The 72,089-nt window shown below is 36.2% G+C and overlaps 1 protein-coding gene across 1 annotated transcript; it reads left to right on the forward strand.

Moving 5' to 3' along the window:
- Positions 1 to 24,754: 24,754 nt before the first annotated feature.
- On the forward strand, positions 24,755 to 32,116 carry LOC131061279 (uncharacterized). The gene is made up of 3 exons (XM_057994862.2): positions 24,755 to 24,980; positions 30,897 to 30,985; positions 31,718 to 32,116. Exons 1-3 carry the CDS (start codon positions 24,812 to 24,814, stop codon positions 31,841 to 31,843), a joined length of 384 nt encoding a protein of 127 aa, XP_057850845.1. The 5' UTR covers positions 24,755 to 24,811; the 3' UTR covers positions 31,844 to 32,116.
- Positions 32,117 to 72,089: the final 39,973 nt, after the last annotated feature.

Here is a 72,089-nt window from a genome sequence, read left to right on the forward strand (position 1 = left end):
ACCAACCAAGATAATTCGATTGTTGAATGGGAGAGACCTTTGGAGGGATGGTGGAAAGCGAATTTTGATGGTGCCTCTAAAGGCAACCCGAGACCTTCAGGAGCAGGGTGATAGTTCCGATACTTAATATAAGTACAGAGCCAATAGCCAACAAGATGAGAGGGGGGGGGGTGTGTGAATCATACAAACTTAATCTTTCATAAAAACATCAGATTCAACCTCGGTAACATATATTTCAGTAATATAACCAAAACTGTGAAACATGCAAACTCAAAAGCATATGAATATCATAAACCTCATAACACCAGATTTAACGTGGAAACCCAAATAGGGAAAAACCACTGTGGGATTTCGGACCCACTAAGAAATATACTCTTCTAGAGTATGCTCGGTTAAAAGAAAATCTTGTTAAAGATTACAAACACATTGCTAGATGTGACCCGGTTAAGGGATTTCCCTCAAATCTGTTAGGATCTTCACCTTGTTAGAAGTGACCTTGTTAAAGGATTTCAAACACTCAATCAGAATGTCACCTTGCTAGAGGGTTTTACAAATGAGACTGTTAAGTCCACTCGGTTAAGAGATTTTCTGTCACTTTCACAAAATAACAGTAATAAAATCTATCTACAACTTCACATCTAAAATGCTAAAGTAGATTCTTATTTGTTCAATACAATCTAGACATAGAACTAATCTTGTCTATCTGCTGGGCTTCTATACTCTGTTATTCAAACAGGTCTTCAAGCTTTTGTGCTCGGTAATCACTATGTAGCATCCCTATGCATACACTTGCCTGCATACATTGTTTATCAACAGTTCCATATTTATAAACAATTAGGTAACCGCTTAATCTCCTTGATCACATTTCCCATGATCAATCATAGCCATCAGATCTTCAATCTTGTCCAGGTTCAATGCATCTTTCAATCTGAAAATGTTTTACCCCACCTTGGAACTTGCATATTAGTCTTGGAACTTGTGCCAGGGTATTGCGGTTCAATCTGAGTTGTAGATCTTCATGCCAACTTTTCATTGCCTTAGATTCGTTAACAAACTTCATTCACGGCTCACCAATCATTGATCAATTCCAGCTCATCAGCTTCCTTCATTAAATAACGCATGTAAACATTTAATGCATTCTGTTATAGCTCGGTTACAACTTGGTAACAACTCAGTGAATACTAAACTTCACTCGGTAGACATTCCGCCTTCATTAACCGATAGCGATAACCTTAGGGTTTACCGACTAGGTTCCTTGCTTGATAACATAGTATAGTATTAACCTTTACATTTTATAACATATGTATGATGTTAAAACAATCTAAACATCATGATCTCATCATTGTCTGACTCGGTACTAGTTGCCCATTTAATACCTTATTCATCCCCTTATTCATCATATTCTTTCCTGTGTCTTTTACCGACATCTTTATAATCTTCATATCATACTTCTCAAGATATGGCAACATCATACTGAATTAAAAAATCAATTTCTTGACATCAATGAAAAAATAATAATATCAAGACAGTAAACATCTTTAATCAGTTATATCCATAATCATCAACAACTTTCTCAATATCCTTATGAAATGCCAACAATCTTTCATTGTCTGTTATAATGCAATATTGCCAACAATCTCCCCCTTTGGCATTGATGGCAAAACCAATTGATTTGACCTTAAAAGATTCGGATTGTTGTGATTCTGAAATGCTGAAATGCTCTCCCCCATACATTAGACTTCTCCTGTTTTCAGTCGTCTTTCCAATCTGTAGTCTGCTCAGTTTTCTTTTAGTCTTCTCCCCTGATAGGTCTTCTTCCTCTATATTAGTCTTCTCCCCTTTATAGTAGTCTTCTCCCCCTTTGACAACAATGCCAAAAAGTAAAGAACTAAAACATAATTACTTTATGTAAGAAGTTATTTCCTGCTGTTGTGTATCAACTGAGTCTCGGTCAGAGCATTTGTCCTCAATACCTGTTCCCTGTAATATTTCCTGTATTATTTCCTATACACCTTTAGAAAACATCCTAAAGTGTGTAAATCAGCATCAACTCCCAAAAGATATTCATTAGAATCATCAGATTCATGCTTTCACCGAACTCAGTCAGTGAGTAGAAGATAGGGGTAGGACCCCTAACTTACTTCTGAGATATTCAAAAGTGTCCCTTGGTAGTGATTTGGTGAAGATATCTGCTATTTGTTCCTTTGTGCTAACATACTCCAATACCACTTTCTTCTCTTGAGCTTCTTCTCTAAGATAATGATATTTGATAGATATGTGCTTTGTCTTAGAGTGCATAACAAGATTCTTTGAAATATTAATGGCACTAGTATTGTCACAGAATATAGTTACTGGCTCGGTAACTTTCTCATTTATACCTTCCAACAGTTGTTTGATCCATGCAATGTTGGTACAATTCAATATTGCAGCAACGTATTCAACTTCTGTTGTTGACTGTGAAACACATCCTTGTTTCTTGCTAAGCCAACTCACTAGTCTTTCTCCTAAAAAGAAAGCTCCTCCACTTGTGCTTTTTCTGTCATCAATGTTGCCTACCCAATCAGCATCAGTATAAACTTTTAAATCAAAATCATTTCCTTTCTAATATACTAAGCCATAATCCTCTGTGCCTTTCAAGTATCGAAAAATTCTTTTGATTGTTGTCATGTGTGTTTCCTTAAGATCTGCAGAGAATCTTGCAACTATACCTACTGCATGTGCTATATCTCGCCTGCTGTGAACAACTTATTGTATCTTTCCAATCATGGATCGGTAAAGTGTCTCATCAACAGATGCAGATTCATCATTCTTTGATAATTTACAGTTGGTAGTCATAGGAGTACTTACTGGTTTTGAATCCTCCATTCCAAATTTCTTCAAGATTTCCTTTATGTACTTGGATTGAGTAATGAAAATCTCATTTTTCATTTGCAGTATCTGTAAACCTATAAAATACTTTATCTCACCGATTAATGACATCTCAAATTCTTTGCTCATTTCATTTCCAAAGTTCTTGCATAAAGAGTCATTTCCACAAAATATAATATCATCAACAAATATGGCTGAGATCAGTATTCCATTTTCATCATTCTTCATGTACATGTTGTTGTTCTCACTTGTCCTTATAAAACCAATCTTAATCAAATAAGAGGGCAATCTTTCATACCATGCTCTTGGTGCTTGTTTCAAACCATATAAAGCTTTGTTCAATTTACATACCTGATCTTTATTCTTGTCTTCAACAAATCCTTCAGGTTGTTCAATGAAAACTTCTTCTTCTAATATTCCATTCAGAAATGCAGATTTGACATCCATTTGATATATCTTGAAATTTTTGAAAGCAGCATAGGCCACCAATGTTCTTACTCCTTCAAGTCTAGCAACAGGTGCAAAAGTTTCACCATAATCAATTCCTTCTTCTTGAGCATAACCTTTGCAAACTAGTCTTGCTTTGTTTCAAATGACCTCTCCTTTTTCATTTAGCTTGTTTCTAAAAATCCACTTTGTACCGATTACATTTTTGTCCTTCGGTCTTGGGATTAGTGTCCATGTGTCATTCTTCTTGATTTGATCAATCTCTTATGTCATAGCATTTATCCAATCTTCACTGTTAAATGCCTCTTTCACTATTCTCGGTTCATATTCAGATATCAAACATGTGTTCTGTCTCAGTTTGTTCCTTGTCATCACTGGATCATCTTTATCTCCTATAATCTGACTTGGTGCATGATGTCTTCTAACATACTTGGCTAATACAGGCTCGGTAGGCTCTGTATGATTTTCTTCATCACTCGGTAACTGGATATTCTCTTCATTTTCTTCAACAGTCTTCTCGGTAGGACTTCTCGGTTGAACATAGACAAATTCATCATAGTCTTCTGGTTCCTTGGAATTTCCTTCATCATTTCTTTCTGCAAATTCATCAATTTTCACATTTGCACTTTCTACTATTTGATCAGACGATTTGATCAGACATTTAAATGCTTTGCTTCTAGAAGAATAACCTAGAAACGTTCCTTCTTCACTTTTCTGATCAAATTTGCCATTTCTATCATCTTTATGAACATAGCATCTATTTCCAAAGATTTTAAAATAACTTACATTAGGTTTCTTATCATACCAGATTTCATATGGTGTCTTCAAAGTACCTTTATTCAATTGAACTCGGTTCAAGGTGTAAACTGCTGTGCTTATTGCTTCTCTCCAAAATGTTTGTGGCACCTTCTTTTCAATCATCAGTGTTCTAGCACAATCCACAATAGATCTGTTTCTTCTCTCAGCTATTCCATTCTGCTGTGGAATTCTTGGTGCAGAGACTTGTCTTTTAATACCATGATCATTGCAAAATAAGTTGAACTCATCAGATGTGAACTCTTCTCCTCTATCCGATCTAAGACATTTCAGTTGTCTTCCTGTTTCATTTTCAACTCTTGCCTTGTACCATTTAAACATTTGAAAAGCTTCTGATTTTTGTTTTAAAAACATTACTGACATCATCCTTGAATAGTCATCCACAAATAATATGAAATATTTATCACCATAATAACTTTGAAGTTTCATAGGACCACAAAGATCAGTGTGCACTAGATCTAAAATTCCTTTAGAAGTGTAAGACTTACTTGTAAAGCTTGATTTTGTCATCTTACCCATCTGGCATCCTCGACACATAGCATTCTCAAGTTTTTCAAGACTCAGTAGACCTCTTACTCTGTGCTTCTTGCTTATTTTGATCAGATTATCAAAATTGACATGACAAAACCTTTTATGCCATAACCAAGTATCATCTAACTTTGCATGCAAACACTTATTCCGAGTTGAGTCAAGGTGAAATGTGTTACCTTTTGTTTGTGTCCCGGTAGTAGCTAACTTTCCATTTTTCTCATGAACTTTGACAATTCCCTTCTGAAATTCTATTCGGTAACCTGTGTTGTTTAGTTGTGCTACACTCAACAAATTGTATTTCAAACCTTCAACCCAATAAACATCATTGCATCTTGCATTATCAAGAAGTGTTATAGATCCTTTACCTCTCACAGGACATGGTGCATCATTACCAAATCTAACATAGCCTCCATCATAATCTTCTAATATAACAAACTTGTGTTTATCTCCTGTCATATGATGTGAGCATCCACTATCTATAATCCAAGAGTCATTAGTGTTTATGTGAGATATTAGGGCTTTTTCTTCATACCTTTCTTCATCTGATCCATCCTTGATAGCCACATAAACTACTTTCTCTGTATCAGTCTCATCTGATTTATCATCGTTGGATTCCTCATCAGCTATTAGGGATGTCTTTCTATCTCTTCTTCTGAAGTCTCGGTGTCCTATGTAATGATTATCTTTCTATCTATCATCTCAGTAATCTCTCTTTTCAGTAGAATCTTTGTCAGGACAGTTAGAAGCCATATGTCCTATTTTATCACAATTGAAACATTTCAAAGGTAGTTTTCCTTTATACTTACCTTTGCCTCTCGGTAACCTTTTGGCTAATAGTGCTTCAAACTCTTCTTGCTTTTTGATTTCCTCATATAATTTGTGTACTGCCTCCATGTTCTTACGAAATCTTTCACTTGCTCCACTGTGATCTCCTTCAGAGTACTTATACTTTCTTTCATTGAAATCATTAGATTCATCAAGATGAAAAGAACTAAATGTAGATTCAACTTTATTTACCGAAGATCCACTGTTATCAAAATTACTTAACTCAAATGCATGTAGCTTACCAATAGTAGCATCTAAAGAAACTGGCATATTAGGTACAGACCTCAATTCATTGATTGCAGAGACTCGGATTGCATAAGCTGGTAGAAGGGTTCTTAACAACTTACTTGTTATATCCTTTTCTTCAATAGTTCCACCTACTCCTTTGATTTGATTGACAATCTCCTTTAGTCTTGTACTGTATTGAATTATGTTCTCACCTTCATTCATCCTCATAGATTCAAGTTGTCCTCTTAGACTATCTACTTTTGCTCTTTGAACATGTTCATCTCCTCCATATATTGATATGAGCTTATCCCACATTGCCTTTACATCATTGTAGTCTTCTAGATCATTAAACTCTGAATCGGTCAATGCAGATGTTATTTCAATCATTGCTTGAATATGTTCTTGCTTTGCCTTATCTCTTCCATAGTCAATGGATAGGTGCTTGGTGTGACAAAATCATTCTCCAGATAGTATACAACATATTCTCCAACTCCTGATAGATGTAGCTTCATCCTTTTCTGCCATGTAGAGAAACTTGACTTGTTTAGCTTCGGTGCATGCCTCTTATACATCTTTGGATCTTTAACTCAAGTGTCTTTAAACTTTCCTTCCGGAGTCCAAAGCTCTGATACCAATTGATAGTTCTGATACTTAATATAAGTATAGATCCAATAGCCAACAAGATGAGAGAGACATCAGATTCAACCTCGGTAACATATATTTCAGTAATATAGCCAAAACTGTTAAACATGCAAACTCAAAAGCATATGAACATCATAAACCTCATAACACCAGATTTAACGTGGAAACCCAAATAGGGAAAAACCCACTGTGGGATTTCGGACCCACTAAGAAATGTACTCTTCTAGAGTATGCTCGGTTAAAAGCAAATCCTGTTAAAGATTACAAACACATTACTAGATGTGACCCGGTTAAGGGATTTCCCTTAGATCTGTTAGGATCTTCACCTTGTTAGAAGTGACCTTGTTAAAGGATTTCAAACACTCAATCAGAATGTCACCTTGCTAGAGGGTTTTACAAATAAGACTGTTAAGTCCAGTCGGTTAAGAGATTTTCTGTCACTTTCACAAAATAACAGTAATAAAATCTATCTGCAACTTCACATCTAAAATGCTAAAGCAGATTCTTATTTGTTCAATACAATCTAGACATAGAACTAATCTTGTCTATCTGCTGGGCCTCTATACTCTGTTATTCAAACAGGTCTTCAAGCTTCTGTGCTCGGTAATCACTATGTTCCATCCCTGTGCATGCACTTGCCCGCATACATTGTTTATCAACAGTTCCCTATTTATAAACAATTAGGTAACCATTTAATTTCCTTGATCACATTTCCCATGATCAATCATAGCCATCAGATCTTCAATCTTGTCCAGGTTCAATGCATCTTTCAATCTGAAAACGTTTTACCCCGCCTTGGAACTTGCATATTAGTCTTGGAACTTGTGCCAGGGTATTGCGGTTCAATCTGAGCTGTAGATCTTCATGCCGACTTTTCATTGCCTTAGATTCGTTAACAAACTTCATTCATGGCTCACCAATCATTGATCAGTTCCAACTCATCAGCTTCATTAAATAACGCATGTAAACATTTAATGCATTCTGTTATAGCTCGGTTACAACTTGGTAACAACTCGGTGAATACTAAACTTCACTCGGTAGACATTCTGCCTTCATTAAACGATAGCGATAACCTTAGGGTTTACCGACTAGGTTCCTTGCTTGATAACATAGTATAGTATTAACCTTTACATTTTACAACATATGTATGATGTTAAAACAATCTAAACATCATGATCTCATCATTGTCTGACTTGGTACTAGTTGCCCATTGAATACCTTATTCATCACATTCTTTCCGGTGTCTTTTACTGACATCTTTATAATCTTCATATCATACTTCTCAAGATATGGCAACATCATACTGAATTAGAAAATCAATTTCTTGACATCAATGACAAAATAATAATATCAAGACAGTAAACATCTTTAATCAGTTATATTCATAATCATCAACAACTTTCTCAATATCCTTATGAAATGCCAACAATCTTTCATTGTTTGTTATAATGCAATATTGCCAACACAGGGGTGATAGTGAGGAATTAGAAGAGTGAAATTTTGGCTCTAGGTGCTCAAAGGTTGGTTGAAGGTTCAAATAATTTGGTTGAAGCGATAGCAGTGCTATTAGCCGTTAGGATGTGTAAGTTGCTAGGTGCTAGAAAAGTGCATCTAGAGGGAGATTCTCTTATTATCATTTTGGCATTAATGAAGAAAGTAATTGAGACATGACATCTACAGGGTTGGATCCACAACATCATTGAAGAGTTGAAGCATTTTGATGATTTCCAATTAAGCCATGTCAAACGTACTGGTAATGTTGAGGCGGATATCTTATCTAAATGGGTGCTCACATTTAATGCAGTTGGAGATTTTAGATTGGAAGATTTTCAAAATATTTGTTTTAAGGAGGAAGCAGGTGGCGAACATTAATGCCATTGCGGATAGTTTGTACGACTGTCAGAGGAATGTGTGATATGGGTGACGTTTGAGTTTGGCGAAGATATTTCATAATGATAATTTTAAAGATGTATGAAATTGCATTTATTTCTTTCCTCATTCTCTCGATGCTTCATTGAGAAGATAGTCGCAGTTTTAGCAGAGCTTTGTAACAAATTTCAGACATTGTTTTGGGAGGTGGTGAAGTGAGGAGTGTGGCAAGTATGGAAGCAAATTTCACTCTTCGAAGCACAAGGCACATTTACTCTTTCTATGGGGAAATTACAATGATGCAGTTGCAAAGGATGTTTAAATTTTTGGACAAGTTGTTGGCTCAGAGTGCGGCAATTATGGTTGGCGGTGCCTTCAATTTACTCAAGTTCAGGCATAAATCAAAGATGGATGTGTTCTCCTTCATCATGGCTTGAGGTTTGGAGCTGGGAGAACCTATGACAACAGTTAGGAAGGTTATGCAGACAATCGTCCATGACGATTTCCTAGTAGGGATGGATTCATTCCTTGAGTGGGCTGAGTCGGGTGTGGGGTTTGATGCTCGAGAGGGCTTGGAGGCTGATGGAAATGGTGGTAATGCTTGTTTATACCCCTTTCTTCAGTGGGAAAGGGGAATGTGTAAATTTCACCGCAGGTAGGAGACTAGAAGGGGTTGGGATGCATTGAAGGTGTTTGCAACAATCAAAGAGCTAGAGGTAATCATTGCACATGCCAAGGCAAAGGCTGAGGATGCTCAAAGACAGGACTGACGAGGGCAATGAAAAATAGAGATGTTAGGGTTGTGATGAACAAACGTCTACGAAAAGGCCAATGAGTTGTTACTTTCCATTTTTTGGTGGTGACTTGTGTTTTTTGGATTGACGTCTTTTTAGACTTGGTTTAGCCAATTTTTTAATGTAATTGAGCAGGTTTTTGGGGTAGCCTTGTAGTGGCAATTTTGGTTAGGGTTCGATAGTTTAGCATTTTTGTGGTTTCAGATATTGGACATGTTATGTGAACTCTTTTTTGGATAAATAAAACATAAATTATTATCGAGCAACAAATAAAATAAAATAAATATGAAATGATTTGCATGCAAAAATAAATAAAAATTGAAAGTTAGTTTTAAATCTAGATTTTAGTCTTTAACTTATTCTAAAATTATAATTAGTCATTGTTGGTTTATTTTTTAATAGAAATTTAATTTAATTTAATTCAATTGTATTAGATAATAAATATTTATGAATTTAAAAAATTACAATTTATTATAATTTTAAAGTTAATTGTAAGCTTAAAAAATACTGTGGTGATTTGACTAATAATTTTAGATCCAATAATATTTAATCCCACATAAGTGAAATTGTACTTAAAAGCACCTAAAATATTTATTATTGATGCCAAATTTATAATAATCCAAACTATAACCCTTATAATACATAAATATGGTTTAATTATAGCCCAAGGTGCACACAACCAATTTCAAAAGAAAAAAACTATAATTATAGTTAAGTTATTAGACTCAATATGTAATGTCCCGCCAGGAAACCCCGAAGGGATTAAGCTAAAACAAAAGAATAGAGTGCAACATTTTTTTTTTAAAGTTAAACACAACATTAAGATACAACCAGATAAAAAAAAGTTCAAATTACACAACAGAAGATATCAACTAACACCTAAAGAGTTTCCCAACGTGACTACTTAATTCCACTTTTAACTTAACTCACACAAATATATCCAATTAAGCTGACTAACTTAATGATAAGATAATACTTAAACAAGGATAATTTCTTTCAATAAGATAAAAAAATATGGATTACAAGATAAGGTTCATCCATTAAGATCTATTCATATCTTACATTCAAGCTTTTCATTAAAATAAAAACCATGCATCTAATTTTATAACACACTAGAATTTCATCATAAACTAATGAGATCTTTCCATGCATAATTAATTTCCTTAACAATAACTGAATATATTCCCTTATTCTAATCTACATTCTTTCATGATCCAATTTGTTGCATTTAAAAGATGACTGCATACATGCATTTATGATTACTTTCATCTTATCCACTTTATACATTCTAACATAATGTCATCCATACATGCTAAAACTAGACAGGAACCATAAGAATATAAGCATCACATAACACCAAATTGATATCGGAGTTCACCCCTAAAGGGCTACATCTCCGGGTCTGCTCAACTGCAAGACCCCTCTGATAATTAAATAATAATGAATAATACATAAGGTCACATCATTTACAATCATGTCATCAAGGCGAACATAACCAGTATACAACGACCACATCGGTCAATAAATACATAAATGATCCCTGAATAGGAAAGGATCCAACTGAACATGATCGAAGCAAATACAAAGGTCCATTGGAGCATCAGCAAAACTAAGTCATCGCAACCCAAGGTCTAGCAGGATATCAGGCGTTCACAAGCGCATAAGCAACAGGACAACTCCACAAAAGTGCTCCTATCAAGACAACACAACAACACACTAGCGAACATAAGGGACAAGTGTTATCACACAACTTGGTATGGTTACCAAGGCAGGTCTTCATAGGTTTCGGCCCCATACACTGGGTTACCCTGGCAACCTAATCCGAACCTTCGGCCCATCCAAGCCTCATGTGGACCCACACATCCTTTCGTGAAGACAAGAATGATGATTTGCCATTTCAGGCCTTCTCACTGCATGTTGAGTCTGTGTTAGCACTCATCCCATGTGTGAGGCACAATTATCTTACTTAGTGATTCATTAACCAACACTCTAATATACTATTAGGTTATCACTTATTAGACACACTTCCGATGGGTTACCCAGCAACCACTTTAGGCGCGACCCCCAAGCGAAAGCCACTTTCCCATACAACACTAGACCATACTCAAACGAACTCAAAAGCCAAGGAATACACATGGTCAAGCAAACAGAGTTCAAAATGGAGGAAACAACCCTTTGATCAAACACGACTTCATATAAGGTGCACCGATAGACGGTACTCTAACTAGAGACCTGACCAGCTACGGTCAACCACCAAACATCATTCGACACCCGCATAAAGGATATGACCAATTACAACACTACCACTACACAACAGTCAAACTCGAGACCAAGGACTGGAACAAGTACCCCAAATCAATCCATACGACAAGGTCCTATCAAACAAAACAAGGCTTGCCATTACTTAAGCAAAAGGAAATACATAAATTAAACTTGCATGTGCAATAACCGGAAAAGACAATCTTTTTCCATATTGATTAAACATACAAATCGATCAAGTTTTCTAATTGATCTAAATTTCTAAAAAATAACATTTGAACAAAATCACAATTACATACTAATTTCAATGCTAAAAATTGTCATTATAAGATCGTGTCTCTATTCCAATACATAAAAATAAAACATTAATAAATGCATTTTCTCATCTAATATCCATATTTCATTAAGAGAGACTGTCGTGAAATTTCAACTATATCTATCAATCTTCCAGTTCCCCAATCAACATATTATTTTAATTTCACAAATTTCCTACTAACATATGGGTTAATTTCCAAGAATTAACAAATAATATAATATTTGATTTTATTCTTTTTCAATTTCCAAATGCTATATTATTTCCTTGCAAATATATAAAAAATGCAAATTAACCAATAATTAATATATATATATATATATATTAATTACTCATTAATTAATAATTTAATAAATAAAATTTAACATTAAAACTTTATTAAACATTAGCATTTAAATAATATTAAATTATTATTATTTTTTTGATTAAATAAATAAATAAATATATATATATAACACTTTTTTAAAAATATATATATGGGGGGGAGGGTACCCACGTTCCCCCCGCCCCCCCTTGGTAGCTCACGCTACCCATGGTAGCACTGCTACCTTTGGTAGCGAGCTACCTCCCGTGTGGTGGGGGTTATTCCCCGCCACGCGGGTTATTGTTTATTTATTTATTTTATTTTTTAAAAAAATATTTACTTTGAAAAAAACACAGTAAAAAAAACCCAGTCTCCCAAAGACTTAAAACTAATTTCCAGCAACATGGGTTTTTTTTATCATTTTTCAAATACCTAGATTCAGGAAGGGAAATTTCTCCAAAACAATACCATACTAGCAAAATGAGGTGGATTTACACAAATTTAACATCAAATCTGCCAAACCCCCAAACTAAATTTCATTCTTAAACTTATATAAGAGAAGATTCATTGGAGTTTTAGACAAATTTTTTCTCAAGAACAACCAAACCCCAAAATTTGGTTTTAATTTTTGAGAATCAATTTATACAAACAAAATTGACATCATGAGGTTTGGAAAGGAAGCAAGGAGGGTTTAAGATTCAAAAATTCAAACTACAACTCCTCCATTTCCCAAAAAGATAAGATTTTTAATCTGTACAACCAGATTTCTACAAAAAAACACCAAAAACAATTTTCTTTAAGCAAGAACCCAAGAAATAAACCAGAGGCCTACTTGATTCAGCAATCCTGGCAAGATCGAAGGAGAGCCCCACCTGCAAGCTCCAAAAATCCATTCTTTTGCAAAATCCCCAAATTTTCATTCTCCAAAAATATTTTCCAAAAAAAAGTATCCTCCAAAAATAATTTTCAAACCTAGGTTAAATGGGAGAAGTTTGACCAAAATTTTTATTTTGGATTTAAAATATTTTATTTAAAATAATTCACCAAAAATCATTCTTTTAAACTATATCAATAAATTAAACTTGCTTTTCAATTTAAAATCTGATTTTCTCAAATAATTGAAATTAACCTTTCTATTTCAAAAAAATCAACAAGATTAAATTAATTCTATTTCAATTAAATTTAAATCTTTCTTTTCCCAACAGCATAACCATAATAAATTAAACATTAAAATTAACCATTTAATTGAACTTGCTACCAACCTGAATTGAGCAATTCAATTAACGATTAATCACATAAAAATGGAGCCTATTTAATTTAGTCCCCAAAATACTAATGACACACATTAAATCCAACTAGATAAAAAGGATTAAATACTCAATTTAACCACACACACAAAACACGCAACCCAAGAAAGTCAAATGAACATACGACCCGCAAACCCAAGCCAAAGGGAATATCGACAACGACTAACGATGCTCACTTGAGCATGACTATGGTCAAACAAGGATATTATGACCACCTAATCCAAATTCTAAGGACCAAAGAGGTACACTCAAACCTACGAATCTAGGTGGAGACGAACCTCGCACCCATGCGATACTATACCTGAAATCTCCTGCAACCAAGAGTCATACATGCATACATATATAAACTTAATGAAAGCGTTAGCCCGAGATAATAACACAAAATAGGAGAATTAATAACTTGCATACAAATTGGTGTGAAAACCACATTAACAGGTATGCACTAAAATCAAAACATCTGACTATAATCATTATATTATGATAAACTAACCAAGGTCAAACCGAGATTAGAAATTGATTAGGGCAGGGGTACTACATGTCGCACACATTAGCCCTGAAACTCATTCAACAAATATTAAATTGCACAAAGGAATCTTTCCATAAATAAATGAAACATTATTGCTAAATCCTTTACGAATGCCATTATCCATTGGCAAGATACATCTAAATCCATACATTTCTTATAACATTCTAGGAATTATCCACAATCATAACAAAGAAACGAGAATTTTCTCCCTTCTATTACACCAAGTTAATGCATTACAAAGAGGTAAACAACAATTACCATAATCATCTACCAAACATGACAAGAAAACATGCCATCATGATCAATTTCCTTTACCAATCCATCTTTTTCATAAAACTTTATCGCATAGAACTAGCTTCAAAATTCCATTTCTACAACCAAGTTTACTTTCATGAAATAAGAGCAACATAGATAACTCAATTGTTTACACTTGCCAGGCATATAAAAACCTTTCCAAAGACTATGTCCCATAACATAGTGACAAGTTAACACAATTTACTCCATGATACACATAATAACCATCCACATAACTAGAATGCACAACTCAAAAGGCCACATGTGAGCATGTCTAATGCTCGGTCAAAGATAACATGCACGATCAACATCTCTATGCCCAATCTCAGAACAATAATATGATCATAAATATCCAATATCTCACTCAAAGGCTTGATGGTGCTAGGGCACACCATAGTGGTGCTACCTTCCATACAAGACCTTCGTGAACATCCCTTGTTGAGTAAGGTGTTTAGCCTCCAAGAGATAGTCACCACACATAGGTAGGTAGTGGATCCTAGCTACATCACAACCTCACATACCCCCATCCTCAAGGTTCCCTACGTCTACTTCCTCGTACACACTCAACCAAGACCATCTCATACGTCCTTGGAGAGGAATTTCACATTTCAACACAAGACCAGCATACGAAAACAATAAGGATAAACCAATTTAGCCACCAAATTACAGATGAATAAAGATAATAAATCATCAATTCCAACAGTAAGGCAAGAAAATAATCTAGAATTTGCAACACCAAATCAAGCAAGCAAAAGATCATAAGATCGTGGCTAAACCTTCAAAGTCAAAGTAGAATAAATTGCTAGTCCACAAAGAAATAAATAAGAATATCACAACTGCACATAACATCACTATGTGACTAGCATCTAGCCACCAACGAGGAAGGAAGGAACAATCGTAAAACTATCGCAGTAGATCATCATGTGGTGCGTCCAAGTCACACATCCACACGTCATGGCAGTGTGCACCTCGACATCACCCTGCATCACGTCATCACACAACATGGCAATACCCCAAGTAGAGAAGACACACAATGGACATATCCTGCATGGTAGTGTACCTCACGGAAACAAGCACGTGCAGGTCACATCCCGCATAGCGACGTATCTATAAGGATACTCGTCATAAGCCAGAGGTATACATGACTAAGGTCCACCCACATGTCCACCAACACATACTAACTGGCAGCTCATGTGGATAAACCTACCTTTCATGAAGACAAGGCAAAGGATCCTCCAAAATACACCATCAATATGCTCAAGAATCACCATCAATATGCTCAAATAAAGGAGAGGAATAGGCTATCACACATAAACCTATAAATAGATTCATCAAAAGGGAAAGTATTGAGTACACCTTTGATACAGTTTTATTGTATAACCATATCATTCCTCAAAATAGAGAAGCTAAGGTCGCTTCGCGTCGACATTACTCGTATTTCGATCCATACTTTTCAAGGAATGGTGACTTCAAATACTACCCCTTAACATACTGAACTACCCACAACCCGAGGTTTGGTACTTAATAGGGAAACAAATAAGCAACATCACATAAACAGTATGGTTTCCCATACTCATAAGCAACATATCCTCCATGGTTGATTACTTCACCAACCCATGGGCACATATAATAAGCACTGGTTTCTTACAATACACACGAATACACCAGTACTAGTTTAGTCACATTTACGGGGAGTACTTTCCAGTACGCTATCATCTACTCAAGGGAGATTTTAATTATGCTTTCCATATGAATAACTGAATCAAGTTTACTCTAGATACAAGTACTAAAATTATTAACAATTCACAATTACATAAGGAAATAACATCATTCCTATATCTTTCTAAAATTTCACTAAGTATTCGTATTCACATTACTAACTATGCAATTTTCTTTCTGAAACTTAAGACTTTCATCTTTCCATAAGAAGCCCAAAAGCAAACATACAATTTCATATGCGTTATAAAAATTCCATTTAAATCAATGCATTCTTAGTAGCATTTCCAAAAATCTTATAATCTAGGCAAAGAGAAGGGAAAGAGAGTTTGATAATCAAACTATTTCCTACAAGGACACAAGATCAACAAGATCACACTGTATGCTAAAATTTCTCACTATAAGCCTATCATTTTACTTGCATGGTTTTCATTTCGCTACCGTTTTAGAAGGATGCCAAACAGCCTAACATGACATTTCCAATTATCATGGTTGCAACAAAAATGTTCTAGTTTTCCAAACAATAGAGATCAAAACATGCAATTCTTTCGATAATACCAAACCTCTTGCGAACACTCACTACTTTAATACAATACAAACACATATCATAATTTGCAACTTATCATTGAAAATCAAATTACGATCAGAAGGTAAGCAAGGAGCTATCAACAAAATAATACATATTAATGCATGCACATCAAACAAGCTTTTCATTTACACTTTCTAAACACAATAATGTAATTACATATATCCAAAAGCAAGTTCAATGGAGCATTTGCTAAAATAGATCACATAAAAAAATCTTTCGTGGAACACATTAATACACTCTCGAAGCTACTATAACATGTTCCCTTTAATACTTCTTTTACAAACAAAGCAGTTTCACATAACAACTATTCGCATAATAATGTACCTCACTTAAGATAGAATTTAATTATGTTACTCCTACAAAACACGTGGAGAATTCTTTAATGTAAACATACAGTTTTCTCCCAGTAACTAATATTAACTTTTAAACCCAAAGCCACTTTATTATCTAAAACACAGAAGCGTCATAGGGTTCACACAAGGGTTCAAGAAGTCACAACCTTTCTCTCACAAAAAGAAAACTCAAATCAGAGATAATTACACATATCCCAAACATTTTAATTTCTAGAGAGAGAGAGGAGGAAGGGTGATAATCATTCAATTTGCTACAAAATAAGCATTCAATATTTACCATGCTAGTCCTTCAAGCGAACAACACTAAGCTAGATCATAATCTTAAACAAGCATATTTCGTACTTTTAGATTCCAGACAAGCATTGACCAACCCAAATGGATTAGTCTAAAGAGTACAACAATCAATAAGGAAGGTACATATGACTCTCTTTCATAATATGAGTAATCATAGATCAAGACATCAATAAGCAACAACGCACATATAATCACTCAAAAACACCAACATCAACAAGGTGAAAACAAGGTGTGAACACACATTACACACAAGTTAAGGTTTGCTCAATCACACACTTACAAAAAGGAGGACAAGCATACAACATAAGGTCGATACACCTCACACCAACTAAGGGCACAATGAAACCAGAGATCCTAGTGTTTGCAACATGGGCTCTGATACCAAATGTAATGCCCCGCCAGAAAACCCCGAAGGGATTAAGCTAAAACACAAGAATGGAGTGCAATAATTTTAAAAAAAAAGTTAAACACAACATTAAGATACAACGAGATAAAATAAAGTTCAGATTACACAGCGGAAGACATCAACTAACACCTAAAGAGTTTCCTAACGTGATTACTTAATTCCACTTTTAATTTAACTCACGCAAATAGATCCAATTAAGCTGACTAGCTTAATAATAAGATAATACTTAAACAAGGATAATTTCTTTCAGTAAGATAAAAAAATATGGATTACAAGATAAGGTTCATCCATTAAGATCTATTCATATCTTACATTCAAGCTTTTCATTAAAATATAAACCATGCATCTAATTTTATAACACACTAGAATTTCATCATAAACTAATGAGATCTTTCCATGCATAATTAATTTCTTTAACAATAACTAAATATATTCCCTTATTCTAATCTAAATTCTTTCATGATCTAATTTGCTGCATTTAAAAGATGACTGCATACATGCATTTACGATTACTTTCATCTTATCCACTTTATACATTCTAACATAATGCCACCCATACATGCTAAAACTAAACAAGAACCATAAGAATATAAGCATCACATAACACCAAATTGATATCGGAGTTCACCCCTAAAGGGCTACACCTCTGGGTCTGCTCAACTGCAAGACCCCTCTGATAATTAAATAATAGTGAATAATACATAAGGTCACATCATTTACAATCATGTCATCAAGGTGAACATAACCAATATACAACGACCACATCAGTCAATAAATACATAAATGATCCCTGAATAGGAAAGGATCCAACTGAACATGATCGAAGCAAATACAAAGGTCCACTGGAGCATCCGCAAAACTAAGTCATCGCAATCCAAGGTCTAGCAGGATATCGAGCATTCACAAGGGCATAAGCAACACGATGACTCCACAAAAGTGCTCCTATCAAGACAACACAACAACACACTAGAGAACGTAAGGGACAAGTGTCATCACACAACCTGGTATGGTTACCAAGGGAGGTCTTCATAGGTTCCAGCCCCATACACCGGGTTACCCTGGCAACCTAATCCAAACCTCCAGCCCATCCAAGCCTCATGTGGACCCACACATCCTTTCGTGAATACAAGAATGATGGTTTGCCATTTCAGGCCTTCTCACTGCATGTCGAGTCCGTGTTAGCACTCATCCCATGTGTGAGGCACAATTATCTTACTTAGTGATTCATTAACCAACACTCTAATATACTATTAGGTTATCACTTATTAGACACACTTCCGATGGGTTACCCAGCAGCCACTCTGGGCACGGCCCCCAAGCGAAAGCCACTTTCCCATACGACACTAGACCATACTCAAACGAACTCAAAAACCAAGGAATACACATGGTCAAGAAAACAGAGTTCAAAATGGAGGAAACAACCCTTTGATCAAACACAACTTCATATAAGGTGCACTGACAGATGGTACTCTAACTAGAGACCTGACCAGCTATGGACAACCACCAAACATCATTCGACACCCGCATAAAGGATATGACCAATTACAACACTACCACTACACAATAGTCAAACTCGAGACCGAGGACTGAAACAAGTACCCCAAATCAATCCATACGACAGGGTCCTATCAAACAAAACAAGGCTTGCCATTACTTAAGCAAAAGTGAATACAAAAATTAAACTTGCATATGCAATAACCAGAAAATGCAATCTTTTTCCATATTGATTAATCATACAAATCGATCAAGTTTTCTAATTGATCTAAATTTCCAAAAAATAATATTTAAACAAAATCACCATTACATAGTAATTTCAATGCCAAAAATTGCCATTATAAGATCGTGTCTCTATTCCAATACATAAAAACAAAACATCAATAAATGCATTTTCTCATCCAATATCCATATTTCATTAAGAGAGACTGTCGTGAAATTTCAACTATATCTATCAATCTTCCAATTCCCCAATCAACATATTATTTTAATTTCACAAATTTCCTACTAACATATGGGTTAATTTCCAAGAATTAACAAATAATATAATATTTGATTTTATTCTTTTTCAATTTCCAAATGCTATATTATTTCCTTGCAAATATATCAAAAATGCAAATTAACCAATAATTAATATATATATTAATTACTCATTAATTAATTATATACATTAATTAATAATTTAATAAATAAAATTTAACATTATAAATTTATTAAACATTAGCATTTAAATAATATTAAATTATTATTACCCATTAATGGGTCCCTGAGGGTTAATCCCCCTTTAGAAAAAGAAGAGGTTAAATGGGATCCGCCAACTAAGGAGTGGATAAAAATAAACTTTGATGGGGCATCTAGAGGAAACCCGAGAACCTCGGGAGTGGGAGTAGTTGCGAGAGATGATAAAGGGGTCATCCTTTTCAAGAGTGCACGAAGATTGCAGGATGGAACAAATAACAAAGCAGAGGCACAAGTGACACTCATGGCCACTGAATTGGCTATAAACATGAAAATCCCAAAGTTGCACCTGGAAGGAGACTCCCAAGTATCAATGCAATAGCGAAGGGTAACACTCCGTCATGGAAACTATCCCATTGGGTGGAGATCATTCGAGAAAAAATCAACTCCTTTGAGGATTTTCGGGTCTCCCATGTCAGGCGAGGTGCCAATGTAGTGGCGGACCTCCTCTCCAACATCGGATGTGACATGACAAGCCAAATGGCCAAGTGGTGGAAGGGAGATGGCAAAGTGTGGAAGTGGAATTAATGCAGTCCTAGAAGTATGAAAAATCAATAAGCATGCAAGATAGCCCGTAAGGACAAGGACGCCCTTTCAAAGACACTGCAATTAATGAGGCAGTTACCAAGTGCAGAGTATCTGTTCGAGACAATGGCGGAGGACAACAAATCTGCAGTGAAATGCTTTTCCATTTATATCATTGATTATGCGTTTATGACCCGTCGCAAACGATGGTGGAGGAATTACCAATTTGGTTTATGAGCAATGTATTATCAAAGAATCGGATTAATGTGAGTTTTTATGTCTTTTGCATTGTATTTTTGGAGTTAACAAGTTTTGAGCAGGTTCAATGGAGGCAAATTTTACCCTAAGAACCGAGAAGAAACTGGTTCTTTTTCTGGGAACAGTGTCAGATAAAAGAATGCAAGGACTCTTCAAATACAAGGAAGAGAAACTACGGAGTGTAGCGCATCTAATGCTGGGGGAGGAGTTGGTGCACATTCACTTTAGGTACAGGACGAATATGGAGGTTTATTCCTTGATTATGGCTTGGGCATGCGAATTTGAACCAGAGGTGGAAAAAATTAAGCTCACAATGACAAAGTTGATTGATGGGGACTATTTGATCAACCTTGACTCCATTTTGTTGTGGGTGATCCCTCAAACTGGAATCCGCATTCGGGAAGGAGATGTCGAGGAGGAGATGTTACCCTTTGTTCACGGGCCAGAGAATCGAATAAAGGAGCAATGCAGAGAGTGGGCTTGCATAGGCTGGGAAGCCATGAAGCTCTACGTCAAACTCATAAGAACATATGAGGTACTAAAAGCCCTCAAGGTGCATGGAGGTGGGAAGAGAACTGCGAGACCGGTTTGAGGAAGGGCGAGCGGTCCATTTTTTAGCAAGTCTAGAAGGAGACCCAGACTTTGGGAATTTGGATTGCATCTCGAAGATGAAGACCGAAGCAGCCAAAGGAAAAGCTCTGGCAGACATTGCAGATGAGGAGGAGAAGCAGACGAACCAGAGCGATACCGACTGAGGGGATACAGTGCTAAAAACTCATTTTTTTACTTTCTGCTAGTTGCTGGTTTAAAAAAAAAAAAAATATTTTATGGATGACTGTAATATTTAGTGCAGAAATGCAAAATACTGGTTTTATTTCCGTTTTAGCTTGAACGCTCTTCATAGTAGGCTAGGACTGTTAGTTTTTTGGGCCGATGTTGAAATCTGTATGGCCTCGGATTATTGTAGCATTTTTTTGGAAATCAATATAACACAAAAATTACCGATCAAAAAAAATAATATTAAATTATTATTATTATTTTTTATTAAAATATATATATATATATATATATAAAACACTTTTACAAAAATATATATATGGGGGGGGGAGGGTACCCACGTGCCCCCCCCCCCCCCCCTTGGTATCTCACACTACCCATGGTAGCGCTACTACCAAAAGGTAGCAGTTCGCTACCATTGGTAGCACTGCTACCTTTTGGTAGCAGTCCGCTACCAATAGGTAGCAGCCGCTACGTTTGGTAGCAAGCTACCTCCCGCGTGGTGGGGGTTATTCCCCGCCACGTGGGTTATTGTTTATTTATTTATTTTATTTTTAAAAAAATATTTACTGTGAAAAAACTCAGTCTCCCAGAGACTTAAAACTAATTTCCAGTAGCATGGGTTTTTTTTTATCATTTTTCAAATACCCAGATTCAGGAAGGGAAATTTCTCCAAAACAATACCATACTAGCAAAATGAGGTGAATTTACACAAATTTAACATCAAATCTGCCAAACCCCCAAACTAAATTTCATTCTTAAACTTATATAAGAGAAGATTCATTGGAGTTTTAGACAAATTTTTCTCAAGAATAGCCAAACCCCAAAATTTGGTTTTAATTTTTGAGAATCAATTTATACAAACAAAATTGACATCAGGAGGTTTGGAAAGGAAGCAAGGAGGGTTTAAGATTCAAAAATTCAAACTACAACTCCTCCATTTCCCCAAAACATAAGATTTTTAATCTATACAACCAAATTTCTACAAAAAAACACCAAAAACAATTTTCTTTAAGCAAGAACCCAAGAAATAAACCAGAGGCCTACCTGATTCAGCAATCCTGACAAGATCGAAGGAGAGCCCCACCTGCAAGCTCCAAAAATCTTTTCTTTTGCAAAATCCCCAAATTTTCATTCTCCAAAAATATTTTCCAAAAAAAAGTATCCTCCAAAAATAATTTTCAAACCTAGGTTAAATGGGAGAAGTTTGACCAAAATTTTTATTTTGGATTTAAAATATTTTATTTAAAATAATTCACCCAAAATCATTCTTTTAAACTATATCAATAAATTAAACTTGATTTTCAATTTAAAATATGATTTTCTCAAATAACTGAAATTAACCTTTCTATTTCAAAAAAAACCAACAAGATTAAATTAATTCTATTTCAATTAAATTTAAATCTTTCTTTTCCCAACAACATAAACATAATAAATTAAACATTAAAATTAACCATTTAATTGAACTTGCTACCAACCTGAATTGAGCAATTCAATTAACGATTAATCACATAAAAATGGAGCCTATTTAATTTAGTCCCCAAAATACTAATGCGTAAACACACATTAAATCCAACTAGATAAAAAGGATTAAATACTCAGTTTAACCACACACACAAAACACACAACCCAAGAAAGTCAAACAAACAGACGACCCACAAACCCAACCCAAAGGGAATACCGACGACGACTGATGATGCTCACTTGAGCACGACTATGGTCAAACGAGGATATTACGACCACCTAATCCAAATTCTAAGGACCAAAGAGGTACACTCAAACCTGCGAATCCAGGCGGAGACGAACCTCGCACCCATGCTATACTGTACCTAAAATCTCCTACAACCAAGAGTCATACATGCATACATATAAACTTAATGAAAACGTTAGCTCGAGATAATAACACAAAATAGGAGAATTAATAACTTGCATACGAATTGGTGTGAAAACCACATTAACAGGTATGCACTAAAATCAAAACATCTGACTATAATCATTATATTATGATAAACTAACCAAGGTCAAACTGAGATTAGAAATTGATTAGGGCGGGGTACTACACAATACAATATTCAAAGATTTGATCTAAATAATGCGAGAACATACCCTAACTAACTACATTATGCATCATTTAAGATGTGATAAATCTTAAGGTTAGGATTTGGATTGTGATTCAATTAATGTTAATGATCTTTGTAATCTGACTTTGCATTTAGTTTATTCTAGTTTTATTTTAATTCTAGATTTAAGTTTCATTTTTTTTTAATTATTTATGTATTTTTACAAAATTACAAATAATAATTAAAAGTTATTAGAGTTCATTTAATTTATAATTATTTATCCTATTAAAATTTAGTTTATTATAGAACAGTTATATTTTGAAATTTTATTTTAATTTATATAATACATTTTAATTTATCTCTCCATCACTCTTTATCTCTCTATTTACCCTCTCCTTCTTCCTCTTTGTCTCTCTTCATCTCCACATTTTTCTCTCTATCTCTCTCTATCTATCTCCTTACCTCTTTGTGCATCTCTCTCTCTCTCTCTCTCTCTCTCTCTCTCTCTCTCTCTCTCTCTCTCTCTCCTCTTTATGCTACTCCATGTTTCTATATCTCTTTATTTATCTATCCTCTATTTATCTATCTATCTCTCTAAATCTTGTTCACACACTCCTTGTTACTCCTCCCCATCTCTAGATCAATATCTCTCAAACTTTCACACACACTCCTTTTTTCTCCCTCTTTATCTCTATCTCTCCCCCCTCTCTTCTTCTCTCTATTACCTCCTTTATCTCTCTCTTGCTCCCTCTACCTCTATCTTCCCATCTCTTCCTCTCCCTCTCTACGTATATCTCATTATCTCTATCTTTCTTTTTTAAATTATGTTTGGATCCCTACAACTAGATGCATAGTTCATTTTAAGCTATCATTTCTTGATTGAGACCATGGTTGCACAAACAATATCAATTTTTAAATGGCTTACCAATTGAACATATGCATTGAACAAATATACGCAAAATATACCAAAAATTTCCCTAATTGACCTTCCACACCTTTTCGGCGTACCCATTGCACATCAAAGTGCAATTGCTAGTATATATGTTCTTTTTTAGGTACTTAAAAAATATGTCTTCAAGCTACCATTGAAGAAATGTATAGGTAGACTAGAGAGAAGGGTTTTGAACTTTGATTCAATAATAACAATAATATATAGTTGTTTACTTAGTTAATTTCTATAACAATAACAATAATTAGTTAATTTCTATAGCATTAACAACAATTAGTTAATATCAATAATATATAATAATATATTTAAAAATAATAACTAGATTATTTGCATATTATTTTATTAAAAATAATGAAAATGTTTTTCAAATTTAATATGTATTATTGATTAAATTGATAAAAAATATTTAAACATAAAAAATTATATAAAATTATTCATAAATTAAATATTTTTTCACAATTAATAATTTCTTAAAACATCAAATGAAAAGCATAGAAAAAACCAAACCGTCATAATAAAATCATATGACTAGGGGTGGCCGTCAAATTCCACCCTGCTCCTTGTTCATTTTCCTTTTCCTTTTTATCTTGCAACAGCAGTATTTTCATTAATGCTAATCCTTGCCAGAAATGCCGCCTCGTGCAAAATCAAAAAAGTCCCAAGCAGATAATGCCTCTAAAGATATCACGCCCAATTCTAATTCCAATTCGTTTCCAGGATGCATTCGACAGGTGACTCCATCTTCAGTGGCTATAAGTGTGCATGCCAAGCCCGGATCCAAGCTCTCTGCCATCACAGGTTTTACCTCTTCTTCTTCAATTTTTTATTTAATCCATATCGGTTTCAATGAGGGACCATGAAATTCAATACAGGAGACTTTTCCCTCTTGCAATTTTTTCTTGTATAGTTTTCCATGATTTCAAAGCAGTTTTTCCTTTTCCTGGCTCATTTATTTTAGGGCATGCCTGCTTCCTCTCGTGTTATTTGGAGTTCAGGAGTGTAGGGTTCAGAGGAACAGTGTGTAGGTAGTTTTATGCATCTATGAATTATTCAAATTGATGACTTCTATGTATTGGGTATTGATATCTGCCTGATCTTCGATTCCTTCTTTGTTACATGATTATTATGAAATTCTTGAATATATAAGTTTGATTTTTTTTTCAGTTTTTTTTTTCGAGGGGGGATTTCAACTCACCTCAAGATGACCTCCCATGAGTGGTCACATATGTTGGATCAAACTGTACGCTACCCGGAATGAGCTATGGTAAGACTATGTATTCAATATGGTTTGTGAATTACTTGAGGTGATATATGTACCTCTCAATTCTCTGTCAAAGGAGGATTGGCAAACAACACATAAATTATGTGTGAAACTGGAACTGAGATCATTTCCTGCCGAGAAACTTTACTTTTAAAACAAGGTTTTTTAAAATAGATTCATCATATCAACTACAAGCGTATTTCGTTCTGCCCAATGAGTACAAAAACTTAAAAACGATCACATCCAAAGACATTTAACAGAAAATGGGATAAAAATAGCAAGCGAGAACAAAAGAAAGGTCAAGAGCTTAGGAAACTTTAGGGATTAACAAGGAAAGATCAACTCCAAAGATCTAGAAAGAAATGCATTAAAAGATATGAATATCCTATAAGGATATGAATTCAAAGAAGTCATTTAAGTATCTGGAGCCGATAGTGCATGAAGTGGGTGTGACACCAAAGTGATCAAACATGTAAAGGAAGGGTAGGAGAGAATGGTAATCAAGAGTTCGATTAAGATCAAAGAATGGAAATAGAGGAATCTAATCCAAGTGAAAAGGCAGTAAAAGCCTGCAAAATTATCCAATTTAATAGTAAAAGGAAATCTGTGGAAGGTGAAAGAAGGGAGAAGCAATACACATCTTAAAATACAGAAAGAGAACATGGTAGATATGGCAAAGGGATCCCAACTTTTATTTTGAAGAAGTGCTTGGAAACAGAGCTTAAAACACAAGCCCAGATGGAAGATTCACAGAATGTAAACAACTTAATTTCCATGCAAGGAATTGATTGCAAGCATATAGGTAAGTATGAAGTCATGGGAAAAAGCTAGCAAAATCTGAAATGCAACTTTGTTAATGGGATGCATTGCAAAAAAAAATAAAATTGTATAAATGCTATGTTAACAAATCATTCTGAAAACTGGCCATTTCTGGGTACAAGTCATACCAGAATCAGGTACAGCATGGAATCAACTGTGGGTTTGCATAGGGTTCAGTTTGGGATTGTCGGATTTTCTTGGAAATGTTGCAGCTTGAACCTGGGTGATTCTCAGGTTGAGGTGGAGAATCCAGAGCAATTCTAGAGCAATTCCAGAAGTTGGTGAAGTTTTAAATGCAAATTTATTAACTCTTTAACGCATGAAACCCTAAATGACCGTCGCCACACTATACCCACATCTGAATCTACTCATAGAAATATAAATGGAAAGCTGATTGAGTTCAAGCTTTATCCCTAGTCATTCTGAACATTACAACTAATACTTAGGATATTGGTTGAGAGAGGAGCCCTACCCTAATGAAGGTGGACCCTTGTCCCATAGGTAGCAGATATTTTCACAAAGACTTGACCAGATTAGATTCTTTTCCTACTCTTTTCTAATGTGGACTCAAGAAGCAACTATTGATATTTTTCAGAATCAATACTACTTTCCATATCTAATAGTTACTAACAGATATCTATTAATAATTTAATAACTACTAATAGTATCTGAATTTTTAATATCTATATTATATAATAGCTGTAGTATTAACATATCTATTCTATTTAATAACCATTTCAAATATGGTTAAAAAAATAAAACCGTATTATGATCATTTTTAGAGAATATAGTTAAAATTTTAAATTTAAAATAGTATTAGCTTTATATTAATATATTATAGTTTTTGGGCTTGCAAACATATCTATTTATGATTTTTATATTTTTTTGAATGGATGTACCCAACCCGCCAAATTTTTTTGCCATACCTGCATATCATATCCACATACCCAATTCTGATTCCAACTCCAATTTGATAACTCAACATATATGTTATTTTATGATGCATACATTTGTTTTTGATAATTCAAGTGATGGATAAGGGCCCTCACCAATTCTATTAAAATATTAAGAGAAATTATATTTGAGGTCTTACCTTGTTTGTGGATAGAGCATATGATCTTGTGTTGACATCTTTACAAAATTAGCAGTGTTCATGCCATGATTCCTAACAAAGCCTCCCCTAAAGACTACACATTTGACATTCTTGTACAAAACGACCTAATGGGAGATTGCAAGCTATGATTGGACATTGATAGGACTTATATTAATGACATTGAAATGCCTTGACCGAAGTGACTATGACAAACAATTAGACATTTATGAAATTTGAGCCTTAGGTATTGTCTTCTTTTATGTAATGTTCCCTTTTGAGAATTACCCTAGATTCTGCCCTAGATTCACAAATTCAATAAATGGGGAACATAATATAGTTAGAGATATAACTTTACCCAAAGGATGTAAAAGCAAGATAGATCCTTGTTGAGATCTTGCAATCATGTTAGACAAATATTGAAGATAAAATTCATAAGATCAATTATTACTAGGGTTAAAGTTCATGTATTCATAATGATTTTAGTCATATAACATATCTAATTCATTGTTTGGGTTCAATCATAACGGAGCTCGGATAAGGAGACATGATAGGGTGCCTAAAACAATTCTCTACCCTAGGCCCAAGAGCAGATATACCATCCCTCTTGGCCTCATGTGGCCTTCCGCCATCTCATATGAGGTGATGTACCTAGTGAGGTGTCCTATAGCTGTTCTCCCTCAACATGCCACCCTTATTCACCCTCCTATGATTGAGACTCCCTTGAATCCATCCCAACAATCGGTCAATGTAGAGGTTGGAGGAGAAGCTACAATAGGGTGCCCAAAGTGATCCTCTACCCTAGGCCCAAGAGTGGATTTACCATCCCTCTTGGCCTCATGTGGCCTTTTTCCATCTCATATGAGGTGGTGTACCTAGTGTGGAATCTGTAGCCGTTCCCCCTCCTTGTATTACCTTTCTCACCTTGCCATGATTGATTGTTGTATATTTGGAAATCATATAACTACTCATGTCTAATATACATGGTGTTAATTGCATAGATATTTTATAGTGGTATATAATGATTGTGCATTTTTTTCTGCATTCATCACGTATATATATTAACAATTATTCATGCATACCAAAAGAGCCAGAGTATTATTGACTGTTGATAAATACGGTTCAGATCTGGACTGATTTCTATATTGAAGACTGCTGATCTCCTTCAATGCTTTTCCTTTGATATATCTGATTCTTAGATTGCTTGATTTCCCTTCATGATCTGCATGCTCGTATCTCAAATCTGCATACGTATATTTTTTTAAGATCTATATGAACACCAGTATTAGCACAGGTTCTACATATATAACTGCAATTATAAAGGGCTGTATATATTTTATAGATCTGAAATATTCTTGTGATTTTCTTCTCTTAATTGATCTGTTATATCCATTTCATTTTTCTCACTTCCTATGCCCTTGTTCATCCTCCTTGGATCACCCTTTTATACCACTCAGCATACCTCTTCACCAAAAGAGGCGACACTCCAAGAACGGTCAGTATTAAATAAAACATAATTAGTTTATTATTAAACCTTCTCAAAGAGGTGCTGCCCCAGATAAAGTTGGGCCACATTCTAATTGTATTTTGACTCTGTTTATTCTTCAAGTCGCCTATAAGTGAGGTCAGACAAGCATAGGGTGAAAATTAAAAAGCAGTCAGCCCCCCTTGAATTAACCCAGGTTGGCCCTATAATGAAATTTGATTTTATTATTTATTTATTTTCTTATCCTATTTGGTCGGCCCTGCTTACCTGTTTTTTTTTTTTTGGCTGCAACCCTATTAATATGGTTGCAATTCCACTTATTGACGGGACATGACATTTTACCATGCCTTCGTTTCAAGAATCCGATAGCTTTCATTGTGACATCCAATGAGGGATTGTGTGTGTCTTCCTTTCCTTAGAGGCAACCTTGGATGACAACCACTTCCTTGATCAGTGCCACCAACCTTGATTCTATTCCATGCATTGTGCCCATAGAAGTCAATCTAGAAAATTTTGAGCCTGTGTAGGGGAGAGAGGAGAGTCTAATAGGGCTCACTTTGTCAATGGCCTCATTTAGTCTCACCCTGAATTTGTCCCAAATATAATATTTTCCCAATGCCTTAGTTTGGTCCTCGTCCCCTGTTATGATGAAGATACTAGTGACAAATGTAGACAAGATGTCCATGTTGACCCTGCACTTGGTTTGTTTGTGCCTTCTATGAAGTCCAGTCCAAGAACCTCCTAAATAGCTTATAGGATACCATCACACTAGAAGGAGAAGACTCTTCTCATCTTGGCTTCTTTAATTTCACCAATGAAACCGTTTGACATAGGTCACTGTCAATGTTGATGGTTGGCTCCATGATTCTTGTTTCTCTGAGAACTCTGGCTAGCTGTGTAGAATGCTAGGAGTAAAATGGAGTTAAAGCTGGTAAACATCCTTCCAAAGAGACATCTTGAACATGTGCAAGTGTGTGAGGCACCTTGCCATCCCAAGCATTAATTATAAGTGATGTCAATGGCTGTTCCATCTACACTTTGCATGATTATATTGACTGGTTGCATTTTCCCGAAGCTTCCATAGGCATGGGAACTATTGACATCATTACTGATGATTGTTTCTTCAGGATTATCGATGTCTTGAGAAAGTCTGCTATTTTATTTTCTTTGCAATAGCAATAATTTTCCTATGAATGAGGATATATAATCCATTGTCTCCCAAGTTTCATTAAGGATATTGTGGATTATTCAATTTGTTGAATATTTTTTCCTTATATATAGGATAATTGCCATGGAATCACCTTCAATTAAAATCTAATCAGTGACGGATGATTTTATCAGCTGGAGGCCAAGTAGTAAGACTTTTGCTTCTGCTTCATCATTCATTGCTGGTCTTAACATTTTGGAGGCAGCTTTGGCCATGTTTCGTTGGAAGTCTCTAGTTATGCACCCTGCATCTGAAGTGCTTGCCTCTTGAGGTGCCATCAAAATTGAGTTTACACAAGATGAAGATTTGTTTTTAGTTAAAAGATAGTCTTATTACTTGCTTGCCAGTTTCAAACATTTGTTACATGCTACTTGATGTACTTGTGGGACTAGATCCATTATTTTAATCTTTTTTAAAAATTACAAGGCAATAGGACCTATGTAGCACACAAGCACTTTTAAGATTTTGTTAATAGGGAGAGGGCTGGTATACATAATCCAATGCTTTGGCTTTTTCACCCTCTATACTTTTTCCTTATTAGCAAAGCCTTTGAAGCATACTGGCTTATCATAGCTTATTGATTACTATAACATTTGTGGGTAGTGATGTATACCTAAAATATGATATCCTCTTTGATAGGTGAATTGGTAGAATAATAAATGTACACACACACATACATAAACATAATTGTCACCCTCGATTCAGGAACAAACATATATGTATAAATGTAAAATTGTAGGCACATGTTTGTGGTTTTAAAGGTTATGGGTGTGCACGTTCTTGTGAAAATTTTATTATTGTACTGTCATTTTGTCTTTTGTATTTGATTGTATAGTCATGGGGAGAAACAGATATTGGTGATGAGGCAGTTGGAGTACAGATAGATGCACCTGCGAGAGATGGAGAAGCAAATGCGGCACTGACTGAGTATATTAGTTCGGTAAGAATTATCTATGCCTAGCTATACTTCAAAAGTTTTATTGTGATTTTGGAATATGGTTAATGCTACTAGGATAAGCTGGCTATAGGAGCCCACGGTCTATAGGATTTTAAGGCTCCATTCTCACACCTGGGAATTTGGAACCATACTTTTTCCTTTCAATGTTTGAATTTATGATTTAGAAAAGGTCTAACTAAAATGTGACCTATCACTAAACAAAATTAAAGATGATTATTCTCATAAGGATATTGCCAGAAGAGAGTGAAACTAATACATGTATTACACTGATTGTTTTGAACCTAGGTATTTTGAAACACAAACTTCATAATAGTTAATCCATCTTATCATTGATGGAATGTTCATGGCTGGGATTGCACTTCTTGACAGCTTTTATGTGAGAACCAAAAGCATTCCATGAAATTTAGTTATGTTCTATATGGGAAAGATTACAAATTTTGTCCAACGATTATTCTTTTTGCAGTAGAATTTGCAATGAATCTTCATGACTTTCTTGTCAAGTGCTCCCATGGGGTCCTATGTGGAATTTATTTAATAAGTGTTGTGGATTGTTCCCACTTTGATATTTATCTTAACCACATATATGGAGTTTTAGTAGCTAAGTACATTAGGTTTTTATTGTTCTCTCTTTTGTGTAGTTCTACTTGTATTTGTAAATAGCCTCATTAAATCATCTCCTATCATGTTACTTAGAATGGGCAACTCTTTGAACAGGTTCTGGGATTAAAAAAAAGACAGGTATCTTTAGGTTCTGGATCAAAATCAAGGGAGAAGATTTTGCTTGTAGAAGACTCTTCATTACAGCATGTGTATGATGCTCTGAAGAAAGCTTGCAATTGAAAAGTATTTTGGCAAGTTATATTATTGAAGGGTTTATACAACATAAGATTATTTATGATAAAGTAATGTACTGGTATATGTGCATATTTTTCATGTGCCCTTTCTTTGTTTACGAATGGTCGGATAGATGCACAGATGATCTAGTTAAGAATGTGGCTAAAAGCTTAGCTTGCATGATAAAATGGAATCCACTTTTGGAGACAACATGAACAAAGCCATTAGATTTTACTTCTGTTTAATGCCATTTTTTTCCATAATGTTTATCTTTGAAAATTCCCTTGTTTCCTTAATATGACACATTCCACAAGGTAAGGAATGGCACATCTGCAGTCATACAAAATTAGGGCCTGCAATGTAATTTATTGCTCCCGACCATGCAGATCCATGATCCTTCTCTTTGCCTAGCTCTGTGCTTGCCTTTTTGTCTGTCAATCAACCTAAAGTTTCCTCTTTATACCCTTTTGCTGGAAAGCATTTCAAAAGTTGTTGAAGGTAAACAAATATATAGCTTATTTATAAAATTTTCTTCTTGTAAGTTGATTCTAATTTGCAGTTGAAAATTCATAATTTATTTAATGAGGTGAGCAGGATAAATAAAATGTGAAACTAGTTACCTCTATGCTTGAGCTGTTCCATTTTATCTTAGAGGTGTTGCGAACCAAATTTCAACTTCTAATTTGAGAAAATCCATATCAAAATTTCTCAGTTTTAAATAACAACTAACTCTGCCATAGTTAATTGTAGTACCAGCGTGGAGTGTGTATTGGTCTTCAGTACAACATTTAAAGTGATCATTCCTCAAGTGTTTACTTAGCATTCCTTAATTGCTGATGTGAGAAGCATTTGATCAATTTTTGGTGCAAGGAGATTACCTAATTGAGTTGTAGGATTTGTTTCTGTAAAAGTATTCAAATTTATGTTCAAAAGTGGAATGTTAAGGATTTTTTTCTTTCTTTTAATTCCTTAGACAATATTCAATGCTATTAATGTATGCTCTCTAGTTATCTCTGATTATGAACTGAAACTTCTTTGTTTGCAGGTGGCTGTAGATAATATTTATTGATTTCGATATTTCTCCAGCATTCTTCACGGCACATATATATAGGCATTGCCTTGTAAGATCAAGGCATGCCTTGACCAGACATGTCTCATGACACATGTCCGATCAAGACATGTCTTGATCAAGGGTGGTGCCTCTTCATAATGCAAACCGATAACTATCAGTTAATATAAATGCCGATACATAACAAATGATAATCGATGCCAATCGGTTTGTGATTTAATGCGGTTTGATTATCATTGTAATCGATAATGAACCGGTTAGTTTCAAATGCAATTTTAGTTATCATTAACCGATCACTAATCAGTTTATTATTAATGCTATTTCATGGTAATCGATGGTAAATGCAACCCGATTATGGATCGGTATAAGAGCAAAAATATGTTAATACAATAACTATTGTAGTTATCATATGTCATATGACAACTAGAATAGATATGCAAAATCGATTACAATCACAACATATAAATGAAATCACTGCATAGCAAATACGATCATATCTCGATTGATGATAGAAATGCTTATAAAGATGATTATGATGCCTACCATTAGCATGTAGATTTATCGATAGGATAGATGATTGAATGAGAGACTTCATTTATCTCTCATTCAATCATTTATCTTACCAAAGCTACATTGTTTCAACACTCCCTCTTAGCTAGGGAAGATAAATGGAGCTCTATGTAAACATTGAAATAATCATCTAATTATATAGCATCACATTTCTCATAATAGAATGTATTACATGACCTCGTAATACAAAAGATCAAGTCACATATGCTCATGACGTGATGTATCACATAACATGTAATATAGAAATATATCACATCATCTCGTGATATAGAGATATCACATAGCACGCGATATCAGTATCGCATAACACGTGATACCTTGGATATAAAATAATTTGAGAATATTGAATTCTCTCATATCCAAGTTATGGTATGTGCACTGACATTACGTCACATAATGTCTACCATAACATATCATGGCACATCGATGAGTCAAGATGATATAAAGTCAGCATGATATCAACATTACAAGATTGTCACCTTGTAATGTTCAGTACAAGTGTTCATTATCTAAAAAATCATCACCTCTTAGAAATGGACACAGGGGGAGGAGGCCATAAAGTCATAGCATGACAAAAGAAGTTTACACATTAAACATCTTATATATTAGTACAGATTATAAAACAAACTACAATTCAATCATACCAAGTCCTTTCCTGAAGTGTTCAACTTTTACTCTGAATACAGGCTTGGTCAGTATGTCTGTTGTCTGGTCTCCTGTATTGATATACTGCAACTGAATCACATTCCTATCCACCATATCTCTCACATAGTGGTAAGGAATCTTTATGTGTTTGGATCTATCATGAAATACAGGGTTCACAGAGAGTTTTATACAACTCTGGTTATCACAATGAATTATAGTAGGCTTCAGTGGCTCACCAAATAATCTCACAAGTAGTTTTCTAAGCCATATAGCTTCTCATGTAGCCATGGAAGCTGCGATATATTCAGCCTTTGTAAAACTCTGAGCTATTGAAGATTGTTTCCTGTTAATCCAAGATATCATGGCTGAACCCAAACTGAAGCAACATCTTGAGGTGCTTTTCCTATCAATCACACTTCCAGCCCAATTTGAATCAGTGAACCCATGAAGATCCAAATCAACTTTCTCATACTTGAGTCCATAGTTAAGAGTACCTTGAAGGTATCTCATAATATGTTTCACAATGATAAGATGTATCTCCTTAGGTTCACACATGAATTGGCTCAAGGCATTTACTAGATAACAGATATCAGGTCTAATATTGACCAAGTACATTAACGATCCAATCATCTGTCTGTAGAGAGTGGGATCTACCAATGGGGAATCTGCTGCTGCCTCCTTCAGTTTGTGAAGATTAGTTTCTATAGGAGAAGAGATGGGTCTGCAGTTCATCATACCAAATCTCTTCAATATGTCTAAGGTGTATTTTCCTTGATTAAGCACAATACTGTTAGAGTTTTGCCAAACTTCAAATCCAAGAAAGTAATGTAGAAGGCCTAAATCCTTCATATCAAACTCATTTTCAAGGTCTTTCTTACATTGTCCAATAAGGTGATCTTCTCTCGTAATTAGAAGATCATCAACATATAAGATCAATATCAGCATATCACCTTTGACATTCTTGAAGTATAGATTTGGATCTGCATCATTCTTTGAGAATCCCAATCCCAGAAGATAGCTGTCAATTCTTTCATACCAAGCCTTGGGAGCCTGTTTTAAACCATATAGGGCTTTCTTTAATCTGCACACATGTGTCTCTGCATTGCGGATCTCAAACCCTTCTGATTGTTCTAAGTAGACTTCCTCCTCAATTTTACCATTCAAGAAAGCAATTTTCACATCCATTTGATGGACTTTCCAACCTTTTGTTGCTGCAATGGTCAATACTGCTCTAACTGAGGTGTACCTAGCAACTGGAGCAAATGTCTCATCATAGTCTATCCCTTCTTTATGTGAGAATCCACGGGCAACAAATTTGGCTTTGTGTTTCTCTATGCTACCATTTGCGGCATGTTTGATTTTGAACAACCACTTGGATGAAACAATGAATTTCCCTTTTGGCCTAGGAACAATTTCTCACACATCATTGTTAAGTATGGATGTATATTCTTCAGACATTGCATCTTTCCAAACTTGATGTTTAAGAGCTTCTGGTACACTAGAGGGTTCTGATTTGGAGAGATCATTCATAAGGGCTACATAGCTAAAAAAATCTTCGGGGCCTCTTACTTTCTCTAAAAGTCCCTGAAGGAACTGCATAGTCCCTTACATCCTCCATTGTTTTGTGAGCCCATAGAGTTTTTTTCTTAGGGATTTCTTGGGGAGGAATCTGTACTTCATTTTCTTCTGAACACTCCCTCTGAATCTCAGGAGTGGGATCCTCTTCTAGGTCTGAAGATGGAGCATAGATTTCAGACTCAATAGAGTATTTAGCCCTTTTGAAGGCTATGTCTTCTTCAAATATAACATCTCTACTAAGTTCAATATTTCTATGTCTAGGTACAAAAATTCTGTAAGCTTTAGAGGTTTCACTATATCCAACAAAGATTCATTTTCTTCCAGAGGGTTCTAGTTTTGTCCTTTTCTCTTTAGGTATGTGAAAGTAAACAGGGCAGCCGAATATTCTAAAGTGGGTGATATTTGGCTTTATCAATGTATGCTCTCTAGTTGTCTCTGATTATGAACTGAAACTTCTTTGTTTGCAGGTGGCTGTAGATAATATTTATCGATTTCGATATTTCGCCAGCATTCTTCACAGCACATATATATAGGCATTGCCTTGTAAGATCAAGGCATGCCTTGACCAGACATGTCTCATGACATGTCCGATCAAGACATGTCTTGATCAAGGGTGGTGCCTCTTCATAATGCAAACCGATAACTATCGGTTAATATAAATGTCAATACATAACAAATGATAATCGATGCCAATCGGTTTGTGATTTAATGCGGTTTGATTATCATTGTAACCGATAATGAATCGATTAGTTTCTAATGCAATTTTAGTTATCATTAACCGATCACTAATCGGTTTATTCTTAATGCTATTTCATCGTAATCGATGGTAAATGCAACCCGATTATGGATCGGTATAAGAGCAAAAATATGTTAATACGATAACTATTGTAGTTATCATATGACAACACTAATTAGTGTTGTCATATGACACCTAGAATAAATATGCAGAATCGATTACAATCACAACATATAAATGAAATCACTGCATAGCAAATACAATCATATCTCGATCGATGATAGAAATGCTTATAAAGATGATTATGATGTCTACCATTAGCATGTAGATTTATCGATAGGATAGATGATTGAATGAGAGACTTCATTTATCTCTCATTCAATCATTTATCTTATCGAAGCTACATTGTTTCAACAGTTTCTTTGGTCCAAAGCTATGTTTGAATGGATTTTGATGACTCATTTGGCTGTTCAATTTCAATATCATCGAGTTCATTGTCTTCTTGTGAGGTCAATGTGTAATTTTTTTTACTTTGAGTAATTCCCTTCGTATCTGCTAAGGTTTTCCTTTTAATGAATATTTTGTCTATGATTTCTCAAATTTGAGAGCCTTTGCCTGTGTTGTAATTGGAATCTTTCAACTCTTTGGGAAGGTCAACTGATTGTTGTTGAAGATTTTTGAGAGGTTGTTGCCTTTTATCTCTTGGGTAGCTTCTTTGTTTATGTGGTTGATGCACAAAGCAAATCTGAGCCAGATGACCATGTTCATGACAAATCCTATAGTGAATGGGATATATCCTCTTGTAACCTACTAGTAGCTCCCATTCAATCCCATATCTAAGATAATACAGATGGATTATTTTTCCAAATCAACATTGACTCAGATCCTTGCACAGTTAAGAACATCAAGAAACTTGGTAAATTTGATGATAGTAATGTACTCACCTATTGCTCTTCAAATTTTCATGAGGGTGGATTTATGCCAATATTCACTTGAAAGCAAAGGATTGCTTGACCAGTATTTTAAGTTTTTCAGATAATAGCAATACATCTCTGTCCAAGAACAAATGGCTTGAAGCTATTTACAATAACCTATTTTCTCAAAAGAAATGAAATGAATTCAACATGAAAAAGAAATGACTATAACATGCAATGAACAAAGTCTTGCTATTCCATTCATAAAAGTGTGTACAATAAATGCAATGAAGTTGCATTTATAAAAAATACAAGGATGAAAAGAGCATGACAACTCCCTCCCAAGAAGTGTAACTTCAAAGGAATGAGACAAACCTCACTCTCCATAAAGGAAAGTGTAGCTTCTAAGATATGAAGCAACACTTCACTCTCCAAAAATGAAGTGTAACTCCTAGGAAGAGGAGGACACCTCACAATTGAAGAGAGCACAAGCATAACTAAACAAGTAAGTTTAACCTATGGTATAATAAATTGCATAATGACATCAATAGTATGCTTGGATTATGTGTGAGATTGAAGGCAGGAGATTAGTACTTCATGAACAAACCCATTTTTTCCATAAAACATGGGTCTTCTTGAAAAATCAGATCTTTTTCCTGTTAGTGAATATGGCCACAAATAATCTCTTTGGCATCATGTGAATATCTAGAGATCCTTATGGTTTACATTTTTCTTGCACCCTTATTTTTAGAGTCTTGCGTCCTGGAAAACCTCCATAAATCTACAAATAAGGGCATTTTGCTTGAACAACTAGAGCTGATTTTCCATTTCATATATATAATTTGTTTACCTTTGGGAGGAGTTTACATCCTAGTTAAAAACCATTATCATTTCTGGTGCGGAAGGAAGACCCATAATCTTTTGATGTCCAGGGTTTTGAATAAATTGTAACAATTTTTCATTAAAAATCCAATTCGTGCCATGGGAGACAACATATATGAAAAGAGAGTTTGTGCATAGTTTTGAGGAGGCAAGTTATATAAGAATCTTCACATTAGAATTGTCAAGGTGTAGTCCAAAGTAGAAAACAAAAAAAAGGCTCAATAAGAGGGGCATCCTTAAGCAAAGGCAATAAATTGTAGTGTATGACCTTAAAGAGAACAAGCATTGCAAATGTTATAAAGTGGAGAATTCAAACCCAAAGAATTGCAAAAGCACTTCTAATATTGATGACAAGCTACTTTGTTAAGAGGACATTTGTAACCTAGGAGCCCAACATTGAATTGTAAAGTGGGCCCTCAATCATATTCATTGGGTTGGTGTGAACTAGAGAGAATCACAGTTAGTCCCATTTGGAAGCTTAATCAAGTAAAAAAACAAATGATTCGTATGCCCAAATAGAAACCATTTGGAGTTTTGGGATATGCATGTGCCAAAACTCTTTAAGCTAAGAATCAACAACAATGGGAATCCCAAGACAAACCGAAGGAAGGGAACCAATGTGAAATCTAAGAATCTGAGCAATTTTACTTTGAATAAGCCGAGGAGTATTGAAGGAGAATATAGAAGACTTGTCCTCATTAATCTTTTGTCCAAAGGCAACCAAGTAAGTATACAAAGTCCTTAAATTCATTGCTCCGTCTATTTTAGCAATACCCATCAAAGTAGTATCATCCACAAATTGGAGATGGGAATGAGGAGACAAGCTATTGTTCCAACCCCATCCCTAAATCAAACCTTGTCTAACACAAGACCTGATAAATCTTCCTAGATCTAGCCTTAATAGTAAACAAATAGGAAGATAGAGGATCCCTTTGCTGAAGACCTTTGGATGCTTCGAATAACTCAAACGACTCACTATTGATAAGAATAGAAAAGTAACTGGAAGTGACACAACTTATGATCCAATTAACCCAATTATTACCAAATCCAAAAGCTAGAAGAACATTATGCAGACAAGCCCATTTGACCCAATCATAGGCTTTTGCCATGTCTAGTTGAATGAACATGACCTTTTCCTTAGAGGTCGTCATAGAATGAATAGCCTCAATAGAAACCACAATCCCATCAAAAATTTGTGTACTAGCAACAAATCCACCTTGCTTCTCGAAGATCAAAGAGTTGAGCCATGGCTTAAGCCTCTCTGCAATCAATTTAGTGATAATTTTATAAACCACATTACAAAGGGCAATGGGTCTTAAAATGGTCTAGACAAGTAGCCCCTCTTTTTGGAATAAAAGCCAGGAATGTAGAGTTCATGGCTCTTAACATTTGTTTATTTCTTTGTGAATTTTGTACAACATCAAAGAGATCCAATTTGATAATTTCCCAAAACAGAAAAATTCAATTGGAAAACCATCTAGGCTTGGGGTTTTTCCTTTTTCATTTGAAACTCAACCTCCTCCAATTACTATAAAGAGATGGGCCTAATTAGTGCCTCATTCATCTCATTAGAAGCTAAAGAGGGAATGCAATCTAAAGTAGAGTTTTCTTCTTCTTTGACATGGGGAGAGCCCTCAGTAAACATAGCTAAGAAGAACTGAGAAGCCTATCAAGAGATCTCTCCCAAGGAGGAAAGTTGAACCCCTTATGAGGACACAAGAGAGGTAATTAGATTCCAATTCTTTCTAGCTTTAAAAAAGCTAAAAAAAAGAGTATTTTTATCTCCTTCCTAAGGCCAATCAATACAAGACTTTTGTTCCAAAAAAATCTCCTCACATAACTCTCATTCCTCCAACTCCTTAACAATTGCAGTCTCTTCTCTAATTTAGACCATGATCCCAAATTTGATAAGTGATAGAATTCAAACAAACTTGAGCTATCACTTTATTGAAATGAAGGTTGCCAAAGCTCTCCATATTCTACTTTTTAAGCATGTATTTCACAAATTGCAATCTTTTAGTGAAGGAATACATGGTCATGTCGTAAGACATCCTACTTTTATGTCACCACTCTAGCATTAAGTCTTGGAGAGAAAGATATTGAAGCCACATAAGTTGAAACTTAAAAGAGAGGTTCTTTGAAGCTCTTAAAGAAGTTGTAATGCTTGACAAAATACCCTAGAGAAAATAAGCATCTAACAAGCTAAATGGAGATTATTATTTTTTAATTAAACATCTAATATCCACTAATGCAACACAAAATGTCATCTTCTAATTACATTCTTTAACTAATTAACCATTATGAACATACATCATAGGACATTGATTAAATTATGCAAGTGAAATAACATAACATCATTAACTTCTCCCTAGGGTAATTTAATGTCATTACTTTTCACTACCATAATGACATCCTACTCACATGTTTATCTCATCTACTATTAATCAACCTTAAACTTAATGCATCATATTCTTTTCCTTTCAGTGAGATATGCAACCTACTAGATTATTTACTCAATATGATATGCATACTATTCCATCATTTATTTAGCACGATACATTTATCCTTTTGAATGCAAGACAAACCCCTTAAGCCTACATTCATTTTATACACCAAATCCAAATGTGTTTTAACCCTTAACCATTTCCTTATCTTGAATCCTAAATGCATCAATGCAAGTATCTCATTTCTTTCCTTTAATCTAATCATCTTGTATTCTATGCATACTTCCTAGCTTCCAATACAATCACATGAACAACATCTTATCTACATGATATTCATTAATTAACCACAATTTCTACATCTTATTCATCCCATTTTCTTAAGGTCTTTTCACATATGAATCTACTTCTAGATAATAACCATGGAATATAAACTAATACAACAATATCATGATTCCATTCTTTCTCAAATATAATTTCCATTATAACATCTAAGTGCATGAAAATCATTTATATTCATTATACAAGAACATCACTATACATCGCATCGTTCCAATATTACAAATCATATCATAATCTTAAATACCAACTACAATACAATTACATTTACAATCATATGAATAATACATCATGAGTACAACTCATTCCTAATACATGATTCCATCTACTTTTACAAGGTAATACATTACATGAACCCATAATATCCATTGCACAAATCTGCTACAAGACTATCCATAAGCTGCTGCAATGAGAAGAATCCACATCCACGCATGAAGAATCCAAGAGAACATCCCAATGGTTGAAAAACACCAACCACCCGGCCATGTGGAACCAAAAGAACCACCTCCCTCCTCCCCCTCGTGCTAGGAGATGACACAAAGTGCCAACACACACTCTATATCTAGGCTAACACTCAACAACCAAAGAGACCCAACATAACAAGGACTCTCAAGCATGAACCAATCACAAACAATCACAAGTAAGAAACTCCCAGAGGCCTACAAATCAACAAGTCATAAATGCAAATCCACAAGGCATATTAACAATCAACAAGGGGACACATGTAGGAGTGGAGTGTCATCACATGCCATCCTCAACATAACAAATACAATAACATAAGGCACAAGCTTGATGGACATGTGGAGCCATCTCAACCTATGAGAGACCAAGGGAGATTGACTTGCCATCACAATGGCCTTCCCATGTCTATCATAAAACATCCTTCTTAGGATCAAGTCATGGGGCTCAACTATTCATTATCCTGATTAGTGAATTATTTACCCATTTTATTAATTCATTATTAATGTTATCACTTGTTTACATAATGGTAAACTTTGAATGTGCCCTGCCGATCTAGACTTCATGCATCCTTACAAAGAAACTCATGCAAGCCTATCTCTCGTGACCCGGGTCATCACAAGGAAGCCCACTCCCCCTAACATGGCCCAAAACATAAATGCAACAAGAGGTTCATAAACAACATATAGATCTAAAAACCATAATCAACATCATGCAGCCATACACATACATGGTCATCCAATAATCATAAGCCAAACAACAACAAGGAACCTTGTATCAAAATATCACATCAAAGCCATAAATAGGCAATCAAATATGCTTAACAATGAAATATACGACAATAACAAGGCACATCAACTTGTTGATCAAGAGCAATAACCTAACCTATAGTTCCACTTTATAATAAATTCTATGCACATAATATTTTCCATATACTATAATATAAACTATACAATAAATCATTTCCCCCCCAAATATTCAAACAGAGACATTACAAATCCAAATCCAAAATGCAAAATGCAAAACCACAAGCTCCAGCAAAAATTCCAAATGCAAGGCCAAATCCAAGAGCCAAGAAAACTTGCAGAGAAAATTTTCCAGAAGAAGCAACCCGAAAAACATCTCGGCAATGAAAATAAAAAGCATGCAATAAACCAAAAACCCTAGCCTCTACGAGAACCAATCAAAATATTCTATTTTAGAGTTTATTTTACCAACCCACCTTATATTATATTTTATTCTCCCATTTCGAGTTTAACCAATGAGAGTAGAGGGTAGGTAGAGTAAATATAAAATATGTCTATACAACCAAGTGGGGATATATTATTATTATTTTAAAGTGTTTATACACCCCACTATGAATAAAAGTCAAACTATATAAATAAAACATAAGTCACAAATAAGTAATCAAATGGGGAAATTAATAATAAATAAACCAAAGGCTCATAAATAAATTAAAGAGCCAAATAAAATATTAAAGCATAGGCAATTAAATAAATAATTAACAATCAATCTCAATAAATATTGAACAACAAATATTAAACAACCACAAAATAAATAAACATTAATTATCAAATGATTAAATACTCAAAGCCAATAATTCAATTAATTATATATATTAAATCAAACATCAAAGACCAAATAATTGCTCTGAACACAATTAACCACATAATTAAATAAATCCACAACTACTAACATACTCACAACACTAAGAAGACCAAGCTTACTAACTGACATGGCGAATTATGTCAAGACGCTGACGACTTCACAGTGAACAACTTAGACCTAAAATATTTGTAGGGAACTCATGTCATCTCTAGACCACATGTCATTAGGATTTAAAGACACGCTCATACCTGTGAACCCAGGGGGAGTCAATGTCTGGTACCTGCAAATCCCGCAACCACAAAGCAACGCTACAACATATGCATATACATCATAACAAACAAGTGATAGGGAATTGTGACAACACATCTCACTCGCAATGAGTGATGTGACATCGTCCCTCTCACGAAAACAATCATACAAAAATCAAAAGCATCTCATAAACATCTCATCATATATAATCATGAAATAGGGTTAGTGTAATCATAATAGCATCAAATCCATGTTCATTATAAATCATCAATAATCCATCAACATAGTAATGCATATAGAATCCATCAAGCACATATATCCATCAAATCACATGATCAATAATGATAGCATCATCATCCATATAAACCGTCAAAATAACATTTGTCCAAATAATGTCTAGCATCATAATGAGTATCTGAAACACACATATATAATCATAATCCAAAACACCATGAATAGTCTAGATAAGTCTATCAAGCATGAAATAAAAGTCAAGTCTAGTCAAATCAAATCAAGTCAAGGGTGGTCACTACAGAAGCAGTCGAAAATTTGATCAAGTGATCAAAATGTCTCTAGTCTAAGATCTCAGAGCTAGTCCACTTATCTTCAACCCAATAACAAGAGACAAGGAATCTGTCAAGCATCTCTGAATTAGCATTATCTCCACTTCTTTTGTTGTTCCAAGTGAAGATGTCATTGTTCGCCTTCATCAATCAAATTCAAAAGATCAATATTGTCCTTAAGAAGGCCAACAGATGGATCAAGCTTGACAATTCCACCTATTTTTTCCAAGAAAATCAATAGGGGCTTTAACATTAGAAAAAATAACAATTTCACTAGAATCCAAACTAGAAGAAACCATAGAAATGGAGGAGTGGCTCAAGATCCACCAAAGTGGAATAACATCCCTTGGGTCCCATAAGCAAGCTACACCGCTTGAGCTACCATGAGCCTCAACACATTAGCAATGGCAACGGATCCAAATTCTAGGAGCTCTATTCAACATACCGTCCATCGTCCATCATACATTTAGTTTCCTGAATGAAAACTATATTAGAAGAATGAGTACCATTCAACTCTTAATTAGCCTTCTGTTTAGGGATGTTATTCATACCCTTCACATCCCATGAGATGCCAATCATTTTTGAGATTGAGAGGAATGGGAATCAATGGTTTTCACTGACCTAGATTCCACAAATGTTTCACCAATTAGTTTTAATTTCCCCTGATCCTTATTATGTCCCACCCTAGAAGATTTCTTTGGAGACTCCTTTTTAAGGGTATTTTGCTAAAAACTAAGGCATACAAAACCTCGTTGCTTTTCCCAAAATCCAACACCTCCCTTACCTAGGAAGGAGCCAAATTAGCCAAGGCTACAACATCTCTCAAAACTATAGTATCACTTGGTTTCAATGCATCAAGTATCCAGAGGGAGAGGGGGATATGTACCCATCTAAGCATCCCACAAATTTTCTAGAGACAAATTCTAATTATCAATCTCTCTATCCTCTGCCAAGGCCATTCCCAAGGACCCAACATTAGATTGCAACTCCATTGAAATCCCTTCTTGAATTAGGTCCTCCAAAGCATCAAATTGATTAAAGACCCCATCATTTTGTATGTCTCTAATTGTTCTCTTCTTATCCCTTCCCTTATTGTGAGGCTTAACAAGAATAAACCCTCCTTCAGACATAGGGACACTCCCTTTATCAATCTTAGGAACAAAGTTAGAGGGAGCAGTAGTTGTAACAATCATTTGGTTAAAACAAGGGCACTTTCTTTGCAAATGTCCATACTCGTGACAAATTCATCACCAAAAAGGGAGTTTTGTAGTTGAGTTGTTGAATCCAAGAAGAGGATCCAAGGTATATTTCCGCATAGTGTGGTAAAGGATTGTTCAAATCAATTTCAACACAAATTTGGGCGCAAGAGAAAACTTTACTATCTAAAGTTTGTTGTGTCAAACCCATAGGTTTACCGAGCAAAAGAGTAATTAGTTCAAAATGTCATTTCTCCAAAAACCAAACGGAAGTTGCAGGAGACAAACCTAGACAAGGACTCTCGAAGGGAGCTCCTTAGCAAAATTGAAACCCGCATGTCAAGGTTTGATGAAGAGACCAACGTAGTTGTAAAAATAAAGTCCACCCTCAAAAACCTTATTCTTGTTCGCCATGCACAAAAAAACAACCAAAAAGTAAATGTTGGTAACCATTATTATCTCCATATTGCCTTCGGGGTTTTAGGTTCGTTGGGCCCATGATTCCAATATCGACAAAAAAATTTGTAGCCCTATGAATTTATAAATAATGCATGATTGCTTAAGTGACATCCTTCGAAACAGACTCTGATTGAATGACCAGGATCAAATGATCTTGGCTTCTCTCTAGACAACCATTCACTTTTTTGAATTTGGGCATACCACTCCCAAAGGAAGCAGCTTTGTCAATTATCCTCATTCAAATGCTCCATGGCCCTTGCATGCAAAGAAGAGGAAGGATCTGCCTTACCCAAGGCATCTAAAATCACCAGGCTTGGAGAAGCACCTTGCCCCTCCATAAGAACCACAAACCCAAGGTCGCAATAGAAAAGCAAGTGATGGAGAAACAACCTCCACCAACCTACATGCCAAAAGTCCACGCAAATTAAAGCAAACCAAAAATACCACTTAGCTTAGAAGACAAATCCCACACCAATACCCATGCAATAACCAAACACGCCAAGCCCAAAAAATGTTGAAGAAACACTAGAACAAAACCCCAAAACACTCTACAAACTAGGTTGCCACACCACCCAAGCACTATCCAAACCAAGCTGCCCCAAATTCACACCCCTAAACGCAGGAGAAAGAAGAGAAAACTACACAACTAGGGTAAGCCCTAGCTCGTGTAGCAAAAAGGCATTGCCCTTACTATCATTATCACCATCGCATAAACGTTTTTAGTATATGCACATTTAAATGTTTATTTAAAAATGTCTTTATCAAAATTGAGAAAAAATGAATTTATGTTTCAAGTTTCAAGTTATAAATACACAAAAAAAACTTACTATACATTCATCTTATTTAACTTCATTTTTCAATATTTTATCAACAACTAAATTATAGTGTCAATTTTATAATAATTGTGTTCAAATAATTTTTTAATTTTTCAAAACAAATATAAACATAAAATACACTAAAAAATACATATTTTATTAGTTTACATCATTTCAAAATTCAAAACATATATGTCCCTTTTTAGTGATTTAAGTTAAAAAGTTAGATATGTTTTCATCGTCTCGTGTGACGTGACTTTTGTATTTTTAACCAAAGATGATAATGTGGATGATATGTTTAGTCTAAAGATACTTCACATACACTCTTGTAGGAACTATTGAAACAAATGTTACATCTTCTTCCACTCCTTTGTTTACATTTTTTGACAAGGAGATACCATAAAATAACTATAATGGACCATTGCATACCATAGGAGTAACACATGATTGTATTGCTTGAAATTTGATTGTTTTTTATTAAAAAATCAGCGTTAACTAGGGCGCTGACCCTTAACAAAGAGACCATAATCCCTCTACAATTAGTGATAACTATTGCTAATTGTTTTTAAAACAAAGCAGCGTTAAAAAGGGCACCGACCCTTTACAAAGCCAAAGGCTATCAAATTTTAAAGACCAAGCAAGGGTGCAAACCCCAAAAGGACAAAGTCGGACCAGCCTAACCAACCTGTCAAACCACCAACACCCAATCCAAATCAAGAGGGGGGAGAAAACCCCGAATCTTGAGAAAGGAGGGCTTGGGAAAGGTGGTTAGATTTTCCTTTCTGCCTACGACAAACAACTGTCCAGGCAACACTATCAGTAGGAACTTTCGAAGAAGAAACAAGCGGGGAATACCCTGCAGAGTCACAGTCAGACTGCTGTTGCAGAGCGGCAACAGGCTGTTGCAGTGGAGCAGCAACAAGAGAAGAGACACCAGGAGTAGAGCGGAAGTGAGGAGCAAGAGGATCCAAGGGGGAGGAAGGGGCCGCAACAACAGTAACATCAACCAAGGCTTCATCAGCAGTAAGGGGCACCTCATCTTGAGATGAATCAATCGAAACAGAATCTGAAGCATTAATCGTCAAGTGGTCATCCGTAGCATCCTTCCACCAAGTAGCAGCACCTTTGCGGCGAGAGAGAGAACAATCAGAAGTAAGGTGACCCGTTGAGAAACACCTTCAACAGCGAAACGAGAGACCCTCATAATCCAACAGTTGAGTCCAAGGCATGTCCCCGACCATAAGAACCACATCCCTAGGGAGGGCCAACGATATGTCAATATCAATTAATAAGCGAGCAAAGGTACAATGACCCATGGAGAACGTGGCATCATCAACCTTCAAAAAGCTGCCAATGGAGTTACCGATGGCCTCAAAACAAGAAGGTTCCCAGAAATGGAGGGGGAGATTGGGGAGGTGGACCCAAACCGGACGAACAGAGAGAGATTCTGTAAGGGGGTTGAAGGAAGGAGTCCAAGGCTTAAGGGAGAGAGAGTGATCCTCCCAAGACCATAGCTTACCCAAAATCAAATCATGATCAAGAGTAGAGGCAAAGGAAGCAACAAAAAACCCCTTAGCACAAGGGAAAAGCTCAATGCCATAAGAAATATGGGGCTTCCAGGAATCACTCACCCAGCGATGAAGGTTCGGGAGGGAAGGCCAAAACCTAGTAAATTTGCAGACCAGAGCGCTACGTTGATAGAAGTCCACATTCTCCATAACCTCACGATCACAGACCACAACAGGAGAGGTCTTGGCACAAGGAAGAGGATGAACCCCCCTAGAAGGCTGGGCAGCAGATTTAACCACACGGGCAAAGCTACGCTTCCCAGCAAAGGGTTTGGGCATAGCAGTCTCACCTGCAGGAAGGTCGTCACTAGCACCAGCAACAGTCGCCAAGGTATCCAAATCCAGAACTGGATTAGAGACACCAGGTTTGGGAGGAACAAAACCACCAAGAGGGATCTTGGCATCCAAACCCCCAACATTAGTACCCAAAACCGTAGGAAGACCTTCTGCAGCAGCAAAATCACCCAATGTAGCAGATAAAGTTGCCACAACACCAGCACCGGAAGTAGCAGCCACGAGTGGAGGAAACTCACCATCGTTGTGGGAACCTCCAGAGACCCAACCAACAGTAGACCGAGGCACCAGCTCAGAAGAGGAGCGTGGAGCAACAGCCGGAACCCCAACCCGAGCAGAAGAGTCATGACCCAATGCAGAGGGGAGCGAAGAGCCATTGCCGGTCAACGCAACAACAAGCACATTCGAAAAGCTAGAGGCGGGAGAGTTGTTGGGGAGCAAGTGCGGGAACGACATAGTTGGGGAGCCTCAAATTTGATTATTGATGCAACAAACCAATATAATATATGTAGTGAGGAGTTCCTTGTTCATTACCATATAAACCCAAAGTCTTACAATGTCAAGTATCTCCCAAGATTGGCAAATGGATTATTGATAAGAACTTTAGGTTGTGTGAAAACTTATGATGTTACAATAAATCTTCATGGTGTGCAATAGCGACACTTAATTATACAACAAGAACATTGAGGCTAACAAAAACAAAGAACAAAAATCCCTACAATGTAAAAGTCAACGATGAACAAAAGTAAAGATGATGTTGAACGTCTTATTGTTGGTATGGCCTCCTCATGCCTCTTGGATCCTACTTTGCCTCTTATTGCTGGTGTGGCCTCCTCAAGCCCTATGGATCCCACTCCGACTGTTGCTCCTACCCTACTCCAACCTTTGATTAATGATGCTTCGCCTTGTGAGCATTATGCACTAGGTGTTGACAAACTCTCTAAGGGGGTCTACCCTCATGCTCCCTCTTGTAATAGTGTTCCAAATGATAGTATTGTTTGGACCGTTGCTCATCGTCGATGGAAAGGTCATTCTTCCTCCTCTTCCCAAACTCTTCTTCGAGTTGTGGAAGAAAATTCTACCCACCCTAGATGCAAGTTACTAATTGTTTTGCCAATGTGTTGTAAGTGGTCAACTTTCACCTATTTTTGTTGTTGTCAATGGTCTATTCTTGACTTGTTGTAAATGGCATGTTTGGCCTTTGGTTGTATAGGGTCAACACCCTTGTTTCACTTCTTTTTTAATAAAAAACTAATGTGATAATTGTTAAGATGATTATGATTTTTTAGATGAGGATGATCCTTCAAGTTTGTTCAATAAGTTATGAGCATCCATAGTCTACACACTCATATTTCTAGTTTGAATTTTTCTTTTTGCACATTCCTTTATACCTTCTGGTCTTTTCCAATGAGCCTTGGTTGTTGTGGTTTCCATGCACATTTCACATTTTGTCATGTTTTACTATTTTGTCCTTTACTTGTCTTACTTGTTTACATCTTCTTTATTGCTCTTGCATACCTTATCCTTGTGTTTGGTTATTTTTACCACATTGGTTTCCGTAATCTCACTTGTTTCCTACTTGTATGATTGTGGTGCATCATTATGCTTATTTTTCACCATGTTAGTTTGCTTATGTTTTGTATGCAATGCCCATATGCTTGTGATTTCATGCCTTTTGATTCCCCCACACTACCTTGATCATTTGGTTCCTATACTTATGTACTTTTACCATCTCATGTTTATACCATCTTGCTATTTATGAGCCTTATCATTACCTAGTCTTTAGATCACCTCTTTTACGTACCCATTTTTATTGGTTACATATTGTGTATTCATCCCAATATCACCCTAGTATATGGGGGGCACCATTTTCCCCATATACACTCACATTGTCGTATGATGTTTTCTAGAGTTATCCTTTTAGATTTGTCATCCTTTGAGCATGCAACAATATAGAGATATTGATAGAGACTTGTCATGTCCAAAGAAATCATGGTCACACATGGCAGTGCCCAATACAAGGAAAGCATTACCATTACCACTTTCCATATAAGTAAAATTTCCTAACCATATTCTCCCTTTCCATTTTCTTATATAGCTAAGCAAGTTTGTGACTAATGTGTTTTCCACTTGTGAGACTAACACTACTCATTGCATACTTTTCTTTATTTTGCAAACTCCTAAGCACACATGTTGAGGATGAATACACGTGATGTCATTTAGTGGGGTCCATTATTTGGACCGCACTATCCTTTTTTTATGATGATTATATGCTTGCATGCATCTTTGTGAGTGCTCATTTGATTTTAAAATGCATTCTTTATTTAGAATTCACATGCAATTCAAAGTAGGAGCAAACCATATGATTATCATTTGGTTTTTGGGTCATTTTAAAATATTGTGAGGCAAACTTTCATGCCAAGATTTGCTCCTCAATCCTCAACCACCTTCATTTACTCTTCCTTGTACACACTCTTTGATCTTCTCTTTTCTATCCATAATGACCTAAATTTTCATACATTTGTTCATAATTCCCAAATTGCATATTCCTTGTTCTAGGCCATTTATCCCATGCATTGAAATCAACCCCACACACCATAAATCTAACTAAAAAGTCAAATGATCAACTCGTATATTACCCCCCTCATTGTTAAGAGCCGACTTGTACATGTGTACAATGAGTTGTAACATCCTTGCATGTAGAGTCAAATCATTTGAGAAATAATTGCCTATCTAATCAATCATTTGAAATCTTAAGCATATAAGGACAATTCATTATAGGAACACTTAAATAAAAAAGAACACTACAAAGAACCAAATATTACACCAAACAACATCTAAATCATGAGATTATACATTTCCAAATGATCATTTCATCAGAATAGAACCCATATTTTATAGAAGTTGACCTAGGAGAACTTGACCCTAGCAATCTAAGAATCTAGTGAAGTTTACAATGTATAAAATATATTTGTGACCCACCCAGTCATAGTTGCACATCACAAATATGATATACACAACATCAAATTGATCCTCATCCCCAAAATCAGCTTGTGCAAATTTTCAAGTTTATATGAAGTTTGAGGGCATGAGCATTCCAAGATCCTAGACTAAATAACCAATTCATCAAGTTATCAACATCCATACCCTCTCTTCACTCAAGAGCTAAGTACACTCTTTACATTAATTTTCTTAAATAATATAAATTTGTCTTTAATCTTAATTAAATTGTATTTAATTGTATGCATTGATATAATTAATCTAGTTTAGAAATATTATTTTCCTTTACACATTTAATTATTAGTGATTATAGTCAACACTAAAAACTTTAAAGTCACAATTAACAATGATATAGTATAATCAATACCATAGTCTTTTAGTTCTCCAACATGCTCACAACTATTGGGACATGCTCGATGCTTTCCCTTAAGTAGCCTTGTGAGAGCACGAGGATTTCTTGTATAAAGAACCAAAAATAAACCAGTTGCTTCGATCAGACCCACCGAGTACTTGTAAGTGGGTAGCAATACGCTAGGGGTTAATAAAAGTAACGCATGCTTGCAACATAAATTTTGGCAAAATTTAAACCCGATAAAAGTCCAATACCTTTGAAGATGAATATCCCTTCATTGGATCTCATATTCTATTGCAATAGAACTAAAACAAACAGGCTTGATTTAAGAGGGAAGTTGAGGCTGTGAAATTATCTGATACAGTGGAGCTCAAGTCAAAATCATTCAAAATTCCTTTAGATGTCAAGATCTCAGTACTTCATCAATCAACTGTGATACATAGCAAAACAAAAGAGCTTGATACTGTATCACAGAATTAAAATATGAGATCTGTGTTAAGCAAACTCGAAAGTATTTTTAATATGTGAAATGAATTGACAACAAATCGTAGGAGGAAATGTGATTGTTAAGAATTGTGAAAACCCATCTAACAACTTTTGGCAATTTGAAAAATTAAGTTACATTTAATTGCACATGGTCTCTTTTGAGTACACGAGCTTTCCAAGCTGCAATTTCCACAAATAACCAAAACTTGCCAGTGGGACTGAAAGTACAACCAGTGAAGATAGAAAGAAGTACAAAAAAGATAGAAACATAAACATGCCAGAAAACCGATTATCCAGGAGAATCTAATCCTAGCAACCCTTAGAAACTAGAGTTACAGCAAAAGCAATAGCTTTGAGAGTGAACATATCAAAGGATACAATAAATAGGATATCTTGTCATCAGTAGAATTTGCAAGAGGTTCTATAGTCGAAGGAGGGTATACTTTGATCTTTTCTCATATCTGCATACAAATTTGCTACTCTGTTATTGATTGAGGATACTATTTTGCTAGCACTCTAATTTCTAATAACTGGAAATATCTCGATATGTCTGTCTGGCATACAGAATCAAAAGGAGATGGTATGAACCTCCAAACCATGAGGAAGCATATGGATCCCCTGGAACAGATTACACTTGAATGCAGGAGATTACGCCCCCCATTGAAGATTCTGCTTATGGTGGACTCTATATTGCACACTTACCACATTTACCATATAAATGCCAGTGCTCACATATGTATATTATGCCTATAACATAAAACTCAACGTGGCGAGATTGCAATTGTATGATGGTCTGAATTGGTTATTGTGTATGAGTTAGACAAATGAAAGAACTTAAGGAAAATGGTAATTCAAGGCAATTGAAGTATAGTTTAGTTAAGACAATTGGTCAGTCAAGTATACAAGAATCAAGAGGAGAAACATGAGCAGGTAAATATGAAATTTTCTTATTGAATTCTCTGAAATGGCTATCTCAAATGGCTTCGCCAGTACATCCTACATTAAATATGCTTGTCTTTAGCTTTCTTGGGTAACATTGGTTTCTTATATACATAATTTGTGTTTTGATTTGGAAGAGGTAGAACATCTTTAAAATGGGTTCCAATAATATCAAAAATTAGAAATTCTTGGGTCATATCAAAAATTAGAAATTCTTGGGTCCAGCTAGAATAAATAGTAGTGTCCTATTAATGTTATGGGTCTATTATATTAGAGGAAAATTCTGTTGCTTGCCGCTCTATCATATACAATAATTGCTAGAATATCCGAACAATACACGATTTACTTAAGAATCCTATTGTTTACATACCATGAACAAGAAAGTACGGAAACATATCTGTACCTTGCAGAATGACATACAATATATGAAAGATGATATGTAAAACCTAGACATTATTCTCTAGGGACACTCATTCTATGTTGAATCAGCATGACAATGTCATACTTCATCAAGAATTGATCTGTGATTTAACTTCCATGGGTTAGCAAACATTGAATTGTTGTTTTATAGTCGTCAACCTCAAAGCATCTCATCTCTGGGTATTTCCCCTCCACCTGCTGCTACTGCTGCATCCTTACAAATTCCAACATCATTTCTGATCGGTTGGAATATAGTTTGGAACTGGACTATCGTTTCCTCACAAGCCTTAACTAAACCAAATGCACAGAAAAGAATTATTGAACTTCTGTTATTATTTCTTCCGCTTATGCAAAATTTCTATTTCTAGTAATTTTTGTACCTTGCATATTGTTAGGTTTATGGTTCCTTGAAGGATCCTTTTTTATTGGCATCCGTAACTCCACCCATTTATCAGTTTCCTTTCATTTTCTCAGTTTGTTTCAAGCCGTTTCTAGCTAATTGCAGCAGCTTTTCTCCAGCTACCACGTTAGGGAAGTAAATTTAAGTATCTCTTTCTTCCCCCAAATTTGATCACTCATGGATATTAATATAATTTATTTATTTAGTTCCACTATTCTTATTATCCCTCCATTGTTGCCAGGACTTCAGCTCTTTGCTGATTAAATCCTGCTCTTTTTCACTTGTGCTATTTCTTGGCTGGCCATAAGTCTGTAACATTTATTTTTACCCTCTCTACATTTTCAGTTTACACAATATAAGTTCTTAAGATTAAATCTTTGGTTTCTTGAAGAAATAGGCCCATAAAAATTTGCATCATAATCATTGTATGTCAGTGACCCACATTGGAGTTTTCTACATTTTACACTGATCTTAAAATCCAAATACACAATAATATTTTCACTAAACAGTCCAACTACCTCATAATGGATTCAAACCAAGAGTACCCATAATCCAAAGAGGTCTCTTTACCATAGCCCAAAACTCGTATTTTATCCTCTTTATGATCGTCATACTCACATCCCCTGCATCTATGCAAGTATTGACATGTTCCTCGTTAATATTTTTCCTCTGGCCTTGATGACGACTGATGCAATAACCTTGCTAATTGCATACATGTTGCTTTCTGTGCATTTTTTGTGGTTTGAGACAGACAAAATGATTGGAAAATAAGAGAGTAGCATTTAAAATCACTTGCCTGTAGAACTGGCATGATGCAGGAAATCTGTTTGGAATGTTAATGCCTGAAATTTTCTAGGAAAGGGTACTCTTTCTCAATGATTTCACAGTTGTTAAACTTTTCAGATGGACATATGCTAACCAAGCTCACATATGCTGGGATGTTTAATTCCTTGTTGGGGCGGTCAAAATCTATAATTTAAATTCCTCCAAACAAGGACTACTTACTATGAATGATTCAGACAGATCTAACATCAAATCAATAAGACTCACAGACTTCAGACTAAGGGCATACTTTTAAATTTCCAAGCTGAGTGGAGCCAAAAACCTGAAAACTTGATTGAAAATAATTTATAGCTAACTAAGCTCTACAACAGTCTGTCTTTATGTCTCGCAACATACACATAACATCATCGTAATATGTGTTTTGCAGCTATTACACAAACAATTTCTGGCATTAGTCTTAAGCTTTAACATACACATAACATCATTGTAATATGTGTTTTGCAACTCTTACACAAACAAATTCTGGCATTAGTCTTAAGCTTTAGGTTTTATATAAACATGTACATGTCTTAACAAGAAATCTAATAACATATCAATTATGGATTGTGGAAATCTGATATCATTGAATGTACATGTCTTTCTCAACAGTTTGTTATACTACCTTATCTGTTACAATTTTTTTGTTTTGCTGCCTTGAAAGTTAGAACTAGTATTAGACACCACTCTTTTCAATCTAACAAAACTCTCAAGGCAGGAACTGAACGCTCAGCTGCTCTTGTTGGCATATCACTATCTTTTGGAGCAATTATAAAATCTAAATACATAGCAAAACTGTTCACAATAAGAAATCTGAACTAAGATATCTTGATTTATTATATGCCATATGTGAATGGCAAAAAGGCTGCTACAAGTCAACGTCAGAAGTAGATCTCGATAAGGGCATTAGCTTTGATTTTATTCAATCTTACCTGCCTTTCTTTACCCTCTCCACTAAAACATCCGCTTGTCTGCTTCTACATAATCTCCTCAAGAACTACTACAATCCATCTCCTGATCAAATCTTAAACAGCTGGCACGTTGTTAGTTATTTTAAGCAGCAACAAACAACCTGCTGACTGTTTACTTGTGCGCCTCCAAAAGAGGGAACTTATGAATATGCAGCATAGTCAGTTTAAACTAATCCCTGACTCATGTAAGTTATGTGAAACTCACCAAACTACAAATCCAACTTAGCATAGAGAAGCAACCAAGATAAAGTTGTTGGAGATCTTACATAATGTCAGAAAATTGTTGGATTCTTTTGTATCACCCTCCATTGCAGAAATGTACAAGATACCATTTCTATACATTTCAAGTTGGATTCTTTTGTATCACCCTCCATTGCAGAAATGTCATTCACAACTGTCAATTCTCATTTTACATGACACCATTTCTGTACATTTCAAGTCTGATGCATCTTTTCAAAAACTAAATTGTCTAACATTTTTTAGATTTAAGTATTCGAACCTCTTGAACACATAACTCAAACCAATCAGTTCTCAAATTAAATCAATCAGTTCACAAATTCAAGAGCTCTATTCGAAGTTGTAGACATCATTCTCCCTGATGACTGTGCATACACTATTTAGTTAACAATAACTAAATTGTGCAACAAATTGGCATTCTTCCTTGAATCATGCAACAAATCATGTAGACAATGAAAAAGTCTTTGTACAATTTCATGAATATATATGCCTTTTTAGTTAGTAATAACTAAATCAAGCAATAAATCATGCACATTGTAATGAGTTAAAACTCAGCTTACGTCCATGACAATCATGAATCCTTCTCCTATCCATAAATTTATGCAATATTATATAATAAAGCAAGATTTCAGATGGGAAGGAATAGCTAGCAGAGAAACAACTCTTTTAATGGCTAGTGACAACTTACCAGATTCTAATGTATTTTGATTGAATGTTTTATCCAATCTGCCCATTCAAACAAAGGCAACAACCTCAAAAGTTCATCTGCCTTGTATTCTACAATAGCCCTCACTTCCTGCCGCCATTCTTTCTCATAAAGATTGTCCACACTTAGTCCATCTGCAACTTGCAGATAACCACATATATATCTAAGGTTCTTCTCCAACCATTCAAAGCCCTTTTTGAAGTTGAGCAGTATCGTTGCCTCCTCCAACACTTGCTGCACAACCACAAGACTGGATGCCATCTTATTGAAATTGCCAATGGATGCAACTCAAACTAAAACTTAATCGGACGAGTTTACCCAGTCCTGAATTCTAGATATATATAAAAAGGAAGGAAGAAATTTTAGCCCTTAGGGTTTCAGAATTGTCTAGGGTTCAAGAATATTTTTTTAATTTATTTTCGTGCTACCCTGCTTTTCACCACTTGCCACCGACTATAGAAAAGATTCCCACATCGTATTGCCTCCTGGCTCAATAACAGCCGGTCCCACCAGCATCGAAGATGACATCCAAATATACTTTTATGTTGAGAGGTGAGGCAAGGCTCTTATCATGTGAAATTTGAAGATTAGGTGTACGCATCCCTTTAAGTGTCTTTGGTCAAAATGGAATATTTAGGGTTTCTTGACATTAATATGTAAGGTGGGAAATTGGTTAGAAAGATTACTAGGAAAAATGATCATGATAATTTTCTTTACAATGTAAATATTAGGTTATCTATTATTATTGATGTTGTATATTAAATGTTATAAAAATTTAGTATATTGGTCATATATCTTCAAACCAATCTTTTATTATTTTTATATTATATAAAATAATTGTAAAAATGAGAGTTACTAACAGGTAGCTAAAAGAAAGAACTAAACAACCAAGAATAACTTAGTCACTAGGATTGCAAGGGAGAAACAAGAAATGACATAAATTGTATAATAGTATTGTAGACACCCAAAATTGTCATGTCTAATTAAATAAATATTTTATTTATTTAATTATCTTTAGCTTAATTCTTCTATTAATTAAATAAATTTTTATTTATTTAATTAATTCATTTATCCTCTTCTAGCCTTATTTCTCATTTAAATAAATACATTTATTTATTTAAATTATCATTTTCCTAAATTAAATAAATATCTTATTTATTTAATTATCCCACTTCTTCTATTTATTAAATAAATCTTTATTTATTTAATTAATTCATTAACCTTTTCTACCCATGACACATGTCATTCATCTCTTAATTCCTACACTACCTACCCCTTTCATTATTTTATTATTTCCCTTACCTACCCTCTAATCATAGCCGACCTCCTTTTACATCTCTCAATCTTATCCCTCCATTTCATATTGTGTCTTCTATATAAAGAGATGCTTCCTTCACTATCAAACCCTAATGACCTAATTACTTGATCACTTGACTACACTACGATCCTACTTGCAACCACATTCCGTTCTTTGTTGAGCTCTTGTGCACATAAAATCTGAGAGCAAATATATCAAACAAGATCAATGGAGATAGGAAGAATGGAGATCCAAACCCTATTGGACATGTGATGGTATAATCTTTGTGATTTCGTTTGATTTGCATTGTCTTATGTAATCTTCATATGTTATGGTGGATCTTTGTTGTTGTTAGGCTAGGGTTTTGTGGTTGAATTCATTTAGCCTTTCAATATTGTTATTATTGTATCCATTTTCACCATATACATTTTGGCACGCCCGGTGGAACTCTTGTTTCTTTTTGCATTTAACTTCTTTGTTGTAGATTTTGTAATTTGAAGTTGCAGATTCGACGTTTTCGGCAGCATTTTGATATTTCCGCGTCTGCGTACGTTTGGATCGCGTTTTTGATTTTTTGGCACGTCTGTGACCTCTGGAATCACATCTGTGTTATTGAAAATATTTTATTTTGCAGGTTCCAGGAAGCGCGTCTGTGTTATAAAGTCACGTCTACGCTGTCTTTAGTCGCGTCTGTGTCCAGAAGACGCGTCTGTGTTCTGTAGCCGCGTCTGTGTCTCACAGAACCGCGTCTGTGTTACCCAGTCGCGTCTATGTTGAGGGTAATCACGTCTGTGTTCACCAGTTTCAAATTTTGGATTTTTTTTTTTATTGATTCAATTTTCGGATTTTGTATTTAGGGTTTCAGATTTGGTTTATTTTGAGCTAACATTTTCAGATCTAGCTAACAAAATTGGTGCAGCTTGTCTTGGAAGTTAAATCGTTTGGTTGAAGGCCCCTATTTTCACAAAGTCTTTTGGGTTTAAAATCTACCTAACTAGTGTGCTTGCAGGAAGGGGTGATCATTTGAAATAATCCAAACTACTAATAAATTTTTGTTGCAAGTCCTTGGCAAGGGTTTTTGGATTTTTATTGTGTGCCTTGTTTTCATAGACTAGCAAACACTTCAATTGGTGCACTAAAATTGAATCATTGTCTTTTATGTCTTGAGCAATAGGCTCTTTTTGTTTAATCTTTAGAGGGCCCGTCTTCCCGTGTGGTCATTAGGGCTACTAGTGAGAAGAGAACGACCCAAGTGGTAGCGAGGAAAACCCACCTCTTCCGCACCACTATAAAAAAATGTATTCATGGTGAAAACTATGGATAACGTGTGCTGATTAGTTCATACCGACACTATGTCTCCCCATAAACCCGTTTGATCAAATTTATTTGATCATTTATAAGGCGTAACCCCTACCGGCTGGGAGCCTTCTGTATTTACAGAGCTGAAAGTGCCGCATGTATGGCCACACGAGCAGATGCCCTTACTAGCACCTTTTTGTTTTAGAAGCCCAAATCATTCTAGTTGTTGGGGCAGGAGGTCAAACCTCTGGTAGTGGCCCACACACATACGGTTCTTAGTAGAGATACGAAGTTCACCACGGGGAGTTTTCATGGAGACTGATGCTTGGCTGACCCGAGAAGTGAGTGCCGAGGGTGGAGCCAGTGAGGTCAAGCATCTAAGTATCCGCTCTGAATAGCATAGCCTCGGGAGTAAAACCCCATGTGGGATCAACAACTATTGTCTTGGCCAGCCATAAGAATTGTGTTTGACTTATGTTAAACATTCAAAACATTCAAGACCAAACTGCAAAACATTGTGTCTTTTGTGTCTTCAAGTGTATGCAAAACATTTGTACATCAAACAACACATTTTTCTTGGAGTCATTTTTGAGTCTAGACACTTGCAAACATTGAGTCCTCATTAACACTGTGTTCTCTTGTCACGAAAAACAATCAAACAGTCAGATTTGGTCACAACAAAACGACTTCACAGATTGGAAAAAATTGCACAAATTTTACAGAAACGCGTCTGTGTCGGACATAATAGCGTCTGTGTTGTATAACCGCATCTGTGAAGGGTAGAATCGCGTCTGTGTTCCAACAGTCAACATTACACCTTTGCAAAAATCTCAGAAACGTGTCTGTGTTAAAAAGAGCCGCGTCTGTGAAGTATACAAGTGCGTCTGTGTTCAGAATTGAAAAACTGTTACAGTCCAGCAAACAAACACAGTCAGTTTCAGAATTTTTGAGCTTCCTAGATCATTTCTTCAGGGTTTCATTTAGCATTCAACCTGTCTTTGGGTCTCACAAAATCAATCATTGTTTCACATCTCACTTTACATTCACATTTGTCTAAACTTGAGTCAAAAGGTCACTTGCTTATCCTCACTGTACTTTGTCAACACACTACATACAACAACACTTTGCTAAGTGGTCCCTCATCAAGGTTTCTTACCTTTGGGTCTCATTTGGTCTTACTTAGAGTCAAGGTCAACTTACCTCATCAAGAGAAACTATCCTCTCTTTGGAAGTCACACCTACTCTACTACATACATACTTGGTCTTACACTTTGGACATTGCAAGTACACCTCAGATTCATTTACATTCCATTCAACTCTTAGTCTTCCATACTCTTTCCATTTTTCATCTAGTCTCACACATCTTGGTCAATACCTAGTTCATGGTTGAAACCCGTCTTCAAAAATCTAGGAGAGAAACTAAAGAGGCTCAAGAGTCCGCAAACATGAGTTCTTATGAGTATGACAATGAGATCTTTTTCAATTCTGATCATACTCCATTACCTGACATGGATGCCTATAGAAACATTCCAAATGTTGAGAACATAGACACTATAAACAACAATGCTATATGTAATGACAATATGGACAACTTTTTAGTACATTCAGCAGATGTGGAAGAATCCATTATGAATCCCCATTTCAATCGATTGGTTGAGGAAATAATGAGGAGGGATAGATAATACTTCTTACAAATGATGGCACAAAGTGGAGCCAAGATACCTCATGATTTTGATATGTCTCAAATAATGGAAAATCAACCTTCGCAACAACCTCACTCCAACATGGATCAAAGGAGACCTAATAGCGGAGGCAATAGAGGACCACATATGGTACCTGAATCACCATCAGCTTTGCTTCAAAAACCAGAGGTCCCACATACACATGGTCAAACATATGATACTCACCTTCGCAGACCATTATGGAAATCTTATGGAGAGAAATATGCTCAATCACAAATAAATGCTAAGGATCAACCACCAAAGCAATGGGATATTCAAAGGCATGCTCAAAATTTGGACACAAGGAAACCCCATGTCAAATTTGGGGGCAATACAATAGAACATGATATGCCTGTAGAGTATGGTATACATGCGCAAAATAGATATGGTGTTCCTCAACATGAATCTATACCAAGTGGTCCATATACGCAGCATCATTACAAACCTCCTTCATATGAACATGTGTATGATCAATATCATCCATATATGCAACATGCTCCTCCTCCAATGGGTACCTCAAACATAGGATATAGTCCAAGAAGTCGATCTCCACCTAAGAGCAGTTTGGAGCAACAAATCAGGGACTTACAAAAGAAAATGGAGGACATAAATACACCAAAGCCAACATACACAATGAGAGACATATGTCCTTATCCATTTGACAAGAGCATTCCAATGCCTCCTTTTCCTACACACTTTGTGACGCATAAATTTGATAAGCATAGAGGAAAAGGGGATCCTATGTTTTTCACAGCTTGCATTGAGATAGCAGCAGAAGAGACATATTTGATGAGATTATTCCCACAAAGCTTAGGTGATCAAGCTATGGAATGGTTCTCCCAACTTCCACCTGGAATTAAGTCATGGGGTGATCTAGCAGAGGCATTTATCCAACATTTCTCCTACAACATAGAGATAGACATATCAGTCACTACTTTAAGAAAAAAGAGGGAGAGTCTTTTGCATCATTCTTACAAAGATGGAGAAATCTAGCTAGCAGATGCTCTTGTGAAATTCCACAAAAACAAATGGTAGAAATGTTCACCCAAAATGTTAACAAAGACATTGGCTATGATCTAAGAAAAGCTTGTTTGTCCACCTTCAAGGACATTATTGAAAAAGGCTTAGCGACAGAAAAGGTCCTAATTGAACAAGGAGTCATCAAGTTATTCAAGGAAAACAAAGATGACTTTAAAGGAAAAGACAAGCCAAGATTTTGGAATAAAAACAAGAACATAGTCAATGATGGTGTTGTTGATGCCAACACAGTGCGACCCAAATTCATCTTTTCTGGATCAAGTTCTACAAACAATCAAGTGAATACTCAAACAACTTCCAGATCATGAAGGAAGTACACCCCATTGGGAGAACCACTTGAGTCAGTTTTCAAAAAGCTAGTGGCAAACAAGGTAATCACAGTTCCAGATTTTCCTCCATATGAACCAAAGGTTAAACCAAATTGGTGGAATGATGATGAGTATTGTGAATTTCATAAGAACAAAGGTCATAAGACAGGAAATTGTCATCAACTGAAGAACATCATACAAGATCTCATTGATAGAGGTGACATTGAGATTGAGGGACATTCGTCTAATCAAGAACATGAGATGTTTAAGGAACCATTCCCAAAACATGACAAGGGAAAAGCTAAAGCCACAAATGACTAGACCAACTATACCAGAGCATCTTACAACTATGATTCAACCATCAATTGCATCTCGATGGACAATTATATCTCTACCATTATCATCAAGGACAAAGCGGCGGAGAATTCTACTCAGAGACCCAGGATTGTCTTAAAAGGTGTTGGATCTTCTTCTGAACTTACCTCTGAATGTCATGTTACAACCCGTCGAGGTAAAATCACTTTGCAAGGTGCTCCAACTAAAAAAACTGCTCCTTCATCAGCCAAACCTGAATATGACCTTGTAGAACAGTTAGGGAAGACACCCACGCTCATCTCCATACTTGAACTCTTGCGCATATCCCCAGCACATAAAGCCATTCTTGATAAAATCTTGAGAGAAACTGTTGTTCCTACTAATCTGAACGTGGACCAGTTTCAAGCCATGGTGGGATACCTTTCCATTCCACACTCCCTTACATTCATAGAAGTCGATGATGCCTCCGTAAGTCAGCCGCATAATGCACCATTACACATTGAAGCCTTCATACACAAACATAGAATCAAACGAGTCCTGATAGATGGAGGAGCAGGTCTAAACATTTGTACATTGAGCACTATTAAAAAATTGGGATATTTTGATAAAGTCATGAATTCTACAAACAAAATTACCATCAAGGCATATGATGATGAAGAGCGTTCATCTAAAGGTATAGTCACCTTGCCTCTCAGAGTTGGACCAGTTACAAAGGATGTGGTTTGTCAAGTCCTAGACCTGGATCTCACATACAATATACTCTTGGGACGCCCATGGATTCATGAGATAAACGCAGTCCCATCTACATATCATCAATGTATCAAGTTTCCTCACAATGGAGTTGAAGTGATTGTCAAAGCTGATCCAAATCCATTCATAAATTGCAGCAATCTACAACCTCGATTAGAAATAACAATCCCAGTCAATAGAGAAGCTATTCCTTCATCAGTATATGTGGATCCAGAATCCTTGAAAGCTTCTACGTCAAAACAAACAAAGCTAAAAGAAAAATTCAAGGTTAAAGACCTAGGATGTGGTGAGTATATATTTCATGTTGACAAACTCCCACTATCTCCTAAGACATTCAGTCAACAAGAACAATCTATAAACAATTTACAAGGAATTGAGTGTGAACCACCTAGTGTTGTGGCTACTGAGTCTGAATGCAAATCTCCTCCAATGGTGCAAGCAACTCTTGATATCAATAGTCCTAAGAGTGGTTCCAGCGAAGAATCTATTAAGCATATCGCCAACCCTCTTGATAACTCACATAGCCTTACCATATCATCCACTCATTCCATTTCCACTTCGCTCCCAGACTTGGATCAACAAGAATCACAAAAGCCCTCACTCATTGGGGATCAAAAATCAAGCGTTGAAAAGAAAAATCTAAAAGTCAATAATAAAGAAAAGTCCTTTAGTCCAAATCAAAATCAAAAGCTACTGGACTCTACAAAAATCAAAGTCAAGGATAAAAATCCTATGAAAGAAAAGGAACAAGAGTTGATCTCCCCTAATATCAAAATAACTGGGGGCAAAAGTTCTACAATTTTAAGTCAAAAAGTATACTTGTTGATCCTAAGTCTCCATCATGCTATCCTACTTTCACTTCTTTTCACTGTCATAAGCCTTCATAACTCATCCACTTGTTCCACACATCATTTCCCTTCTGGCGATACATCATGGACCTTTAATGGAGCTTCCTTGAGGGACTTTGTTATCAAGGATGCCCAAACTTCTTTAGGTGACACGCATACGGACTTGTGTAGTCCACACACTAGTAATTTTATCTCAGTTTCTTCATTAAGGAAGACAGTCACTCAAGCCACACATCATTCAGTCAAGGAACATCACAACTACAATCATAAAGTCAAGCCTCACACATTAGAGGTGGGTGACTTGGTTCTTAGAGAAAATCCTAAAAATCAGCAAGATAAAGAGAAGAAGGGAAAGTTCGAACCAAACTGGCTTGGTCCCTACATTATTACAGCAGCATATGGATCTGGTACATATCAGCTCTCAACTATAGAAGGTGAACCTTTGGAGGATCCTATCAACAACATGCACCTTCGTAGGTTCTACACATAGCTCTTTAGAATATCCTAAATTCAAAAATACAAAAAAAAAATTAAAAAATTCAAAAATACAAAAAAAATTATAAAACAAAAAAAATCGTTACTTGGTGAAAACCTGGCAAACAGGCGCCTTGTGACACAAAAAAACATTGAAAAATCGAAAAAAGTAAAGAGAAATAATTTCGTCCAATGGTGAAAACCACTTCGGTGGCGCCCTGGGCAAGTACCATGGTGAAAACTAGGTCACCAGCGCCATGCGTAGAGACATTGCTCCTCCCTCCTTCAGGATTCTCTTTCATCCTTTCACTTTGCACACACTCACAACCTATCCATTCATAATAAACATACCCATTCTCATCATGGCTTGTTATTGATCTACCCAAGATTGGTTAGCCATTCATAATAAACCTCCCTTTTCACCTCCCTTTCCATCCATAATAAATCAGATCCTATATGTGGCTAAGGCAAATCCTACGTCTAGTGATGGGTGTGGAACTAAGAACATCACATGTTTTGAGGAGTATAGTTTCTTCCAGCTTCCTTCAGTCTATCCGCGCACAATCCGCAATAAAGCAACATTTGCATCACAGATCCGCAATAAAGTTTCATCTTCTTCGCAATAAAGTATCAGTTTCATGGATTCAGTCAGTTTCAGATGAGACATAGCGGCAACAATGGGCTTCAACAAATCAAATCTTTCAACAGACTCAGACAACATATGGTTCAATGCTATATATCCATTTTGTGAAAGTAAACATTGTGACCACAATCAAATAAGACTCATACAAGTGACAAGAGACACTAAATTTGAGGACTACAGTGGATGTTGGTGTCGAGTCTTGGTTTTCTTTTGATTTTATCTTTTGGTGACATGTCTTTTAGCTTTTTCAGGATGTCTCTGACTAGAGATTCTATCTCTAGGATGTCTTTGACTAGAAAGGTGAGGATGGGGTATCGTCACCTATTTGTATTTGTTGTCTGTGGATTGTCTCTTAGTAATGCTATGACTTGTCCAAGGATATGAGGACACTATGAGTCTAGTGTGAACTGGGGCATTCCTTGTTTGTGACTGTCTTATCTCCATGCAAACAGGTACAATGACTTTCTGGGTCGAACATATGCCTCGATTGTCATAACCTACTTGCCATAATAAAGCTCAATGATGATACCGCACAAGAAGCTCTTTCACTTTCATATCTTCTGTCTTCCATCCCCCTTTCTTGATTAACTTCCATCATCCTTCTCGAGTCCGCGTAGCCTGCTATCACATGACTGAGTATAATGACACACCAAAAACATTTGCATTTTCATGTAGTTGCACCTGCATTACCACATAAGCATTTCATACATACATATAGATATCACAACTGCATCACATCCTGCACACAAAACCTGTTAGCACAATTTACATTTGCATTATCATATTCATTTGCATTACATACATTTACAATTGCATTGGCATAACATTTTAAAACATAAAAGAACAAAAATATTGCATTTCATTATGTTTATATTTGCATCCATCACATAGAAACATACATCACATAAAAGCATCTCATCACATAGGTACACATGCATATAGCTGCCGCAAAAATGAATCATCTCATATATATAAAGTATCATGATACAATGATGTCAAAATCATATGGCTACAAAAGCACCCGCAGGTGTCTACAATACAAAAATGGTACAATACTGATACATAGGGAGCCCTCTATGGCTATGATGAACTCCCTCCCTCGGAGCCGCCTGGCCTCGATGGAATCTGAGCCCCTGAAGGACCCGCCCTAGGATCATCCCTCCTGTCTCCTCTATCTGGTGGTGGTGGAGGACCCATAACCCCACCACTCGATGCCTATCTCCTCTGGCTCCCTCCCGTAGTTGTCATTGTACGCGACGGTCTATGGAAGCTCCTCGCCCGCTGATCTACTGGCACTGCACCATAGTAGAGATCTCGTCAATAGGCAATCTCCTCCCCTGCCCGCAGGACATAAGCATATCCTGCCCCTGTGTCCTCTGCTGCCTGTCTCCCTGCCCTCAGTGCTGTCTCAGCCTCTGTATAGCGCTGGATAGCCTGATCTCGCTCCCGCTCAGTATCTCTCAGCCTCGTCCTGAGCCAATCCCTCTCCCTCTCCAACTCCTGGATCTCATCTGCCTGGCCCTGGCAGATCTCCCTCAGCTCTAGCAGCTCATCCTCCACTGGGTCAGCCCCCTCCACCTCTGCCTGTGGCTCCCCCTGTACGAGTGCCTACCCCTGTGCCTGTACCTGTACCTGTACTGGTACCTGTCTCTGTCCCTGTCCCTGCACCTATACCTGTCTGGGACCCTGTGCTGCTGGCACCTGTAGTGGCAATCCACCGCGACCCCTCACCACCCGAGCATGTCTCTCCTCACCACCCTCCCTCCAAGGTGCAACCCTCCTCTCTCCAACTACTCCCCTCCTCCTCCATCGGCCTATTCCCCCATCACCTCCACCGTCATCATCATCTCCACCCCCATCTCCCTCCAATGGCTCTCCCGGATCCGTCAACCGTGGGAATGGATGCTCTGCCCAGTATGTTGTGTACTCAGCATCCATCCCGGCGTCCTCAATCTCCGGCCACATGTCCCAGGGTAGGGGTATCATCTCTACCAGCTATGTCACTGTCTGATCATATGACAGCAAAGGCCCAAACTGTGCCTGATCCCTGACTGTCCGTGCATACAAGCTTGAGCCCCGGGGCATCCTTTGAATCCAGCCAAACTGTCGGCCAACCCTGTCCACAAGTTGTCTCTCTATCACATAGGGCGTCTGCCCAATCAGGTACCTGCTCCAGAAGGTGTAGGGAAGCTCAACGGCGTCATCCTCCCACTGCTCGCAGCCCAGGTATGGTCTCCATATGACCACATCAATATCGTCTATCACCCGTTGCCAGTGCTCTAACCTACCAATCCATGGCTGCGACGTGATCATATCATATAGATGAACAAAACTGCGTCCATGACTCCTGCCCCTGAAGTGTATCGGTCGGGTAACCGACAGATGCTCATATGCCCATACCTGCAGCAATGTCACTCCGCAGCCCAATCCTACGGATCCATGATACACAAACTGATGTAGCTCATAATACAAGTGTGCCAGCACACACGGTCCCCAGGCATATCTGGTGTGCTGTGTCACCAGTGTCTCCAGTGCTCCTCCCCAGCCCACAGCCAACCCCCGTGTCACCCTATCTGAACACAGGAACCCACTAATCGCTCCTCCTACCACTGCCGGCAGCGCTAGCCCTGTGGCTGTCATGGTATCCCATGCCACATGTCCTGCCCTCATCTCCAGTCCTGGGTCCTGGAACACTCGTCTCAGTGCCTCCCTATCTCCATCTCAATCATATGTGATCAGCTCCCCATCGATCGGTATCCGTAGAATCCTGTATACATCCTCCAGGGTGACTGTCATCTCACCCATCGGCAAATGGAACGTGCACGTCTCAGAGTGGCATCTCTCAGCTAATGCAGTCAGCAAACCCATGTTCGCCCGAAACTCAAGCACATACAGAACATGTCTCAATCCCATCTCCTCAATAGCAGCTCTGTCCTTGAAGGACAACTCAGGTCGCAACCTCTGAGTCGACGGGAATCTCTCCCGTGACTCCAGCATCGGCAAATACTCCTGCAGTCAAGCAAATCAATCATCTCAGTCCTAGTGACACTCACTGTTCATCACAAAGTGTTGCTTCTATCCTAGTGGTACTCCCTGTTCATCACAAAGTACTATGTGTTTGACACTCCCTGTTCATCACAAAGTGTTGCTCACATTTGCACTCACTATTCATCACAAAGTGTTGCTCATATTTTAGTACTCCCTGTTCATCACAAAGTACTATATTTTGGTACTCACTATTCATCACAAAGTGCCTTGATCTATCCTATCTTAGGGCCTCTGCTTGAGTGAATCCTCTTGAGAAGTTTCCTAATTGGCAATGTATGTTCTATCACAGAATTGTCAATCCTAGCCCTATTTGTTATCCTAGTCCTCCCTAGAGGACCTCCTTGAGTGTATCCTCTCAACAGCTTATCCAATCGACAGCGTATGTTCATCATAGAACTACCGATTTGACCTAGAAGACCAAAAGCTTAACACAAACGCGCTTACCTAACATAAACGCGCTTTTAGACTGCACAGACGCGCTTGAAAAACACAAACGCGCCTGATTGACACAGACGTGCCTTTGCTCTGCACAACACGCTTGGGCAACACATACATGTCTTCTTGGCACAGACGCGACTGACCATCATAGACGCGGTCGAATTTGACACAGACGTGGGTTCAAACGCAGACGCGCCTGGCACAAACATAGACGCACCTCACGAGCACAGACACGCCTGGACGTTTTTGGACACTTTTCGAACCCTAGTCTAAGTGCATTTATTACCCTATCTAGCATGCATTAATGACAAAATTAAATGCGTCAAAGTACGAGGAGGTTTGGTGGTACTTACCGTCTCTCCTGCCTCTGCTGGCCTCTGAAATCGGCAAACGCGGTTGAATCTATGAATGAAAGCCATCGCTGCTGACTGTTGTTGCTCTATTTTCGCTCTGCAATCTGCTCTCGTGGATGTGTAGATGACAATGAGGATGTATTTTCCCCCGTGGTCTATCTTATAGCCTACCCTAGCCCTCGCCCTCGTTTCCCGAGTCAATCTTCATTATCCCGTGACTTTGTCACTTTATCCAGTCAATCCATTCTATCTCGTCTTTCTTAGCTAGAGATTGTCTGCGATCTTTCCAGACATTTTCATCCAATCTCTCGAGGGGGCATATCATTCCCATCTTGGGGCAACTCTGTATTAGTTCATCTTATCTTCTTTGAAACAACGCGACAAGCCGCATTGTCTCAAAGAGGGGCAAAATGTAGACACCCAAAATTGTCATGTCTAATTAAATAAATATTTTATTTATTTAATTATCTTTAGCCTAATTCTTCTATTAATTAAATAGATTTTTATTTATTTAATTAATTCATTTATCCTCTTCTAGCCTTATTTCTCATTTAAATAAATACATTTATTTATTTAAATTATCCTTTTCCTAAATTAAATAAATATCTTATTTATTTAATTATCCCACTTCTTCTATTAATTAAATAAATCTTTATTTATTTAATTAATTCATTAACCTTTTCTACCCATGACACATGTCATTCATCTCTTAATTCCTACACTACCTACCCCTTTCATTATTTTATTATTTCCCTTACCTACCCTCTAATCATAGCCGACCTCCTTTTACACCTCTCAATCTTATCCCTCCATTTCATATTGTGTCTTCTATATAAGGAGATGCTTCCTTCATTATCAAACCCTAATGACCTAATTACTTGATCACTTGACTACACTGCAATCCTACTTGCAACCACATTCCGTTCTTTGTTGAGCTCTTGTGCACATAAAATCTGAGAGCAAATATATCAAACAAGATCAATGGAGATAGGAAGAATGGAGATCCAAACCCTATTGGACATGTGATGGTATAATCTTTGTGATTTCGTTTGATTTGCATTGTCTTATGTAATCTTCATATGTTATGGTGGATCTTTGTTGTTGTTAGGCTAGGGTTTTGTGGTTGAATTCATTTAGCCTTTCAATATTGTTATTATTGTATCCAATTTCACCATATAAAAGTATTACATTGACTAAGTTTTTTGTCAAGTTTATACATCAAAATTTGTTCCTTAATTTGTTGAAGTTGGCCCATGACTTTAACATTTTTCTTGCATAGACATAGATCTATGAAAGCAGAAAAGCCACTTGAAGAAATATGTCAAAATGAAGCCTTAGAGTACCAATTATTTGATGATAGTTGTTTGAAAACACAATCTCACATTTATCTTTCCATATATGCTTAAAAATAACTTGCCTAATAGAATCAACGATCATATCATTCTACATATCAAAACCACAAATATCTTCTTTCTAATTTAGATTATGATTAAAAATATTGAAGAGAAGTCTCTAAAAATTATAGATTATTGTTTCTTGATGAATAAGCAAACCCAAAAGATATATTTCAAATTTTCAACACTTCAGCTAAAAGGACAATTGGTTGGTTGAACCATTATAGATTTTAACCTATCCAAACATGTATCTTACAATGTAGTATTTCAAGTCAGTGCTTCAATATTAAAATCAGCTTTAGATTTTCATATTTCAGCACTCATTTGGGTCCAAAATTTGGCGCTAAATTTTCATACCCATTTTTTATTTAGACGAGCAGTAAGAAACCACCATTTAGGAAGGATTTGAATGTAAACCTTCTTTAGAGGAAAATGATTAAAATGACTAGAAGATAGCCATTTCTAATCCTTAAAAAAGTTATAGTAACTTGGAGTGTATAATTTCATAAAAAGATCAATAGGAACAAAAGACTACACAAAAACCAAAAAGTGTTTATATTTATTGTGTGCCAAGATGTGTGGTACTTGCAAGAGAGACACAAACCACTCAAACACACCAATAAAACATTGTTTTAGAGGATTGAAATCATAAAAACAAACTAATGAAACCAAACTCTAAAAGCATCTCATTGTTCTCTATCTCCAAGGATACTTTAAATCAAGGTGGCTCTCGGCTTGGAAGAGCACTTGATCTCTAGGATGACTACCTAAAGAACGAGGGATATACTGTATAACCTAAGATATAAATGAATGCAACTAAGATCCCAATGATGATTTTGATATGGATATGAAACTATGATATTGATATGGTGCAAGATGATGAGATTGATATGAAGCTAAACTAGTATGAAATTGATATTGAGATGATATTAAGCTTGCATGAAAATGAAGCTAACATGATATATTGCTAACATGATATGCAAAACAAGATAAATCTAGGCTATGATGCTACTAAACGATATAATTACAATTATCAAATAGAGTCTAAAATACTAAATGCCATGCGACTATAGTGCAGATGCATAAAACTTGGATCTCTGAAATAGAGGAAATGGGCTCTATTTATAGAAGAATTGGTCAAAGAGATGGCCAAGATTGAATTGGCTTAAGAAGGGTCAAGATTGAAAGTTATCTTGATCCATGTGAGCTTTTTAAGCCAATCTCATGTTGACAAGTGTCACCGTGAGGAGGCCTAAGAGGATGTTAAGTAAGCATTAGATACTTATTAAGCTTTGAGGGTTAACCTTAAGAGGATGAGCCATTGGATAAAGCTATTGTCCAAGGATGAAGGCTATTGTCCAAGAGTTAAACTCTTGTGCAAAGTTGAAAGATGGTCAAAGGGACAAACCATCATGGGTTAGCATGGTGAAGAGATGATGTCTTGTACGAGCATTAAAGGCTCTTTGAAGACTTTGGAGGTTAACTTGTTGGAAGGTAGATAACCTTCAAGGCTTTTGTAAGAGCCTTACAAGTTTGGAAGACTCAACAAGTTAACTTGTTGAAAAAGGTTAAGTCTTCAACACATTTTGAAGACTTTCCCCAAATTTGGAG

Source organism: Cryptomeria japonica, chromosome 11, assembly GCF_030272615.1.
Source record: "Cryptomeria japonica chromosome 11, Sugi_1.0, whole genome shotgun sequence".
NCBI lineage: Eukaryota > Viridiplantae > Streptophyta > Pinopsida > Cupressales > Cupressaceae > Cryptomeria > Cryptomeria japonica.

Excerpts from the sequence above, each read along its gene's own strand:
- LOC131061279 (XM_057994862.2), top strand. The coding sequence starts at position 24,812 with ATGCCGCCTCGTGCAAAATCAAAAAAGTCCCAAGCAGATAATGCCTCT. Across the intron at positions 24,981-30,896 it reads CAAGCTCTCTGCCATCACAG|ATATTGGTGATGAGGCAGTT; the intron begins GTTTTACCTCTT and ends GGGGAGAAACAG. Across the intron at positions 30,986-31,717 it reads TGACTGAGTATATTAGTTCG|GTTCTGGGATTAAAAAAAAG; the intron begins GTAAGAATTATC and ends CTCTTTGAACAG.